The sequence below is a fragment of the Eumetopias jubatus genome, unplaced genomic scaffold, assembly GCF_037043125.1.
Source record: "Eumetopias jubatus isolate StellerSeaLion01/CBP00866 unplaced genomic scaffold, mEumJub1_p1.0 scaffold_9, whole genome shotgun sequence".
Lineage (NCBI taxonomy): Eukaryota > Metazoa > Chordata > Mammalia > Carnivora > Otariidae > Eumetopias > Eumetopias jubatus.
Genome location: NW_028274815.1, coordinates 112,788,644 through 112,860,367, shown reverse-complemented (window position 1 = coordinate 112,860,367; position 71,724 = coordinate 112,788,644). Strand labels below are relative to the sequence as shown.

Here is a 71,724-nt window from a genome sequence, read left to right as displayed (position 1 = left end):
AATCAAAAACTCTGGGGATAGGACCCAGCTATCTTGGTTTTAACAAGCTATCCCGGTAAGATTGCTGATTCACTTCGAAGTTTGAGAACCACTGGTCTAAGCCGACTATGTTGGTTTTTTTTTTTCCTTCTGACAAACAATTAGCTTAGGAAAAGACACTGGACAAAATTCTGGACAAAGATGTGAGGGGAATCTATAGGAATGGGGTTTCTAGGAACTACCCTCATTCTTAATAAGAAACATAGGATGAACTGTTGTACCCATTAACAGGCTTTTGGTTTCAAGCAATAGAAAATTCAGCTAGCAGGGGCTTAAATGAAAGGGGTTTTATTCTCATTTTCAAAAATTCTAGAGATAGGGCGCCTGGGTGGCTCAGTTGGTTAAGCGACTGCCTTCGGCTCAGGTCATGATCCTGGAGTCCCGGGATCGAGTCCCGCATCGGACTCCCTGCTCAGCAGGGAGTCTGCTTCTCCCTCTGACCCTCTGACCCTCTTCCCTCTTCCCTCTCGTGCTCTCTATCTCTCACTCTCTCTCTCAAATAAATTTCAAAAATCTTAAAAAAAAAATTCTAGAGATAGACAGGGGGCTAGCATTGGTTTGATGGTTCAGCAAGATGTGTTATTCTCTTGGCATGTCTCTCTGAACACAGAATGGCTGCCACAACTCAAGTGTCACATCATAATCAGGCGGGAGGAAGAAGTGGGGAAGGTCGTTGAAGCAATGTGTGTCCCTTTTACCAGGACAGTAGAGGCTTCGTGTTTGTCTCATTGGCTAGAACTGGCCACATGCGCCCCTCTGGCAGCAAGGGAGGCTGGGAAAGTAGGTGTTTCGTTTTTCCAAGCTCTATAATGAAGGCTTATAGGGGACGAGCAAATCCACATTGTCTTCTAGCTAAGTTGAGTTCTAGCTTCCTGACAGGAAGCGTTACCAGCTTCTTCCTCAGTAGTTGGGGGATTAATAAAATGGTTCAGGGTCAGCTCACAAACGAAATGAGGCTCCACCACAGTTGGTATGGATTTTTCCAACACGTCTTTCCTCTTCTCTTCTCTTAACTGTCTTCTTGCTTTTTATAGAATCGTTCCTACTGGAATATCAGAGGGAGAGGCCTTTAGAATGTTCCAAAAGATGAGAAAAGGTAGAGCCATTTAGGTTCAGTGAGGGAGACTGGTCTGTCACTTCCATGCTGCCATTTCCATGCTGTGTGACCTTGGGCAGGTCACTCCACCTCTCTGAGCCTCAGTTTCTATATCTGTGAAATGGAGCTAATGAGAGCCCCTACCTCCCTCTGGGGAGGTTATGAGGATGAAATGAGGTCAACTATATAAAGCAACAAGCTCAGTGCCTGGTACTAAGGTAGGTGCTTAGTGAACTGGTGCCTGTTATTATCATTATCAATCATTTCAGCACATGCCTGTTGTGGAGTAGAAGAGGTTGCCGTTTAGACATCAGGGCATGGAAAATTAGTGGACGGTCCTCTGATTACTCCTCCTTGGACAAAATGCCAAACTAAATTCTCATTAGCATGTCAGTCAATTCGCATGTCAGGGAGCTTCATAGAAGCCTGGAAGCGATACCCTTGAGTGTAGGGGGGAAAAATGCCTCCCCGACCTTTATCAGAAGCTCAAGCCTAGTGGGGGAGGGGAGGTCGGTGGCTGTCCTCCCTCTCAGGACGGAGGTGGCCAGCATTCCGAGCTGCCCTCCGCACTTCCTGACATTTGTGGTTTAATCAAGCCCCATTAATCCCTCCCAGTTTCAAAGCCCGGCACACAGGAACCACAAACTCCCACAGCCTCTGACGGGAATCGTGTGGCTAAAGCCAAGGGGAACTCTTTGAAAGGTAATTAGTGTCCTTTGAATCCAGGGCCCTTTGATTTTGCTTCCTGGCTTTAAACGGTCACAGGAGATTTTGCAGCATGGGGGAAAACAAAAAGGCAGCAGCAAGAGCTCCTGATGCCGGGCCTTCTGCTGCCTCTGGAGTCCCATGTCGCACAAGCAGCCTGAAAGAGGACACTTGCAGACATGGCCAAGGGTGGCTGAGTTGTTGAGTGGTACCAGGAGCCATTCACTCATTCATTCATTCATTCATTCATTCGGGCTCACACACTGTGCCAGGCACCATGCTAAACACAGGATGCACGGTTTTCCCTCCTTTGTTCATTTACTTGTATCTCTGTGGCAGACACCGAGTTCCGGCCTGGGGCTATACGCTTATTGTCCAGCAGGAGAGGCAGACAATAAACAAGTCAGTAAATAAAAATAATTGCCTATGAGAATAAAGTACCAATAAAGAACTAAATAAGCTGTGTGTTCATTGAGAGCAGAGCGGAGGGAGCGGCTTTACGATGGGTAGTAAAGGCAGGCAGGCCATGCTGAAGAGAAAACAGTACCAGTGGGCACCGTGACACCAGGGACCCAGTTATGTAATACAGGGCTGTAGGGTATGATGTATTGGTAAAGGTGCGTGCTGGTTGCCATGGCAACCCATGGGCCCGTGATCTGCTCTGTTTGAGGAAAGCTTACAGAAGCTTTCCTAAGGAAAGAAGTCAGTACAGGCTAGGTAGTGCTGTTATTGCAGCTCCGGAGTCCTAAACCGCAAGGCAGACTTTTTGTTTTTTACTCAACACATCTAAAAATGCCATGCCTGCGGCTTTGCTCACACCACCGTCCTCACTCCAGGGTCTAGTTGCCGTGGCAGAGGGAAGACACAGTTCTGGAAAGTCTTGAACCTGCTGTTAAATGCTCCAGCCTGGAAAAGACATGTGTTGTGTGTACCCACAACTCATTGACCAGATCTTGTCACATGGCTCCAACCCAATCACAAGGGGGCCAAGAAGTACCATCCCACATCGTATCCAGGACAACCAAGCGGGTCTGGTGAGTAGTGTTAGGGACAACTTCAGTGGGTAGCTGTGGACTAAGCCTTGTGGCGGAGTAGCAGGACGTGCAGATGGCAGACAGAGGGAACAGAATGTGCAAATGCACAGGGGCCTAAAATAATCTGGAGTGTTCAGGTAGCTAGGGCACTGGCAGGGCTGGAGATAGAGGAGGAAACGTGGTCACAAAACCCTATGTGATGAGTATTGTTATTGTCTCTAGTTTCGAGATGAGAGAATTGAGGACACAGCAGATGAGTGGTGGGGTTGGTAGTTAAAACCAGCTAGTCCAGTGGTGCCTGAGTGGCTCAGTCAGTTAAGCATCTGACTGTTGGTTTCAGCTCAGGTCATGATCTCAGTGTTCTGGGATTGAGTCCCCTACCGTGCTTAGCTCAGAGTCTGCTTGTCCCTCTCCCTCTGCTCCTCCCCCTGCTTTCTCTTGTGCTCTTTCTCCCGCAAATAAAATTTTAAAAAATCTTTAAAAAAACTTAAAAAAAAAAAGCTGGTCTGATCTCAAGGTCTGAACGCTTCATCTCTCCACCATCTTGTCTTTAAGGTAGGCAGTGCCAGATTACAAAAGATCTTCAATGCCAAACTAAGGAGACTGGTCTCCACAGGCAAGGTGGTAACATTTACACGGTGTAGTGATCATAGTTGTTTAAAAGACATATATGTGGGGGGCCTGGGTTGTTCAATCAGTTGAGCGTCTGACTCTCAGGTCATGACCTCGGGGTTGTGAGATAGAGTCGGGCTCCATGCTGGGCGTGGAGCCTGCTTAAGATTCTCTCTCTCCTTCTACCCCTTGCCCACTCATGTGCACACTGTCTCTCTCTCTCAAAAAAATAAAATAAAGTACATATATGTTATGTTCATTTTAAATATACAGAAATATTCTTCTCTCCTAATAAGAAATGTGCTCCCCTTGATTCTTCTTAAAATGAGAGGCTCTCTTAAGGTATCTGCTCTTTGCCCTCTTTTAATATAGAGGAGGTTGCAGCGAAGTATTTCTCTACAGTAAGGACACAAGCCAAGGATTATTATTCTTTTAAAGATTTATTTATTTATTTTTGAGAGAGAGAGAGAGAGAGAGAGGGAGAGAAAGAGTGTGAGCAGGGGAAGGGAAAGAATCTCAAGCAGACTCCCTGCTGAGTGCAGAGCTGATGTGGGGCTGGATCTCACAACCCTGAGATCACGACCTAAGCCAAAATCAAGAGCCAGACACTTAACCGACTGAGCCACCCAGGCACCCCAGGTCAAGGATTATTATTAATCATCACTAAAGCCCAGTTTCCCTGTCATAGATCAATAAAGGATGGTGAGAAATGTGGTAAGCTAGAAAGAATCCTGCCCCATGCAAAGAGGGAAGTTATTATTCACCACCATCCTGTTGTTACACATGTGGGGGACAATTTAGATATTTTAGATATTTTGTGAAATCTCCAAATTTAAAAATATTGACATAAAGCATGGTGCAAGCCTAAGAAAATACATTTATAGATCAGTATGCTCATGAGAGCATGAGTTTGCATCTTCCGCATGGTAGCCAGCCTCCAAGATGGCCCCGGGGATCCCACCTCCTGGTATTTACTCTCTTGTGTCATCTTTCCTACACTGAATCAGGGCCAGTCTGTTTGATCCATAGAATATGGCAGAGGTCACAGTTTGTGGCTTCTGAATCCAGCCCATAAAGGCATTGAGATTCTACCTTGTTCTCTCGATCTTGTTCTCCTCTTTGGGGATAGCAGCTATCATGCGTGAAAACACTCAAGCTATCCTGGGTTGCCCATGTAAAGCAGAACTGAGTCCTCCAGCATATAACCAGAACCAACTGGCCAGCCACACAAGTGAACCTTCTTGGATGAGAATCCTTCAGCCCCAGTCAAGGCTTCGGATGAGTGCAGCCCCAGCCAATACCTAACTGGAACCTCCAGAAAGACCCAGAGCCAAAACCATGGGCCAGAATCACGTGGCCAAGCTGCTCCCAGATTCCTGACCCATAGAAACCACAAGAGATAATAAAAGATTACTGTAGTGTTAATCCAGGGGTTGACAAACTTTTTCTGTAAAAAGCCAAAGAGTAAGTATTTTAGTCTGTGTGACCCATATACATCGTCTCTATGTAAACTATTCAACTCTGCAGAAGCAGCCATAGAGCATATGTAAATGAATGAGTGTGGCTGTGTTCTGATAAAACTTTATTTACCAAAACAAGCAATGGGCCAAATTTGGCCTGAGGACTAAGGACTGAGGTTTGCATACCTCTGTCTTAAGCCAATTTGTTTTGTGATTTGTTGTGCCATAATATGTAATTAACCAGTTCCCTGAATTTGTGAATTACCTGAATACCTCACATTTTAGGTAAAGCACACTGTTGGTGATTTGGAGGCTGGATTAAAAAGAAGCTCCTGGCAGGGGAGAAATGGTCCCAGGAAGAGATGATGATCTCAGGCTTAGGTAAGAAGATGTACGGACCCACGTGATAACATAGATGTCTTTTGTTCTTCCTGCCAATCAACATCGCAAGAAGATGTTAAAGCCATAATGCAGACCATTCCCTTTAATTCTCCCTGTACTGTCTAGTACTGACCTTGAACTAGCTCAAAAATGAGCAGATGGGTCCTCCCCAGTGCTGTGAGGAGCATGCAGAACCAGCACAGGGCAAGCTCCTAAGCTGGTAACAAGGATGCCAATGCCAATGGTGCCATGAGCCCCAAATAAAGAAGCTTTCTGTGAAGACAAGGAACACTATCAGTCACCCAGTCTCTCTGCCCCTTCCATGTGCCCTCAGCAGACTGTTCCTCACAGCCCCCTGAAGACCCAATTCCTGCCCTGCTGGGTTGTAAGGTTGCAGCTGGGCCAGGCACCGCCTGGGAGAGACCTGACCCGAGTGGAATAGGGCAGCAGGGGAGCAAGATGCTCGGGAGCTGGTGCAGGCTGGGGGTCAGGGAGGGGTAGAATCAAGGACAGAGAAATAAAGAAGAGAGGAGAAAGAGAAGGAAAGGGGAGGGAAGAGAGAATCAAATCTAGGAAAAGCTAGATACAAAGGTCAAACAATGTCATCAGACTCTGGCCTCTCTCTTGGTCCATCCGTGTGGATCCCCTTCTCCAGCAACCTAGGTAGTTTTGGGTTCCAGAGCCACACAAAGGAGAGACAGTCTCCAGCAATCCCAGCTGCAGTTTCGGGACTCACTCGAATTGGCTCTCAGGTCACATGCCCACATGCCCAAACCAATCACTGGGGCCCTAAGTCAGTTTGGCGTAGGTCCAGAGCCCCACGCCCAACCCTCCTGGAGTGAAGACAATCAGGGCGTTTGCCAGGAGAAAGGGGAATGACTGCTGGGAAGATAAATGCTCCCTTAGAGTTTGCTGAACAGTCAAAACTTCCTGATCCCTTCCTCGTGCAAAAGGGGAGATCAGGCTGAGAGGGGAAAGAGGCGCCTGTACTTGCAGTTTGTCAGGGGTGTTATGGGCTGAATGTTCGTGTCCCCCGCCCCAAATCCACATGTGAAGCCCTACCCCCTAATGTGATGGTATTAGGAATGGGGCTTTTGTGGGGGAGGTGGTAATTAGGTTCAGATGAAGTCATGAGGGGGAAGCCCCCATGATGGGATTAGTGTTCTGGCGGGAAGAGGAGAAGAACAGAGTCCTGTCTCTGCCATGTGAGGACACAGAAAGAAGGCAGCCCTCTGCAAACCAAGAAGCGAGTCCTCCCCAGACACTGATCTGCCAGCACCTTGACCTTGGACTTGCCAGCATCCAGAACTGTGAGAAATAAATGTTTGCTATTATAGCCCCCTGGACTAGGGTATTTGTTTGGTGATAGCAGCCCAAGCACACTGAGACAGTGACAAAGTCTGGGCATGGTTCTTGGCCTTACCCTCTGGCAACTGCCTCCTGAGGGGCAAGGCCGGAGAAGCCAGACCCCGAGGGAGTTGATGGGGTTCTGAGGCCACCAGGGAAGATTTCCAGAGTGGGTGGGGGGATTGTGGAGGTCTTGGAGCAAGGGCTCAAAGTGTGGGCAGAGTCTCTCGGAGGAGCAGGGAGGAGGCCATGGAACAGTTCTCCCTTTGAGGACCCAACAGTCGGGTGGGGGAGTAAGACAGGTGGATGGTGGTTGCCACAGAATGTGATCAGGACATTGTAGGAGAAAGCACCGTAGGGGAGGGTGGGGGTCCAAGCACAGCCTCTTGGCCAGAGTGGGGAGGTGGTGGAGGCTTCCTGGTGGCAGTGATGTTTGAGATGAATTTTGCAAGTTGAGCTAAGAAGAGAGAGAAGGCCTTTTGTGGTGATGAAATCATGGACAAAAACACAGAAGCACAATAGCTTGGGATACAGTCGTAGAACAGAAATAACTGGATGTGCCAAAGAGATGTAGGTGATGAGGCTGGGATGTCAGCAGGCTCAGATGTTGACCAGAGCCCCGACATTATTCCTTCACTCTGGGGGCACGGGGACAGAGGAGGGCAGGGGAGGATTGTAAGATGGGCGGTGGCCATTCATAAATATGCAAGTGGCCTTGATCTTGGGAGGGCTGGGGGTGGCACAAGGGTATAAATGAGGACTTCTGGTGAGAGGGGGCAGGGGCCACTCAACTCAAACCATCTTGGCCCAAAGCGCTGTTTGGGAAGAATCTTGCAGCTACTCACACTATCAGTCCAAACTGTGTGAAACATCTGTGGGGAGGGGACTGTTGTAACTTGGCTTTTTCTTTCTGCAAGACAGTTGGGCAATATGAACTAAAGCCTAAAACCTAGAAATTCCACTTCTGGGAATTTTCCCTAAGAAAAGCAGTAAAGATGAGGGCAAAGATTTAGCTTCGAGGATGTTCATTGCAACACTGTTTATAGGGAAATAACTGGAAATGATCCAAATGTCCAACACCAAGAGCTGCCCTATCGAGTGACTGGAAGTCTGACGATGGGCTGTGCTTTGGTCATTTGCTCTGCTGCTGTGGTCAGAATTGACAATTTCCAGATGCCTGTCCCTGGGCCAAGGCGGCTCTGTGAAAAGTGGCTGCTGGTGGATGGCAAAATCAGAAACACGGAGACAACAGCAAGATGTCCATCAAACTTTGTTTTTTCTGTAACATTGTCTCCTCTCTACCTCTTTGGCTTGAGGATGATAATGAACGTTCACTTTTTTCTTTTTTCTAAACTTCACCGAAAGTCTAATTAACAGGGACATAAACAAATGGGGGCTTATTTTTTTCACACTAAAAGAAGTCTGGAGATAGAGGCCACTGGGCAAGTGTCAGTGCTCTCACAGTGCGAAGCAGGGAGGAGTCTCTGTGATTCTCTCACGCTTCGCTTCACGGTCCCAAGAAGGCTGCCTCTGGTCTTGGTAGGAAGCGTAGGGATGAGATACTACCAATGACATTTTCCCTTTTACAGGAAAGCAAAAGCTTACCTAAACATTTCCTGAGGACCACTTCTGTCTTATTGGCTAAACTAGGTCATGGGACTGCCCTTAGCTGCAAGGGAAATACGAAATCTGCCAAAAGGAAATGGGGTTACCATGTTGATGAATTGCCTGGGACTGAATACATGACCCCTTCAAACAAAACCAAGAAGGAAGGGGTGGGGGGCAGGCTAGAAGTAATAAGAGGGCAGCTCAGCCATGCCTGCCACATTTGATGGGAAGAGAGTTGGCAGCCCTAGATCAGTGCCGCCTCGTTTTCGGAAAGTCGAATTTACTGGTCCTCGAAATGCTGAACACTGGGAACCTTTGGAACAAAGGACTGCTTTTCAAACCAGATTCCTTTGTGGCCCAGAGTTACTTAGGGGCTGCTGTTAGGGCAAGAACATGGCAAGAAGGGGTGAAAGTAGCTCTACATCTTCCTTCAACCCAAGAGCTGCCATTTTATCTGAGCATAATACAAGCATCCATGTAAAGTTCCACTTGGTGTACATGTGTCTACATGTGTTTATCTGTACATATGTATGTATATGTAAAAATGTGTGTTTATCTTTATGCATGTATATATAAGCATTTAGATAGATGGATGGATAGGTTGATTGATTGATTGATTGATAGATCTAGAAAGATACATAGCAATGGTATGATCTTAAGAGGGCTGGAGGTGGCAGACTGGTGACCACTAGAGCCCAAGTCAGTGTTTAAAATCTCTTTGACTTTATGGGGCGCCTGCGTGGCTTAAGCGTCTGCCTTCGGCTTGGGTCGTGGTCCCAGGGTCCTGGGATCGAGCCCCACATCGGGCTCCCTGCTCGGCGGGAAGCCTACTTCTCCCTCTCCCATTCCCCCTGCTTATGTTCCCTCTCTCGCTGTCTCTCTTTCTCTGTCAAAAAAAATAAAATAAAATCTCTTTGACTTTTGAATGTCTTTACACTGGCTGCAAACTCTGTATTACTCTACAGATTCAAACATTTCCTGACATTTTTAAATATCATAATTCCCATATTTATATTAATCTTCATATAAATTAATTCACCCAACTCACACATTTATATTAATTTTAATGTCACTCGAGTCACACATTTTTATTAATTTTAGTGCCATCCAATTCACATTTATATTAACTGTCCAGGCGCCTGTGCATTCCATCCGGGACCCCCCTCCAACACTCCGGGGCGGTAACAGTGGCTCTCTCTGGGTCATGGGTCATTTTTAATTTTTCCTTTTTCCTGGTCTGGCCTGTCTAATTTTGCTAAAATAAACAGACATGGCTTTTGTAATAAGGGGGAAAGACGCCATTTTAATTAAAAAATAATAACAATGTGGCCTGTGATCCTGAGGGCTGTTTGGGCCGCGCTCCACAGGCTCCCACTGAGCCTGGCTCTTCTGGGCTGTGCCTGCCTCCGCTCAACCTCAACAGTGTCGCCAAGAGAGAGACTGGGGTCCCGGCCTCGCCCTGTCAGTGAGGTTTTCCGCAGGGGTGTGAGCAGGAGTGGGGGGCTGGACAACCTCTGAAGAATGGGCCCCTCCTGGAAGACCTTAGAAAGCCAGTCGGGGTCTGAGGCCCTTTCAAACGCTGAACTCCAGTGCGGGGACACAGTTCCTGCAAATGCCAACGGCTTCGTGATGGCTGAGCCTGTTGATAGATATACTGCTTCCCACTAATGTGGCATTATCACCACACAGTTCCACCCTCAGCTCCTGCAAACCACCAGGACCCCATCTGGTTTGAATCTCTTCTCATTACAACCTAAAAAAAAAAAAAAAATTAAAGCTGAAATCTAAGCCACCACTTTGACACTCTGTATCTCATCCTCCTTTCTTCCTTGGCTTTTCTTGGTCCTCCTCTCTTGCTCTTTTTCTCAACCAGGCACATGAATTTAGAAACTGCCCAACCCATTTTACAGATGAGGACACTGAGGCCCAGGGTGGAGCAGTGACTCTATCACACAACTTCTTACCGACCTGGCAAGCAGCTGGAGGCCCCCAGTTTCCTTACCTGCAAGGCAGGATGGTGCTGACACACACACCCCCCACTGCCTTCCCCCTTCACCTGCGAGGGGAGCCCCTACCCTGTTAGAAGATACTATTGTTACTGTCTTTCCAGTCCTTCCTCCCAAATAAATTGTGGATGATGCTACAATTAGAAATCAGGGGAAGCAAGTTCTAGGAAGAGCTAATTCGGCCAACCACCAACTAGAAGCCCTGGAAGGAGAGAGGCAGCAGCCTTGAGATGAGCCCTTCCTGCTCCCCCATTCTGTGAACTGCTTGTCTGGGTGTGTTGTCCTTTTTGAAACTGGTTCATCTTTTTCTTCACGAATGGAGGCACTCTTTATACGTTCCAGTGAGCAAGTCTTTTGTTGGTTGTTCATAAAGCAAATATAGCTTCTCTTGCTCTGTGGCTTACCTTCTCACTTTCTTAGTAGTATCTTTGGATGAAAGACATTCCTAATTTTAATAAAGCCCAATTTATCACTATTTTTCATTATGGTTAGTATTTTTCTGAAGTGTTTGAGGAAACCTAGCCTAACCCAAGCTTGTGAGGATATTTACCTATTGTTTTATTTATCATTTTAATTTTCACATTTGATTTCATAAACCACTTGGAACTTTTTGTATGATGTTAAGAATCAATATTTCATTTTCTTCCCCAGCTCCATATTCAGTTGACCTACCGCCATTTATTGAGAAGTACATGTCTTTGGGGCGCCTGGGTGGCTCAGTCGTTAAGCATCTGCCTTTGGCTCGGGTCATGATCTCAGGGTCCTGGGATCAAGCCCCACATCGGGCTCCCTGCTCTGCGGGAGGCCTGCTTCTCCCTCTCCCGCTCCCCCTGCTTGTGTTCCCTCTCTCGCTGTGTCTCTTGCTCTCAACTAAAATCTTTAAAAAAAAGAGAGAAGAAAAGCACATGTATTTATAGTATACCCTGTATTCCACTGTCACTTCTGTCCTGAATCAAGTATCACGTATGTGTGGATCTGTTTCCAGCCTCCACTCATTCCATTGGTCTCTTTCTACTAAAACTATGTTGTTCTGATTTCTGGTCCCATAATACATTAACATAATACGTCCTGATACCTGCTAGAGTAAATTTTCCTTTCTTCTTCAAGACTTTATTGGTTACTCATGGCTGTTTGGATTTTCATGTAAATTTTAGTATGAGCTTGACACTTTTCACTAATAATAATAATAATAAAGGAAAGAAAGAAAGATTTCTTGGAATTTTGATTGAGATTGCATTGCATTTGTAGATCATGCTGAACACACATGAACATGGATTCTACCCATTTTAGGAATGAGAAAATTGAATTTCATTTTAGTAATGAAGAAGTGTGACCCAGGCATTTCTGAAACAAGGATGATCACAAGCCCTGGAGGGGACATACTGTCAGGAATAACTCTTGGGGGGGTGACTGGAAACTTGGCAAGAGTAGTCCTACACTCAGTTTGGGAAGAGAAACAGCATTGGCCAGAGGAAGGAACACTGAGGGCAGAGGAAGATGGACTTTCCATGTCCCTGTGCCTCCACAGAGCAGGAAGCAGCGCCTTTGGCTCATCACCTGCCCCCCTGAGGCTCAGTTCTCTAACTTTGTGGAGCTGATGAACCTAGTCTAACCTTATAGTGTTGGTTTGCAGTTCAAGCGAGATCATGGGGGTGTTCATTCATTCATTCATCCACTCACTCAACAAATGGGTATATTGAATTCCAACTGTACGTTAGGAGTGCCAGGTGAATTAGACGAATCATCCGCTCACTTAGAGGGGGGAAAGAGACAAAATAATGAGGTGATAAAAAAAAATCATAGCAATGATCAAGGGTTATAATTGCCTTGTGGTGGGTGGGGCAGCAGCTTTAGAAAAAGATTTGAGAATGCTTTATAAAGGGGCGGCACACACTTGAGAATCATTCTTATTCTGCTCCCCTCCCCCATTTTTTCTTCTCTAATAAGTAGAGGTCAAAATAAGACAAATTATAGTTAATTTTTCCCCCAACTACGTTTGGTAAAAAAAAAAAAAAATTTGTAAGATAAAAACAGCTAATGTTTCATGAGCTTACCCTGTGTCTGGCACTGTTCTAACATTTTTTTATTAAGAGATAATTCACATTAAAAGATACTCACATAATCACATAAAATTCACCTTTTTAAAAAGTGTACAATTCAGTGGTTTATGCAACGATTGGCACAACCTAATTCCAGAGCATTTTTATCACCCTAAAAAACCCCCATCACCATGAGTGAACCCTAATGTGAACTCTGGCCTTTGGGTGATAATGTTGTGACAGCGTAGCTTCACTGATTGTGACAAATGTACCACTCTGGTGTGGGGTTTTGAAAGAGGAGGAGGCTGCATTTATGCCGGGGAATGGGGCACATGGGTAATCTCTGTACCTTCTGCACAGTTTTGCTGTGAGCCTAAAACTGCTCTAAAAAATAAAGCCTATTTTGTAAAAGGGAAAAAAGAAACCCCATCCCCATTAGCAGTCACTCCCTCACTCCCTACTGCCCCTCTTCCCAGCCTCTGGCAACTACTCGTCTGTTCTCTGTTTCTAAGGATTTGACTATTCTGGACAATTCTTATAAATCGAATACAATATATGCCTTTTCAGTCTGGCTTTTTTCACCTAACATTTTCAAGGTTCATTCGTGTGATCTAATGTATTAGTACTTCATTCTTTTTTGGTGGCTGAATAACATTCTGTTGGATGGATATAACACATTTTGTTTATCCATTTATCAGTTGATAGACATTTGGGTTGTTTCCACTTTGGGGTTATTGTGAATACTACCGCTATGGACACTCATGTACAAGTTTTAGTGTGAATATGTTTTCGGTTCCTTTGAGTATATACCTAGGATTGGAATTCATGGATTACATGGTAACTCTACATTTAACTTTTTGAAGAACTACCAAATTACTTTGTAAAGGGGTGACATCATTTTACATTCCCACCAGCAATGTATGAGAGTTTTAATTTCTTTACATTTTTTGCCATCAATTGTTACTGTCCACTTTTTTATTTGACCCATCCTAATGGGTGTGAAGTGCTATCTCATTGTGGCTTTGATTTGCATTGCCTTAATGACTAATGGATGTTGAGCATCTTTTCATGTGTTTATTTGTATATGTTCTTTGGAAAAATGTCTATGCAAATCCTTTGGCCATTTTTAAATTGAGCTATGTGGGTTTTTTTTATTGTTCAGTTATAAAAGTCCTGTATATGTTCTGGATAACATAACCATACCAGACAAATGATTTGCGAATATTTTCTACCATTTTGTGAGTGGTCTTTTCACTTTCTTGGTAGTGTTTTTGAATTACAAAAGTTTTAAATTTTTGCTTTGGCTTCTTGTGCTTTAGATGTCACATCTAAGAAATCAACTTACTCCTAAATTTTTTTCTAAGACTTTTCTAGTGCTAGTTCTTAGATTTAAGCCTTTGATCTGTTTTTAGTTCATTAATATATATGGATCGAGATAGAGATCCACCTCCATTCTACCTGGATATTCTGTTGTCCCGGTACCATTTGTTGAAAAAACTCTTCTTTCCCCCCTTGAATTATCTTGGCACCTTTGTCAAAAATCAATTGCCCATAAATATATGGCTTTATTTCTGGTCTCTGAATTCTACTCTAGTGATCCATATGCCTGTCCTCACACCAGTACCACACAGTTTTTATTGCATTGTAGATTTTGAAACAGGGAAGTGTGGACCCTCCAATATTGTCCTTACTTTCAAGATTATTTTTACTATTCTGGGTCCCTTGCATTTCCATATAATTTTAGGATCAGCTTACCAATATCTTCAAAATCATCAGCTGGGAAAATTTTGATAGGGACTGCAATCAATCTGTAGATCAATTGGGGGAGTATTACCAATATTATATCTTCTAATATATGAACACAGGATGTCTTTCCATTTATTTCGATCTTTAATTTCTTTCAATGATGTCTTCTCATTTTCAGTGTACAAGTATTTCTTGAAGGTCAGATTTGCTAACAACAAATTCCCTCAGGCTTTGTTTATCTGGGAATGTCTTAATTTTTCTTTCATTTTTTTAAAAGGTTGTTTTTATTTATTTGAGAGAGAGAGAGAGAAAGTGAGAGTGGGGAGGGGCAGAGGGAGAGGGTGAGAGAGAATCTCAAGGAGACTCATGAGTGAGGAGCCCAAGGCAGGGACCCTGAGATCACGACCTGAGTTGAAATCAAGAGTTGGGCGCTCAACTGACTGAGCCACTCAGGCACCCCCTCTCTTTCACTTTTTAAGGATAGTTTTGCTGGATGTAGACTGCTTGATTGACAGTCTTTTTTTCCCAGTGCTTTTAATATCTCATCTCACTGCCTTCTGAGCTCATTGGTTTCTAAGGAGAAATCAGCTGTGAACTTGTTGAGGATCCTTGTCCCTGATGAGTCACTTCTCTTTAGCTGTTTTGATTCTTGCTTTGTCTTTGACCTTCAGCAGTTTGATTATGATGTGTCTAGGTGTGGATCTCTAAGTTCATCCTACTTGGAATTTGTTGAGCCCCTTGGATGTTTAGATTCATGTTTTTCATCAAATTATTTCTTCAAATATTCTGACTCTCTCTCTCCTTTCCTTCTTGGATGCGTGTTATGCACACAATGTTATGCTTGATGATGTGCCATAAGTCTCTGAGGCTCTGTTCATTTTTCTCCATTCTTCAGACTGCATCATCTCAGTTGACCTGACTCCAAGTTCGGTGATTCTTTTCCTACTGACTGTCATTTGCTGAGTCCCTCTTGTGAATTTTTCATTTCTGTGATTGTACTTTTCAACTCCAAAATTTCCATTTGGCTCTATTTATATAATTTCTCTCTCTTATAATTCTCTATTTGGTGAGACATCATTCTTACTTACCTTTACTTCTTTCCACATGGCTTCCTTTGGCTCTTCGAATGTATTTAAAATAGTGTATTTAAAGTCTTTGTCTGGGCTTCAAGCCTGTTGTCTGGGCTTTGTTGAGGACAGTTTCCATTGTTTTTCTCCTGGATAGGGACCATGGTTTCTTATTTCTTTCCATGTCTCATAATTTTTTTGTTGAAAAAATGGGACATTTTACGTGCCATAATGTGGTGACTCTGGAAGTCAGATTCTCTCTATCCCCAGGGTTTGTTGTTGCTGCTGTTTGTTCTAGTGACTTCTGAGTGAATTCTCTAAAGTCTGTATTCTTTTGCATGCGGGACTGAAATCCCTGTTCAGTTACCTTAGTGGTCAGCAAATGGTTGGGCAGAGATGACCTTAAGCGCCAAGAATGGGTAAGTCTCCCAGTCTTTGCTGAGGGGCAGTCTGTGCATGTTGGGGCATGCTCCCAGCGCTCAGGCCAAGCGCTGGATAACTCTGCCTTCGCCTTTACTTCCTGCTTGTGCCCAGGCCTAAGGCTAGCCAGAAGGGAGAGCTTAGGACTTTCTCAGATATTTCCTACACAGTTGCACAGTCCTAGGTGCACGGAGCCCTACACATACATACGCATGTCCTTCCAGATTCCCAGGAATATGTCAGAGCTTTTTACATCCCCCTATGGACACTCCATTCCTCAGCTTTTCTTTTTAAGCCTTTTGGTTAGCCCAGGTAAGCCTTTTGTTTCCTGCCAAATGTTATCCACCACCTCAGGCTGCCCCAAAGTTAAACAATTGCCTCTAAATGGTTTTTGTCAAATGCCCCCAGGAGGAAAAGCTTTTTGCTTTTTCAGGGTCAGGTCAGATAAAGACAGCCTTGCAAGTGGAGTCTTCCAGGGAACCATAAGACAGGACAAATAACGACAATCCTCTGGGAATGAGGCTTTGAAGGAGATCCTGTGGCTGCCAGGCTGCTGGATCCTAACTAAGTCTACCATGGGGTTGGGGGTGGGGAGAGGGGGAAGAAAGGTCACTTCTTAATAAGATTTAGCCACTTTCCTTGAATAAATGCTTCCTTGATTGCTGTGAGCCTTTGATTAATTTCAAGAATTCTGAAAATGTTGATTCTGATAATTTTTGCCCATGTTGTCAGTGCTTTTATAGAAGAGAGAATTTTCAGAAGCCCGACACTACCACTTTTACTTTTCTAAACCTTTTGCAGATAGCACCTAATTTAATTTTGGCCACAACTATGAGGTAAGTATTGTTATTATCATTACTTTTATTTTATGTGTGAGGAATCTGAGGCACAGAGAGGTGAAGGGACTTGCTCAAGGGCACACAGCCAACAACTCGTGAAGCCAGGATTTTAGGTGACCCCTTTCTGACCTCAACTCTAGCCTCCCCCCTCCCTTCCTAGGCTCTGGACACACATGTTGGGCACACTCCCACCTCAGGGCCTTTGCACTTACTGTCCCATCTGTCTGGGACTTCCTCCTAGCTCGCTTGCTCACCTCCTCCAGGTCTTTGCTCAAATGTCTCTTGTCAGGGAGATCTTCTGCGTCCTCCCACGGCAAAATATGCCTGCCTCACTCCTATCCCCTTTTTCTCCTCATTTCACTTGTCTCCTTAGGACAGACAATTTTGTTACATAAGCCAATAAATTGGTTTTTTTTTTTTTTTTTTTTGTCCAAACCAGTTTGCACTGGGTTTTCCTTCCTTTGCACACCAAGCATCCTAAGTACTGCGTCCCTGATGAAGACTTGACAGTGAAACCCTCTGAAGACAGGGGCCCCTCCCTTAGCTCCACCAAAGGACTTGGCAGAAAGCTGGGTGCATGGGAGGCCCTGACCCAGAGCAGAACAACCTGCCTTGCAGCTGTCACAGGTATGCTCCAAGAGGACAGCTGTGTGCAGGACAGCAGCTAGGCCGTGGGTAGGCAGAGGGAAAACGTTGATTCTGATGAGCTGGCCTGGGCCTCATCCTTCCCAGTTTTGCCAACCTGGAGTTTGACCCAGCAATTGGAAAACATCTTTTTTTTTTTTCCTTGTTAAAGTCCAGCCAGGGCCGGCCCTTTCTACCAGGCTTGTGAGCAAGGTGGAAACTATGGTGGTTCTGGCCAGGCTGAGGTTTGCATGTCAGAGGCTGGACTGTATCCCTGCCACATCCCTGGCCGTCAGTGTCCCTGACTGCCATACTCATGCCACCTGCTCACCAGGCCATTCCCAGAGTTGCTCTGGCCTGGCCAGCTGGGCAGCCGTGGAGCACCCCACGGAGCAGAGAGACTGGGAGGTGGCATTCAGAAGTCAGCAGATCCAGCCCTCCTGGGGAGATGGACAGACAGGTCAGCAAGGGGAGGCTCGGGTCACACAGGTGTTCAACAGCATCACAGGGCTTGCGAGGCCAGACCGACCAGGGTTTTAACCCAGTTTCCATTCACTGGGCAAGTGCGACCAACTTTGTGAGCCTGGGTCCCCTCATCAGAGGTTACAGTGGTCTGTTCTGTATCGAGCTGTGAGGAGAATGAACTGAGGGTCTGATCCACCCCACGCATGAGGCCCCATCTAGACTGAACTCCACCAGCTTGTGTCACCTACACGACAACCCTGAGAGGCCAGACAGTGAGTGACCCCATTTTACAGATGAGGACACTGATCCCAGAAGAGCTGAGAAGCGCTGCACTTGCCAGGATGAGAAACTGGGCCTGGAATGTCTGGGCCAAAATGGGCCGCAGAGAAAGGAGTAGATCCTCCCGCGGTCTGATTCTCGCCCTGTTCATTGTCTTTGAGCTATTTTGCTCCTCTTTAGTGAGTAACTCATCAGCATGCAAACTCTGTCTTGTCTGGTAGAATTCACTTCCCTCCCTTTTGTGGAGAAACTAGCTTTGCCTCCATTTCTAATTCACTTCTTTTAGTCCATACGAATTTGTGCCTTTTTGATTTTTTCTTTGAACCGGTTCTAACATCTGTCTGATTCCCTCATTGTTTAACAAGTAAAATAAAGTCTTTAACACATGTTCCCTTCCAGATATGTATGAAAATCAGGATTTTACCTTTTTCTGAAAAGGACCTTTAACAGGGCTGTAGAAATCAATGTCAGATCCTTCTGGCAATAGTCCTGTAAATCGACCTTCCCATTGCCCCTTGCTTACCTCCAGTGCTCAGGATTCAGTGCTGCCATGGGCATTTTCTAGATGATGCTCCTATGGGACACTACTTATTACCCTTCACTTTACAAATGAGGAAATTAGGGCTCAGAGAGGCAGAGCAACCTAGCCCAGGTTACACAGCTAAAGCCAACCCTTTCTTCCTCTGAAGCTGTGTGTGTGTGTGTGTGTGTGTGTGTGTGTGTGTGTGTGTGTGTGTGTCCTGCCTACTTGACTACATTGTAACTCCAGCTCCAGGTGGAGTCCAAAGAATACATTTGGAAATGGCCCGGTGTGTGTTGGGGGTCCAGGTGGTGCTGGGGTTGAAAAGCAGGTTCCAGAGGCCTTGGCAGGTCGCTCAGTCTCAAGGGAACGAAGCTGCGGCATTATAGTTGGTGGTGTCTTTGACTCCTCCAAACCCGAAAGAATGGCCCAGGCCTCTGCCCCTTCTGACATCTCCCTACTAAGAAACGTGCCCAAAGTCAAACCACTTGTAAGTGCTAGAGCCAGGACTTGAACCCAAGAAGTCTGACCTTGCACGCTGAGGTCTTCAACATCTGGACAGAAACCCAAGTTTGTTCTTCTCAGCTTTGTCACCCTGGGCACGTTATTGAACTCCGCTGAGCTCCTCAACCTCTCACCAAGTAGTTAAGAAAATGGAATTGGAGAACATAAGCCGATGCCAGACACATGGTAAATTCTCAATAAATAGCAGCTGCTTTCTAAGGGTTCATTAGCTCAAATGATGAGCCACCGCTTAGGAGCCCCCGCCCTGGGCCAGGCGCCATGGGAGGTACTTTAGTGACATCATCCCCAGGAATCTTCTGGACAACGCCGCTGGAGACACCATTATAATCCCTACTTGACAATTTGATAAGTCATCTGCCCCAAGTTGCACAGGGAGTAAGCACTGGGACTGAGATATAAACCCAGGTTACCTGACTCCAAGGTCTAGACACTTGTCCATCTGTGCATTTGTTCATTTATTCGTTGATTCAACAAATACTTATTGGGAACCACTAGGTATACCAAGCACTATTCTAAGAGCTGGAGGGGTGGCAATGAACCAAACAGATGCCATCCCTGCACTCATGAAGCTAATGCTCTAGTTAGGGGAGCAATAGGCAAAGCTTCTGGCCTCTCAAGATGAGGCTGGTCACCCCTGCCATCTGCCACACCAGGTGGGGCAAGGGCCTGATGGGACTTTGGGGCTGGGACTAGACGTGGCTGAGGTGGGGGGCAGGGGAGAGGATCAGGACCAAGTCTGAGAAAGGATGGATACAAAGATGTCTTCGAGAAGGAGAATGGCCTCAGAAAGGAGCAGAGCAGACCCTCTGACCGCTGGGACTGGGGTTCCCCGAGGACAGTCTCCCCTTGGGGTCAACAGTGCACAGAGCTACAAGCAGACATTTCCGTGCGTGAAAATTCTGACCACACTGAGGACACAGCCTGCTGTGGGGTCCCCAGTCTAAGGCTCCCCTGAACCTACCCTTAGAAAGAGGACAAGGGAGATAAGCCCCTCCTCACCCTGCCTGGCTTCCCTAGGTGGGCATTTGGGTGGGCCCGGGCGCCCTCTTGTGGCTTCTCTTGTCTCTGCATGGGCCCTCCTCGTGTCCCTGTGGTTGGAGAGGCTTCCCATGCTTAGACCATTTCTCTGTCCCCAGCCTAAACCCTTTCCCTTCCCTGTTCCTTCCCTCCTTCCCAGGCTCCAACTGAAGTCTGAAAAACTCAGTCACAGCTCTCTCACTTTCTCCTGTGCAGACCTCAGAACCTTGAGATTCTCCTGCAAACCCCTTCAATGCTATCTCGGGGCACAGCCATGTGGCGATGTAGTGTATAGACATACTATGGGGTTCAAATCCTGACTGCATCACTTAGGAGCAATTGTACAACCTTACTGTGCCTTACTCTTCTCACTTTAAAAATGAGGGTCATAATAGTTTCTACCTTAAAGAGTTATGGGAATTAAGTAAGATAGTATTGGTCAATTTGTCTGTCAAAGCCTCAATACCATCCCCATCCTGCCTGCCTTTTTCCAGAATGACTTGTCGGCAGGATTCCCCGGGGTTAGATCCAGGCAATGGGAGGCAGCAGAAGCACCTTATTGCTTCTCCAATAGCCGTGGATCCAGAGTTTCTTTTCAGTTTTGCAGCCTCTGCAGATTTTCCCCTGAATACTGCCTTAGGACAAGAGGCAGCTGTGATCATTGCTGGTGCTCTCCTGCAGTTCCTGCAACTCTCTGAAAGCTAGAGGCAGCTTTCCCTAATCTTTACATTGCAACCCATCCGATGGGTTCCCGTACTGAACACTATTAATGATGGAGGGCTTCCTGGAGGAGGTGAGGTTGTTAGAATGACGCTAGGCCAAAAAAGCAGAAGGCTTCCAGTGCTGAATAATTCCATCTCAGTGCCCATTTGGGCCCTGCCCCTCCGCTCACCTCCTCACAGTTTCCAGGGAGACAGTTTCCAGGGAGCTTGGAATCCTCACATTGCTGTCACTTGGCAACCAGGAGTTGGTGGCTGCAGCCACCTCCCATGTTCCTTTCAACATCCTGGGCCCTCACCCTTATCTCTGGCATGGGCTCTGCACTGCCCAGGTAGCGAGGGCCCAGCTGGGGAAGCCCCTTCTACCTGCTTCCTTTCTCAGCCAATCACAGGCCTCACAGGGACAAGTGAGACTCCTGTTGATGGTGGTAAGTGGCCAGAAAGTGCTGGGTGGACCAGGGGCAGGACACAGACAACCCTCTGATCCCAGAGGACCCTCTCTTTTATTCTCATCCATGGAGGACCCTGGAGTTCATGGGTGGACGGAACACAGTACTGGCCCAAAGGGCACACAGCCTAGTGCGAGGAACAGAGCTTACCTCATTCTCGTGATACACAGGTGCTGGAAACTACGCCATGCTGCCCGCTGGGCCACAGACTAGCAAGGCGCGGCTCACCCTTGGGGGTGGGGGTGGGGGAGCTGCGGAATAGCAGAGGCCATGGTGTCCACTTCACTCCTTAGCAGTCATTTCTAAGCACCAAAGGCCACTTCCTCTAAACTCGGCAATTCTCTACCTGAGGGCTTTTCATGCCCCCGGAAGCAGCCCTCAACCAGGGAGTGAGTGCAAAAAACCACCTTAATTCTCTCATCCTCAGTTGGGACAAGTCTGGGAAATGTGTCTCCCAGAGTTGCTGGTCAGGGCTGAGCCCAGGTGCCCAGAGGTACCTGGCTTGATCACATAACATCTACTGGTCACTTCCTAGTCTCCCTTCCCTCACCCTCTTGCTGCTATTTCCTGGAATCAGCTCCCAAATAAACCACTCAAATCCCTGTCTCGTGTTGGCTTCTGAGGGAAGACTAATGCAGGGATGATGATGTATTATAGGGAACCAAAGTTCTGTGAGACTCAAGCTATAATTGTATGCAAAGCAGTGACTGAACCAAGGGAAGGGTGGGGGAGCTCTCTGCCCAGGTGCAGGCAATGAGGGGGTGTCTTGGCTGTAAAAAAGTTAAAAGCAGTAATAAAACTGGCCAGTCTGCTTTTTATTATAAACCAGCCATTCTGTTAAGCTTCAATTATAAAATTCTCCTCCCCATTGAGGCGATGTCCCGTGCCTGCTCCTTGGCACCCCACTAATGCCAACTGCACTGAGGACAGAGAAATTGTGGGCAGAGGAGATGGGGGAAGGTCTCACTCAGGAGGCAGCACTGATCCCTTCATCACACAGGACTAGCCGCATTTCACACCTTCATGACTTTGCGTGGGCCAGTCCCTTCTACGGGAATACTTTTGTGCCTCATTTCCCTCCCACTCTTCCATTACGGTTCAGTGCCGTTGGGCATCCCTCCCTGACTCCTAGCCTGAATTAGATGCCGCCTCTGGGCTTGCACGGACCTCCAAGTGCCCCTATGTCATCCCGTTCTGCGGATGGTAAGTCTGTGGCTCAGAACAAGGTGGCCTCTCCTCGCGACCTAATTTAACATCCGGTCTGTGGCGCTCCCTCCAGCTACCTGGAAAAAAGAGATTCCCGCTTTAAAGAGCCCCGCCCCGCCGGCGAGCGGCCTGCTGGAACCTTTAAGTGCCCCGCTCCAGTTTCCAGCCGGCGCATTCGCGCTACTGAGCCGGCGCTTGGAGCTACTTCCGACGGCCGCGCTCCGCCCCCGGGCGTCTCCATTTTGGCCGCAGGTGGGGACTAGGCCTGGGCGGGCGGAGTAGCGGAGGGTAGTCCTCCGCAGTCGCAGGGCCCAGTCGGCTCACGGCACTGTCTCCCTTCCTTCCTCCGCCCGCAGGAGCCGGGGGCGCCCATGGCGGGCTTGGAGGTACTGTACGCGTCGGCGGCGCCGGCCATCACCTGCGCGCAGGACGCGCTCATCTGCTTTCTGCACTGGGAGGTGGTGACGCACGGCTACTACGTCTTGGGTGTCGGCGACCAGGTACTCCAGAGAGCCGGCCCGGGGCCGGGGTGGTGGGGGTGAGGTGTCTTCTGCCCGGATCCAGGGACCGGAGCTCCGGGCCAGAGCGCCTGACGCTCCCCCGCCCGCGTCCCGGCCCTGGGGCTCCTGGCACCTTCGGTTTGGTGTGCGGGTCGGGGAGCTGCTCTGCTGGCCAGGCCCAGCGCCCCTCACAACACAGCTGGGGCAACATGATTTGGAAACCCAAGGACAGAAGCTCGCTTCAGCACAGCCTCGCAGTCTCCCAGGCCAGGATCGTGTGGACCTGACCCTGAGACGGGAGCGCTCCCCGTGAGCACTTCTCACCTGCCTGAACTCCGCCGAGCTCCTTCCCACACAGCGGCGAGGGTGGTACTCAATATTGTATTCGGGCCTCCACCGGATAATCTGAATCCAAGCACGCTTATACGGGTGATCTTTGATCTGTTCAGCCGCCCTCAGGGACCCTTTCATTACTCCTCAGCACGGGCCCAGAGAGCACACACACCTTTCACCTTCTACTGAAGGGCCCAGTGCAGCCCACTCACCGCTGTCATCCCCAGCTCAGGTTCTGGGAAACAGCCACTGTGCCACACCCCCCTCCCCACAGGTACACCCCTGCACCCTGGATCTGAGAGCCAGGTAAGGTTACCTCCCCAACTGCTGCCCCTACAGGGTCAGCCCCTATAGGGTCAGCCCCTCCCGCTCTCCCATCCTCAGGCTCTGCTTCTTAGAGCGGGGGACCTTGTCGTCACACCCACAGAGCCCCAGGACTACTGGGCCCTGCCTACTGCGTAATTCTTTGGGAGAGCCTTTGGTCATCTTCCCTGCCCTGTCCCTGTGACTTTCACCCTTTACATCATTCTGCACATTAGCTTCCTGGGAGAACTGGGCCTGGCCCCCTTTCTGCCCCTTCAGTTCTCTTCTACTTCATCAGAGAAAATATCCTCCCAGCCACACACCCCACATACACATGGGATTCCCAGCCTGACCCTCACTGTTGCCTTCTGACCCTCAACCTACATCAGCTCTGGGGAGTAGGGCATCTCACCCCTTGAATCTCTTGTGATGAGATTTTAACCTTACTCTCATTTCTAAGTGCTTCAGTTCTAACTCCCTAATCCTTAGTTTCTCAGACATACATCCAGCGTCTTAAGTTTTCCTCTCCTGACACAGAGCTTTTTTTTTTTTTAAAAGATTTTATTTACTTATTTGATAGAGACAGCGAGAGAGGGAACACAAGCAGAGGGAGTGGGAGAGGGAGAAGCAGGCCTCCCGCTGAGCAGGGAGCCCGATGCGGGGCTCGATCCCAGGACCCTGGGACCAGGGCCTGAGCCGAAGGCAGACGCTTAACGACTGAGCCACCCAGGCGCCCCCTGACACAGAGCTTTAAGGATCCCTCCTCAAACACAGTTTACACATCCCGAGCCCTGAGAGCCAGGCACTCCCTTCCATTCCCTGCTGCCCCATTCCTTTGTCCTTTAGAGCAGTGAGCAAGACCACCACCTCCTCTCACACTTAATGCCCACCAACAGGAGTCACGTCAGGACAAGAACTGTCATGGATGTCTGGCTCTTCCCCCCCCCCCCCGTCCCAGACCTCAAGTATCTCACAGGAACCCCAGCTACACCCTTAGCATCCCCCATCCCCACCCCTCTCCAGGCTCACACATACTTGTTCCCTCATGTGGAATCTAGGACTGGATATAAGGCTGGAAAAGAAGGGGACTCACATACACACCTGGAGGCAGGAACCACATTTTCCTCCTGGATAGCTCTGTTCTTGGCCTTTCTGTCCATCCTGCAGTACATTCCACTTACCCTGCCTTTCAGCATCTCGGGCCTTGGAATCCGGTACAGATGGGGTCTCCACCCACGAGTATTGGGCTCCCGCTCCAGTGTATAGTGTCCCCGACAGAAACTTTATGTTTCCTCACTTGCCCCACTTCACCTTTCCAGTCCTGAATGACTCTTTCACTTGCCCCTGTCATTTCATTTCAGCTTTGCCTGGGACTTCCAGGAAGCTGATGTGTAGAATGGCGTGGAGTGCAGTGGAATTGGAGACGGGAGGAAGACTTACTTGGTCCAAGGGCCTCGTCTGTGGGCCCTCAGTTACCCCCGCTCCTTGCCCTGTCCGTCAGATCTAATGTGTCTGCCCTGTTCTCTGCCCCTCCTCATGGACCTCACCTTGTTTACTCCCAGCTGGCTATTTCTGCTCTGACACAGTCGGACTCTCTCGCCCAGAACAGGAACTTGTTACCGAGGGCCTGTGCCACTCCCTCTCTTCTCCTCGCTTCGCAGGACATACCACCACTACATACAGATCTGCTCTCACCACTCGTCCCTTCACACACCTCTCCGCAGCTCTGAATTCTGACAGCTTAGGGACATCAGTTCATATAGGTCATTGCCTCCTTTGGCATCATCCCCTGGCCAAATACTCTAGGCCCCAGTTTTTCAGGTGAAATGTGCAGAAGGAATACAATCTCACTTTAATACAGGTTTAAAAAGAAAAAAAAGATCCTTGCCTGATTCCTAAAGGTCCATCTAATTCCACTCTTCGTGGTGCCACCTGTTGAGATCATGCAGGCCAGAAAAAGATGCCGGCCCCAGACGTCACGCAGGAGGCCAGGGAGAATGGGGGGGGAGGATTTTGAAACGCACTGCCCACTGTCCACGTGTCCGCCCCAGCGCTGAATCACGCATGCCCTCTGGGGCCGGGTGTTTGTACTGCTCTGTGGTGTGTCTTTTTGCTTCTGTGCCCTTCCGCTGAAGTGCTGCTCAAGCCCGGGTTGCGCTTGTCCTCCGCTGACTTATGCTGCTGAGTCAACTTCCATGGGAGTAGAAGCCCTTTAGAAAGGCATCTATTAGTTTATTTAAGAGAGGGTTTAATTTTCTGGCCTGGGACCCGCAGACTCCGCTGAGACCAAGAGTGTTTGCCACGCTCAGAGGATGTTTATGTTGCCTCTCCAGCCACCTCCTTGTAGGGCTGATAAGGAGAGAGGAAGGTCCCAAAAGTGTATGCTTCATCATACAGTATATTGACAGTTAAATAGAAAGCTAAATAGTCTGTTTTTCTCCTTGGTTTTATCTCCTGTCGTGCAGGGCAGTTGTGTATGTAAAACTCGGTTAGAAGAGCAGTGAGGCCACTGGCTTCAATAAAAATCCAACATTTGAATTTGGATTACTTTTTTGGAGTTAGTACCATTCCTCCTAAGAGCTTTACGGAGGTGTCAAGTGGGTTAGGTGGCAAGGGGTTAGAGATGGCTATAGGTAACAGGTTCGGGAATTTTCTTTTCTTTCGTAGGAATCTAAAGGTTATGACAAAAGAGAGGAAATGCCCAAAATGATCTCTTTGTGTTTCTTTGAGTGCATTTTAGCCCAGAGACCCGGGGATGAACTCATGGCCACTGAGGAATGCTTCTAGCTCCAGGATGTTGCCTAAGTGGACAACTATCCTTATTTTCTTGGGGCCAGTCTAGTGGATCTGGCTGGGAAAAACCTCCAGCCATAGACCAAGCAGCCAGAAGCTCTGAATGCCAAACCCAGCTCTGCATCTGACTTACTGTGACCTTAGGCAATTCTCAGCCCCTCTGAGGCCTTAAATTTTTCATCTGAGGGTATTAAACTACACAGCCATATGCTTTGGCTACTTTCCAGTTGCAGCTTTCTGGGGGGCCTGATATTTGATGTCAGGGCCAAAACACAGTTGAAATGCCAAATCTGGCCTGATATCACCAGGGCCAGTCCCTCTTGGTCCCACCTCTTTTCCCCATATCAGGGCAGCCCTTGGGCTCGGACCATCAGTTCCCCTGCAACAAGAGGTATCAGCCTCATCAGACCCCAGGGTTCTCTCTTGCCCTAGAAGCCAGTCTGTGGAAGAGTGAGCAGACCAAATTACCATATTCCAAGAAAAAATTATGGTGGGTTAAATGCTGTATATATACATATAAATTCAAAAGCCTCTGACAGAGCAAAGATAAAGGCACGTTATCAAAATCTTAGCTTCCAAAGTAAACCTTAAATCCACTAAACCTGTTACAGGAAATGTACCCAGTTGGAGGTGAGGGATTGTTTCTCTTTCTCACTTGGCAGACTGGTTTGATTCGTTTCATTTTTGTTTTTCGTCACTCTCCTTTTCTTTGCTTCAGGCTTGTGAGTTTCCTTGTCATCCAGCCAGCTTTTAAACCATGCCAGTTGCAACATCTTGAATTGTGTTTGGGACCACTTCCCCCGTTGGATTCCTGAGCACCAAGCGGGTGACCAAACAGGAGAGACCCACGATTCTTTGCTCTTGGCCTCCCATTGTCCTTGATGTGTGTAAGGGCTGCAGTGCTGGACCTTTGTCTTTGCTATTGTTCTTCATCTTTGCTCCAGTTCCTCCCACCATATTCTTCTGAGTGCAGAGCTTCCCAATCCACTTGTTCCGTGTTTAGCCATATAAATCGGTATCTATGAAAAAATATATAGATTACTTTTGTGTGTTTTAAAAAAATTTTTACATAAATGGTACCAGGCTGTGAATTTTCATTTTTTCTTAGCTTCTGTTAAGTTTTTTATGTATATATAAATTTTTTTTAAGTAGGCTCCAAGCGCAACACAGGGCTTGAACTCATGACCCTGAGATCAAGAGATCAAGACCTGAGCTGAAATCAGGAGTTGGGCACCCAATAGACTAAGCCATGCAAGCGCCCCTTAAGTTATTTTTTTAAGTTATATTTTAAGTTTTATTTTTTACCTTTATCTGTGATGCTACAATTTGATCCAGTTTGTTCCTTCTAACTCCTATGTAGTATTCCACTGTGAGCATATTTTTTCATTTCACCTTCATGTTGGTGTTCATGACAAGGTTGTGATGAAGATCCCTTGTGAGGTCCCCTGTGCCTTTGAGCACAGAGTTTCCTCCAGGAATGGAGGTTTGGGGTCACAGGGTGTCTGTCCACTTACCTCGGTGCACACCACATGCTGCCAGACGGCTTTCCAGAGGGTTTACAGCAGTGCAAGTGGCCACCTGCAGTGTCTGAGGGTCCCCATTGCCCCCACACCCGCATGAACAAAAATGGAGAAATGGGTAATACTGGTGTGATGGGTGTAACGTGGAACCTCATCGTTTCAACCTGCACTTGTCTGAGTGTTGGTAAAGTTGAACAGCCCCCTATATACTGTTACCTGCTCTTTCTTTTGCTTGTTCATATCTTTTGCCAGTTTTTCAAGTGGGTTCCCAATTTTTATTGTTCATTTTCCAGGCATTCCCTTAATGTGCTAGTCACTCATTCTTTTTCATCTGTAGCCATGGCAAACATCTTGTAGCCTGTGGCTGCCTGTTAATGTTGCCATGTCTGTTGTTGAACAGAAGCTTCCAATTTGGAACAGTCTCAAAGACAATCCTTTTCTTCTTTTGTGGATCTTAAGAAATCTTTCCCCACCTAGAAATCACTCTGTTACTTTTTCCTATAGTTGAAAACCGATTTCTCAAACTTGAGTGTGTAGAAGGAAAGCCCTAGGATTGTTTAAAAGGAAAAAGAAGACCTCACACCTCACAGTCATGCATTTTTACACCCACCAGGAGGGCAAAAATATTTAAAATTGGACAGTGACAATGTTGCTGACCACATGGAACTACAAGGACTCTCATACAGTGTTGGTGGAATCCGTACCTCTTTGGAAGGCAGTTTGACTTTATCTTACAAATTAAAAGTTCTTTTCCCACACATAGGCTATAGAAATGCATCCCCCTGTGTACCAGCAGATGTATACACAAATGTTCATAGCAGCGGCGCTTATAACAGCGGGCCTGTACACAGTCCACATAGGCATCAGCAAGTGAGCGTGTGCCTGGCAGTGTGCTCGAACACCACCCCCCCATATAGTTGTGAACTGTGCTGCACGGAGCGCCGTGTAGTGCACCGTACGTGGTTAAATGTGTTGACACAGTGAAATCTCACAATAACTGACAAAAAAGGAAGCGATAAAGGTGATGCCATTTATATAAGTTCAAACACATGTGAAGCAATATATTTTTGGGGTTGTGTGAATAGTAATACAGCAATAAGGAAAAGTAAAGACATTTTAAAAAATACAGAGAAGCGATTACCCATGAGGGGAATAAGAGAGATTCATTAGGAGTACCCTACTTGAGGCTTTGGCAGTGGCGGTGTTCTCTTAAGCAGGTGGCACATAGGTGTCCACTGATGTTTTATCTTGTGCATATGCTCCATTTTGTGTGTATGAAAATTGTTCATCATTTCTGTGAAACCACTACAGTAGTCTGGAAGGGAGTACGCTGGAATCTTTATTTTTAGTCAACACTTCGGTGATCCTCTTGCAGATGGTCCAGGTTCTGAACTTAGAAAAACACCGTCTTAGAATTTCACAGTATCCCTTCAGGCGATTGGCAAGGAAATTCTTATCGAACCAAGGCTGCAGATTCTGGACAGGTTCCAGTACTGTGTCACGAAGACAGTCAGCTACAAGGGAGGGAGCACTGGAGCCGGAGTCCAGAGACTAGGTCCCAGACCTCTAACTTGGACATTTTCTTTCTCTTGACCTCCATGTCCTCATCTGTGAAATGAGGAAGTGGGATTAGATTATCCGCAAGGTCCTTCATAGCTCAATGTGTTGAGCTATGAAGATCTTCCTCCTCTCAACCCTGGTATCTTCTCAGCCAGGTCCCAATGATAAGAAATCAGAACTGCTGCCGGCCGAATGGAATAGCAATAAAGACCTGTATGCCCTCCGGTATGAGTCTAAGGATGGGTCCAGAAAGCTCCTTGTGAAGGCTGTCACCGTGGAGAACAGCATGATCATTAATGTGCTGGTGAGTCTCAGGGACATGTTGGCATCTGCTGGTGGGAGTGGACATTGGGATCACCTTTGTGCAGCCCGTTTAACAGTACAGATCAAGAGCCTTAAATGTTTATGAGGACTTCACCCAGTGACCCTACTTTTGGAACCAAGACAGGAGTCCTCCATATAGAAAAGCTTTGTGCTCAAAGCTGTTCACCTTCTGGTATTATCAAGGGAGGGACTTCATCACAGGGGAATAATTACGTAATTTAGGGTAAATCCTTTCGGTGACAACAGGGTTGGAAAGAAGCTTACTGTAGGCCAAGGGGCTATTTTAGTTCTTTAGATAAGCCTAGCTCCCTGCTATCCTGGCGCCCTTACAGTTCTCATTTCCAGGGATGGAAAACTCTTCCCCGCACCGTGGACTGCCTCACACACACCCTCCTCCCTTCAGCCCCTGCTGATTCCTTCTCATTTTTCACTTCCTCAAAAAGTATAGTCCTGACTACCTACTCTCACCTGTCAGAAAAATCTAAATTATGCCTCCCTACATTCATCATTTTACTTCTTTGCTGGTCCTTACCACAATTATATACTTAGTGGTCCTTTGGTTTGATGTTTGTCTTCTGCCACTGGACTGTAAGCACCCCAAGGGCAAGGACTCTCTTGTTACGTTTGCCCTGGTTGTCCCTGTGTGCTCATATAAAAGTCGCATGCAGTCTGTATCACACTGTACCTGGCTGTTTTCACTCAATATCTTTTGGAGGTCTTTACATGGGAATGCATATAGATATACCTTATTCATTTTAACTACTATGTAGTATTCTGTAATACCGTAATTTATCCCTTCCTGGTTTTTTTCCCTTTATTTAAATTCAGTTTAGTTAACATATACTGTATTATTAGTTTCAAGGGTAGAATTCAGTGGTTTATCACTTGTATATAACAGTCAGTGCTCATTACATCAAGTGCCCTCCTTAATGCCCATCACCCAGTTACCCCATCCCCCCACCGACCTCCCCTCCAGCAACCCTCAGTTTGTTCCCTAGAGTTAAGAGTTCTTATGGTTTGCCTCCCTCTCTGCTTTTATCTTATTTTTCCTTCTCTTTCCTTGTGTTCATCTTCCCCCTTTCCGTTTTGACGAACATTTACATCTTGTGTCAGAGTTCTTAGTTATAAATAACAGAATTCCCTCAAGTTAGTTAAACAGATTTGGTTTATTAAAAGAACTGGGATAGCCATTGAATTGTTGGAAGGGCTAGAGAAACAGGTTCAAGGCAGGGCTTTCAAGACAGTGCCTCAAAACCACACCATGGAAACCGCTGCTGCTGCCACCACTCAGGCATGAGGTGCTGGCTTAGGCTGCAGGCCCTGGAGCCCCTTCTCATGAGCCGTTGATGCCTCTGCTGCTACCCTCGTCAGCAAGATGTCTGCCCCTTGCTGGGCCTGCTTTTCCATGTTGCCCACCTCCCAAGTCAGAGACGTGTGGCCATTTGGCACCTCAGTGACATGCCCGTGCCCAGACTACAAAAGAGCCTGGGAAGTAGGTTTACTGGGCTCTGCCTGAGAAAGGCAGTATTTCTAAATCAGAGCAGTCCCCAAGCATCAGAAGGTTATTTCGCTAAATCAGTCAGAGAAAGACAAGTATCATATGATCTCACTGATAGGAGGAATTCTTAATCTCAGGAAACAAACTGAGGGTTGCTGGAGTGGTGGGGGGGCGGTGGGAGGGATGGGGTGGCTGGGTGATGGATATTGGGGAGGGTATGTGCTATGGTGAGCACTGTGAATTGTGTGAGACTGATGAATCACAGACCTGTACCTCTGAAACAAATAATACATTTTATATTAAAAAAAAAAAGTAGGAAGAGAAAAATGAAGGGGGGAAATCGGAGGGGGAGACGAACCATGAGAGACTATGGACTATGAGAAACAAACAGGGTTTTAGAGGGGAGGGGGGTGGGGGGATGGGTTAGCTCGGTGATGGGTATTAAAGAGGGCATGTATTGCATGGAGCACTGGGTGTTATGCAAATAATGAATCACAGAACACTACGTCAAAAAGTAATGATGTATGGTGACTAACATAATAAAATTAAGTCTTAAAAAAAAAAGGGTATTTTGCATATTATAGACATTCCCGGTGTGTTTCTTTGTGCATGTATAGTTCTTTAACTTGAATATTTAATTGTTATTCTCCCATTAGTCCAGAAATATCCCCAGTTTCTTGTTTTCTGTTTTCGTTTTTCTAGGAAAGTGGGTCACAGCAGGTATCAGATTTGACCCTGAATTTGGATGATTATATCGATTCAGAACACCTGGCTGACTTCCACAGGTACTAAGTGATGGCTTTTCCCTGGGAAAAAGAAGAGAGAAACAATGGAATGGGGTGGAGAAGCCCAGAGAATCAAGAAAGGTTAATAGAATGCTCTTTGTCTCCTGGGCATAGTCACTTCCAGTACTGTGTCATGAAGGCAGTCAGCTACAAAGGAGGGAGCACTGGAGCTGGAGTCCAGACCCTAGGTCCCAGACCTCTAACTTGGACATTTTCTTTCTCTTGACTTCCATGTCCTCATCTGTGAAATAAGGAAGTGGGATTAGATTATCTGCAAGGTCTAAATTCTCTTTTCTGTTCTTAATTTATTTTAAGAGAAGATTCACATGGGAAATACCACATGAAGTAGAACGATGTAAGCAAGAGTCCATAAGTGTTGCAGTGGCTCCAGGGGAGGGGGGAGGTCAGGCCGGTGAGGTCAGTCCTAGTAGGCTCCTGGAGAAAAGGTGTACCTAATCTGGTCTCCACCTCAACTTTTTCTTTTAAATGGACTTCAGTTTTTAGAGCAGTTTTAGGTTAACAGCAAAATCAAACAGCTAGTGCAGAGAGTTCCCATGAACACCTTCCCCTCCAGCCACCCCCACACAGCCTCCACTATCAGCATCCTGTACATTGGTTGTAATGGAAGTACCTGCGTGGGTACACATTCTCACCCAGATTCCATAGTTTATATTCAGGTTCACTATTGGCAGTGTGGGAGTATGTTTACCTTTTTATTTTTTTAAGATTGTATTTATTTATTTGAGATAGAGTGAGCAAGAGAGCACAAGGGGGGGGTGGGGGCCAGATGGAGAGGGAGAAGCAGGCTCCCCACTGAGCAGGAAGACCAAAATGATGCCGGCTTAATCCCAGGACCCTCGGATCATGACCTGAGCTGAAGGCAGACACTTAACCAACTGAGCCACCCAAGAGCCTCAAGTATGTTTATGTTTGGAAGAACCTGCCATACTGTCTTCCATAGTGGCAGCACGATTTTACATTCCCACCAGCAATGTATGAGAGTTCCTGTTGCTCCACATCTTGGTCAGCATTTGGTGGTGTTAGTTTTTCAGATTTGGTCATTCTGATAAGGGTGTAGTAGTATCTTGTTTTAATTTACAGTTCCCAAATGACATACAACTGGAGCATCTTTTCATATGCTTATTTTCCATCTGCATATCTTCTTAGATGAGGTGTTTGTTAAGGTCTCTGGCCCATGGTTGGTTGAGTTTTAAGAGTTCTCTGTATATTTTGGGTAACAATCTTTTATCATATGTGTTTTGCCAGGATTTTCTCCCAGTCTGGCTTATTTTCTCATTCTCTTGACTTTTTATTTTGAAATTTGCTACGCCACAGAGAAGATGGTTTGCTAAAAATATGAGGTGAATACCCATATACCTATCACTTAGGTTTACCAGTTTTTAACATTTTGCCACATTTGCTTAATTTTTCTGTGTCTGTTCTTTGAACCACCTGAGAATTATCTCCAGACTTTGTGAATCTCACCTCTAAATATTTCAGCAGTATCTCCTTGTTCATACGAGGGCATCCTCCTATATAATCTTAACATAGTTCTCACACTCGGGAAATGTAGAGCAGATGCAGGAGTATCATTTAATACACAGTCCATGTTGATATTTCTGCAGTCATCCTGGAGTGTCCTTTTTAGCTAGTGTTTTGGTTTTTCATTTGCGGGTTCTTTCTTACCCAACCAAAGATCCCATATCGCCTTTATTTTCATGGCTCTTTAATTCCATTTAATCCAGAACAGTTTCCTAGATGTTTGTTTTCCACGGCTTTGGTGTTTTTGAAGGTCAGTTATCATGTAGAATGTTCAGATTGTTTCCTAGTGATCAGATTAGGTTATTTGCTCATCATTTGATTCAGACTGAACATTTTTGACAAGAGCATTACATAGGTGAGGCTGTGTTCTCCTCAGTGTCTCACATCAGGTGCAGATGTCTGTCTCGTTGATTGATCACTTGGTGGTGTCTGCCAGCTTCCTCTCTAGTAAGGGCATCTGTTTTCCTTTGTGTTTAATAAGTGATCTGTGGGATTATACCAGCAGACCATGAGTACTCTGAGACTCATGAGACTTCTAGCAGTCTTTCATCCAGCAGTCTTGGCATCTATCGATGATTCTCGCCTGAGTCTGTTATTACAGAGATGAATGTAAGACAGTAACTTTCTATCTTAATCATTCTTTCTACATTTATGAACACTTTTTTACAAAAAAAGTTTTCTATTCTTCCTGTCCCTTTTATTTTTTAAAATACCAGTGTAGACTTAAAGATTCTTTTGTATCCTAAGTTATGGTCCGTTTCTGTTGTTCTTTGGATGCTTAAGTTCTTCCACAGTTGACCAGTGGGAACCCTTTTAGGCTGCCTCCTTTGTCCTTTTGACATGTCCCCATCATTTGTAGAGTGTTTCATAACGTTCTAACACAGTAAGATGTTCTAGCCTCACCTTGTACTTTTTTTTGCCCCTGCCTTGAAGTCAGCTGGTTTTCTAAGGAGCCATGATTTCTGTTAGTGGGGAATCATATTTAAAAAACAAAATCTGGGCCCCGAATGTGCTCATTAATACCAAGGATGCCATTGCTTCTAGGCCCTTTCAGTGAGTGAATAGAGCTTAGAATCTTCCCTTAAAGTCTTTTCTTAAATTTTAAACTGATGCTTTCGTTTTTAATCTAACACCATGGGATTCTTACTCTTTTATTCTGTACTTTACCTCTCTTCAACATATCTACTCATTTGTTTGATCCTAAAATACACACATAGTTTCTGACCTGCTACATCAGTATCAACGAAGAATAAATCAAACAAATAAAGTTTCACATACAATTTCTTTCCAATTCTTTTTGTTCAGCTGTGTCCCACTGAGGATGTATATAGTCAGGGTATTATGTTCAGAGGGTACTTAGGTGAATGCTTCTTTCTCCACAAGTGTAATGAAATTGTTACATGGTTAGGCCCAATTATTCCCATTTTATTCCATTGTAAGACTTTTTTGCCATCCTCATTGACCTCCTTGATTTTAGAGGAAGCCTGGCAGCGGTGTAAATTCACAGTCAGAACTGCCTAGAAACCCTGTTGCATTTTATTATATCTAATCAGGAATAACCATTTGAACCCACTCCACTCCTCTCAGACTTGCAAACCATCTGCCTCCATGATTGAGGCCACCCCTTTGTCTCTGCCCCTCTTCCGTGCAGTCTGTATATGAGGAGATCCCTACTTTTACTCCAGCTCCCCACCCTTCAGTTGATTTCCCACATAGTAGTCAGACCAGCCTTTTTAAAACGTAGTCATGGTTAAAACCCTGGCTTGAAATCCTTCAGTGATACCACCTCACATACATTAGGATGGCTAATATCAAAAAAACAAAAACAGAAAATAACAGGTGTTGTCCAGGATGTGGACAGATTGGAATCCTTGTGCAGGGTTGGTGAAAATATAAAATGGTGCAGCCACTATGGAAAATAGTGTTGTGGTTCCTCACAAAATTAAATTACCATATGATCCAAGAATTGTGCTTCTGGGCATATACCCAGTAGCATTGAAAGCAGGGTCCAGAATAGATATTTGTATACTCACATTTATAGAAGCATTATTCACAATAGCTAGAAGGTGGAAGCCATGTAGGTATCCATGAATACCTAGAACAGGTGAATGGATAAACAAAATGTAGTATATATGTACAGTGGTATACATACGATGTGGTCTATACCTACAGTTATTCAGCTTTAAAAAGGAAGGAAAAGCTGGACATATGCTTCCACATGGAATAACCTTGAGGACATTATGCTAAGCAAAATAAACCACTCACAAGCAGACAAACACTTTATGATTCCACTTAGATGAGATACCTATAGTAGTCAGATTCATAGAGATAGTAAAATAGTGGATGCCAGGGCTGGGAAAATGGAGAATGGGGCGTTATTATTTACTGGGTACAGAGTTTCAGTTTTGCAAGATGGAAAGTTCAGAAGATGGGTGGTGGTGGTGGTGGTGATTATGCAGTAATCTGCATATTTAACACCACTGAGCTATACACTTAACAAATGGTTATGTTGGTAAATTTTATATGTATTTTCCCACAATTAAAAAAATTTTTTTAATCTGAAAAATAGTCAGAACCCTCCAGTGAATGTTGTGTGCTCTTAGGATAAAGAACAAAATCCTTGATGAGGCCTAAAGCCTAACCCCTGCAACCCTGTCCCATACCACTTCCCCCTTAGTTGCTATGCCTGGGTCACGGGCCACCATGCCCCACCCCCTTCAGATCTCTCCCCCGTGCCTAGAGCACTCTCCCTGATCTCCTCACACAATCAACTCCTGTTCTTCCTTCAGTTCCCATTGAAACATCAGTTCCTCAGAAAAGCCTCTCCTGCCCCCCCCACCATGTTTGAGGTTTCATAACACCGTTTTAAGCATTTAATAAGTGGGTATTTTATGATTAGAGATGGTCTTCCCCACCCTGGCCTGTGATCTCCTTGAGGGCAGGGCCTGGGCCTGTTCTGCATATGGTGGGCAGTGGAATGAGTGCAGTGAGGCCAGCCCAGGGAGCAGCCCGAGCTGCTGTTCCGGGTGCTGCCCACTCCATGATCCCTGCACCCCTAAAGTGGGTAAGGAAAGGACGGAGCCTTTCTCTTGACTTCTTCGTTCTGGAATTGTATTGCAAGAGAAGGTGATGAAACCTGTGGAAGAACCCAGGTCCTGTACTAGGCTCTACATGCTCATTATAGCATTTAGTTCCCTTAGCAGTACTGAGAGAAACGGTGAGTGTCTCCATTTATTTATTTATTTATTTAGTACATTTGTTGGGGTTTTGTCCTGGGGGAGTGTTTTGTTTTTTTGATGACTGAAATGCGGGACCAACAGTACTACCTCAGGGTGTTCTGAGAACAAAACGAGATGTCAGCCCAGAGTGCTCAGGGCTGGTGCAGCAGCTCTTAGTAAACATACAAAGGGAAAAATATCTCATCACCGGGCACCATCTCCATGGAAACTGAGGCTCTGAGAACTGGGGTATGGATCTGCCTCCTGATCCATACCTGACCTGATGGTCCTCCCTCCCTGCTCCATCGTACTGCCAGCAACACTGAACTGCATGTCTCTAGTCACCTTCCCCCATCCAGCCCTCCTTGTTAGGTCATCATGGCATGTCTCATCCACACTAGGTGGGAATTTGTGCCCCTCGGTGAGCAAACTGATTTGCTAAGGAGTATAAACCCGTTGCTTTCTGCCCTGCCCCTTCTGGTTCTGCCCTTGCAGGATGACAGGCTATAGCTGTCTTTTGCTGCTACCAAAATGGCAGTGCTACTAAGGCTTAGAAATTGTGCAAGAACTTCAGACTTGAGTTCTGCAGGTAAACACATATCCTACATAGGAGATCAGAGGCCTTCCAGCTGTATCACACACAGCTCATCTGATTGAAAGGAAAGAGGATTTAGATTTACCCCTTCCGCCCAACTTGATCAGGGAAGCAGCAGGGTCCCCAGAGTTCTGTGTTCTGAGCAAGAACCTGATTGTTGTAGGGATGTAGAGACCATAGGCCCTTAGATCTTCCAAGCCATTGCACGTGTTACACTTCTGAATCACGGAACTCTTTCTTCACAGTGTTCTTTAGGATTGACATATTAAATTAGAGTAAAATTGCTCTGGTGGAAAGGGTAAGGGCAGGAAATTGAAGTCCCTGGGCTTTCTCTCTCACTCTCCTTGGGCCCCCTTCTATGTGAGCGAAAACTTGAAAGCACTGATCTAGTATTCTCAGTTTATCTTATGGTTATATAATAAAAATGTATTTTTTAATTAAACTTTTTATTTTGAGGGGCACCTGGGTGGCTCAGTTTGTTAAGGGTCCAACTCTTGATCTCAGCTCAGGTCTTGATCTTAGGGTCATGAGTTCAAGCCCAGTGTTGAGCTCCATGCTGGCCGTGGAGCCTACTTAAAAATTAAAACAAAAAATTTTATTCTGAGATAATTGTAGTCTTAAATGCAGTTGTAAGAAATAATACAGAGATTCTTTGTATCCCTTATACATTTTACCTCAGTGATCACATTGTACAAAACTGTACTAGATATTATAGCCAGGATATTGACATTGATAAAATGATACAGAAACTTTTTAACATCTAAGGATCCCTCTTTTTTTTTTTTTCTTTTTTAGAGAGGGTTGGGAGAGACAAGGGGACAGGGAAAGAGAGAATCTCAAGCAGGCATGAAGCCAGATGCGAGGCTCGATCTCACAGCCCTGTGATCATGACCTGGGCCAAAGTCAAGAGTCAGATGTTTAACCTGACTGAGACACTCAGCTGCCCCCATAAGGATCCCTCTTGATGCCCTTTTATTGCCACACCCACTGTCCCTCCCCATCCCTAACCCCCTGGCAACCACTTATTCTCCATCTCTAAAATCTTCTTATTTCCAGAATGTTAAGGGACACCTGGGTGGTTCAGTTGGTTAAGCGTCTGCCTTCAGCTAAGGTCATGATCCCAGGGCTCTAGGATCAAGTCCCACATTGAGCTCCCTGCTCTGACGGGATCTTGCTTCACCCCCTGCCTGCCACTCCCCGTTTGTGCATTCTCCCTCATGCTCTCTCTCTCTGACAAATAAATAAAATCTTTAAAAAAAAAAAAAATCTCTGCCTTAAAAAAAAAAGTAAATGGAATCATACAATATGTAAGCTTAAGCTAATGGGATTGGCTCTTCTCACTCAGTATAATGCTGTTGTCATCCATCTGAGTTGTTGCATGCATCAATAGTTTGTTCCATTGTAAAGGTGAGTAGTAGTTCATGGTATGGGTGTACCACTCCTTGAAGGATATCTAGTTGTTTCCAGTTGTTTGCTATTACAAGTAAAGGTGCTATGGACATTCAGGTACAGGCCTTAGTGTGAACATAATTCTCATTTCTCTGTGATAAATGCCCAAGAGCACAATGGCAGTTGCATGTTTAGTTTTTTTAAGAGACTGCCAAATGATTTTCCAGAGTGTCTGTACTGTTTTACATGTCCACCACCAGTGTATGAGTGATAACATTTCTCTGCATCTTCACCAGCATTTGGTGTTGTCACTCTTTTTCATTTTAGTTATTCTCATAGATATGTAGTATTATTTCCTCATGGTTTTAATTTGTATTGCCCTAATGGCTAATGATGTTGAGCATCTTTCCATGTGTATATTTGCCATCTGTGTATCTTCTTTGGCAAAGTGTCTGTGTCTTTTGCCCATTTTCTAATTGGATTGTTTGAGTTCTTTTACTGTTGTATATTTGAGAGTTCTTTATATATTTTAGATGCAAGTCCTTTCTTAGATGATGGCTTATAAATGTTTTCTCCCAGCCTGTAGTTTGTTTCTTCATTCTCTTAACAGGGTCTTTCACAAAGTTTTTAATTTTCATAGTATTTATCAATTTTATGGATCATGCTTTTGGTGTCAAGAATGCTTTGCCTAGCTCTAGAGCCCCAAGATTTTCTCTTACGTTTTTTCCTAAGCTTTTTATAGTTTTATATTTTACATTTAAGTCTGTGGTCTATTTTAAGTTAATTTTTATATATAAGGTGTGAGGTTTAGACAGAGATTCATTTCCTTGCCAATGGATGTCCAATTGCACTCCAACACCATTTGTTCTTCCTTCATTCAGCTGCTTTTGCAACTTTTTCAAAAAGCAGTTGTCTGTACTTATGTGGGCCTGTTTTTAGGTTTTCTGTTTTTTTCCCATTGATCTTTATGTGTGTCCCTCTGCCAGTATCACTCAGTTTTGATTAATGTAGCTACATAGTAGACCTTAAAATTGAGTAGAATGATTCCTCCCACTTATCTTGTCAAGATAGTCTGAGCTATTCTAGGGCCCATGCCTTTCTGTACTAACTTTAGGATAAGCTTGTGTATGTCAATAAAAACTTGCTGGGAGTTGCATTAAGCCTATAGATCATTAAACCTATAATGGGGAAAATTGACATTTTTACTATGAACACGGTATCTCCGTTTATAAGTCTTACTTGAATTCTTTCATCATCATTTTGTAATTTTCAGCATGTAGATCCTGAACATGTTTTTGCTGTTTCTTTTCTGGAGGAGGGGGGTGATTATAAATTGTGTTCTGCTCTTAGTTTTGATTTTCAAATATTCATTGTTAGTATATAGAAATGCAGTTTATTTTTGTGTGTTGATCTTTTATGCGGTCACCTTGCTGAACTCATTGTTCTTGGAGGTTTTTTTGTAGATTTCTTGGGAATTTCAAGGTAGACTATCATGTCATCTGCAAAAAGGGAAGTTTTATTCTTTTCTTTCTAATCTTTATATTTTTTCTTCTTTCTTATTTATTGCTTTATTGCGATGACTAGAACTTCAGTGTTATGTTATTTGAGAGTGGTGAGAAAGAACATCCTTGCCATGTTCCCAGTCTGAGGCAAAGTATTCAATCTTTCGTTATTTTTAATGTTATTTTCATTCAAATTCTGACTTTATTTACTGGATTTGTAACTAATAGGTGTTCTGAAAACTTACTTAGTTAATGGTTGTGAAGGACTTAGGACAGTGCCTGTCACATAGTAAGTGCTCAGTAAATATTAGTTATTGTATCATTATTGCTCCGTATATATGTGTTCCAAAACTCAGTATTTAAGGTCCCAAGAACATACCACCTAAACCATTTGGGAATACAATCCATATTTGCCACTTTTACCTGTTTGGTGTCTTCCCAGTTAAAGGGAAACAAACTTAATTTGTAAGACTTTTACCTCTATTCCCATTCCAGTAAACCTTAAAAGGGGGAAAAAAGTCATAGCTCAGCTTTTGTTCCCTCCTTTCCTACTCCCAGGTCTCTCCCTCCCACTTAGCTTCAGAAATATCCTCTAGTCAACTCAGGTCTTTCATTATTAAGTATATTATTGTGGGGTTTTTTTTTTTAAGGTTTTTATTTATTTATTTGACATAGAGAGGGCGCACACAAGCAGGGGGAGCAACTGACAGAGGGAGAGGGAGAAGCAGGCTCCCTGCTGAGCAGAGAGGCCGACGTGGGGCTCGATCCCATGACCTGGAGATCATGACCCAAGCCGAAGGCAGACACTTAACCAACTGAGCCTCCCAGGCACCCCTCTTAAGTATTTTGTTAACTGTAGGTTTTTGTAGGTGTTCTTTATGAAGCTCAAGAGGTTCCCTTCTTTTCCTAGTTTGTTGAGAGTTTTTATCATGAATGGATTTGCATGTTGGACTTTGTCAGATGCATTTTCTGCATCAGTTGGTAGGCTCATACGATTTTTCTTAGCTTATTGATATGGTAGGGATTTGTGAATAGTGAACCGGCCTTGCATACCAACAGTGAATCCTGGGGTATATGATTCTTTTTATTATATATTTTTTAATTCAACTTGTTAGTACTTTGTTGAGCATTTGCACATCCAAGTTCATGGGAAATGCATGTCTGTAGTTTTGTTTTTTATGCTCTCTTTTGTCTGGCTTTGATATATATGAGGCAATCCAGGCCTCATAAAATGAGTTAGGAAATGTTTCTTCCTCTCCTGTTTTCTGGAAATAACTGTAAATTGGTGTTAATTCTTCTTTAAGTGTTTGGTAGCATTCTCCACTGAGATCATCTGGCTCTGGAGAGTTCTTGTTTTGGATGCTTAGGTATGAATTTTGTTACTGTAGTAGAACTCTTTAGATTATTTTATTTTGGCTGAGTTGTTAGTTTGTGGTTTTTGAAGAATTGGTCTGTTCTAAGTTGTTGAAGTTACTGTTAGCATTCTCTCACTATCCTTCCAGTGGCAATACATGTGTTGTAATATCCCGTGGCATTCTTGATATTGGTGATTGGTGTCTTCTCTCTTTTTGTGTTTGCCAATCTTGCTAGAAGTTTGTCAATTTTATTCATTTTTTGAAAGAACCAGTTTTTTAATTTAATTTTCTCTCTCATTTTCCTATTTTTCTCTTTTATTGATTTTTATTCTTTATTATTTCCTTACTTCAGCCTTGCTTCTGGTTTAATTTGCTCTTCTTCTAGGTTCTTGAGGTCAGAATTTTGATTATCGATTTCTTTCCTCTTTTCCAATATAAGCATTTAGCGCTATGAAGTTTCCTCTCAACAGTATTTTAGCCATATCCTCACATAGTTTTTTCTAAGATTTTTACATTTATTTTAGAGAGAGAGTGCACAAGTTGGGGGAGGGACAGAAGGAGAGGGAGAGAATCCCAGGCAGATGACCTGCTGAGCTGGGAGCCCAATGCTGGGCTCAATCTCACAACCCTGAGGTATGACCTGAGCCGAAATCAAGAGTCGGCCACTCAACCAACTGATCCACCCAGGCACCTCCATCCCACATATTTTAATATGTTAGGTATTTATTTTTAGTCAGTGCTTTGTATTTTTTTTTTTTTATGTCTTCCTCTTTGACCTGAGGGTTATCTGGAATTGGGTTGCTTAATTTCCATGTATTTAGAGACTTCTTTCTATTTTGATGTTTAGTATGATTCCATATGGTCAGAGAACATACTCTGTACAGTTTCAGTTTTTTAAGATTTGCTTTTTGGCCCAGGATATGGCTCATTTTAAAACACCAGATTTTTAGGAATTCTAGAGCACCACCCACTCATCGCTACCTCATCCTGCCTCAACACCTCAGCTACAGCTCACAATGCTTGGCTGTCACAGGCAGACAAAAAGAGGCCCAGCGCAGCCTCCTGACGGTTCTGAGTTGGTGACAGAACTGGACCTTGAGCCCTCAAGAGCCCTGCCTACCTGGGCCAGGAACCTGGTTCATCTCCCTAAGAGCCTTGGCCATCCGTGACCCTTCCCATGACACGTGACGAACACACAATGAGACTGAGGATAGGGCTGGGCAGGTACGGAGGAGCAGCCAGTCCAGGCCCTGTGCCCCTGCACCGTCACCTCTTTCTGATGGGGTGGTGAGTGAGGAGGGGCAACTCAGATGCCTAAGAAGCTTAGGCCCAAATCTCGGCGACGACACCGGGCTGTTGCCCCCCTCACGCAGGTCCGCCGGGCGGCCCATTCCCACCCTTGCAAACAGCCCAAGCGCAAAGCCAAGAGCTGTCAGGGCCGCCGTTGCCGCCGCCACAACAGTGTGTACGGGGTTGCCAGCCAGGTGCCAGCAGTTGCCACCTCGTCTCCTTCCTACAGGACCTACAAGAACAGTGAGGAACTTCGGTCTCGCATTGTGTCTGGAATCATCACACCTATCCATGAGCCCTGGGACAAGGCTAGCGTCAGCAGTCCCCACCAGGAGTTTCCACCTGCCACTGCCAGAGAGGTGGACCCCCTCCGAATTCAGCCACAGCACCCACACACGAGCCGGCAGCCTCCCTGGTGAGTACAGAGCCCCCAGCGGGCAGCCAGCCCGTGCTTCTACCAGATTCTAGCCATAGCCATCCTGCCACCTGGCCCCCTCTCTGGCCTCCATGTGTCTGCAACAGATTGTCAGAGTCTTGGTGGATGGAGACGTAAGTGGAGCAGAGAGTTCTGGTGCGACTCCTAGTCACCCTAACTACCCAGCTTCTTCGGGTTGCAGGGACCAGGGCTAGGCATTTCAGGGAAATGCAGATGCAGAAGTACCTTCCCAGAGGGGATGTAGGCCAACTGTCTTGCCTGTTTCATTTCATTCATGGTAGTCACCTAACCTCGTTGACAACTTCAGAACTTTTCCAAAACAGCATGGGGTATGAGCATGTCTCATCCAGGATCTTAGCAGGTTAGGGTGGCAGCATCTACGACAGGAGACTCTCGTGCTCTGAGGAAAGAGACAAGAACCAGCGGAAGACCTTAGTCTTTGGCTGAGATAGCGCTTCCCATTGTGGAATCCCCAGCGTGGTAGTAATTGGGGCCTCGGGGTTCACTGTGGGGCCATAATAAGCACTCAGTAAGTGTTCACTACCACTGTTATTTTATCCTGTTTTGCAGTTTTGTATCTTTGATTAGTTAAAAAAAAATGGGAAATCAATTTATTACAATAAATAACAATTGGTACGTCTCTTTGGCACTCTTCGGAAATCCTATGGGGAGGTTGAATAATAAAAAGTAGTTGAAGGGTTGGGAACAGCTTGTCTGATCTAACCTTATTTTATAGACAGGAACAGAGGTAAGATGACCTGCCTGAGGTCACCAGCCACTAATAAAGAGGCAGGGCCAGGGCTGCAGTTCAAGTGTCAAATCCCACTGCAGTGCTCTGCTGTGATGTAGCCAGAATATGGTGGCGAGACTGAAGAACAAGCGCTGGACAGCAATCAAGGGGGTTGGGGTGGATTTTTACACTTTAAGTAGATAGTAATTCTCAGCTCTTTCAGACTCACTGCCCATGTCAAAACAAATATTCTGTGAAATCTCGTTTACTTCTCTTGAGATGAAATTCACAGATAATCTAATTGAATGCACACTTCAAAAGGAATCAGTATAAAGTCCTAACTATAATATAAATGAGAAATAGAGAGTAATTAGTAAGATAATGTCTATTTGATTGTGTAGATGACTGAGCACAGTTACACTGGAAAATTTAGTCAGACATTTGCACTTGTATATGGAATTATGTTGAATTTGACAATAACAGAAGCTGGCATATACAGATGTATTGGAGCAAAACTCAGATAGTATAAACTGTATTGCTGTTACTAACATGACTTTTCAGAAATGATGACCAGTTCTTAGGAGAATGGCAAACAAAATATTAGATGGACAGTGTCTCATTAGATTTGGGTAATTTATGAAGGCTTTACGCCTCCCTGAATACCTAACAAGACTTTTGAAGGTTGTGTGGGATGCAGGTCATTCTTCTAATGTAGAATTCATTATGTAGAACGTGCAGAGTCTCTGGCATCTGCCTCAAGTGCTGTGAGGACCCTCCAACCAGGTGGCAAGCAAAAATCCCCCCAGGGCTTCCACAGTGGCACCTGGAGGCTCTGCCACCCTAACTGGGAATCAGGCCTGGAGTTTATAATTATGAAGATTAAAATTCCTAGCCTTGGAAGAACCGAAAGAATCAAAAATAACCATGTCACAACTTCTCCTGAAATAACGTACCTAGGCACAAATCGTCAATGTTTGCTAAAACCCTTAGGTAATAGGTTGATGGAGAACTTTATAATGAATAGATCAGACTGCTAGCACCTGAGCCCATAGATCAATCTTAACACTAAAAATGGGATAGCCAGACATTAAGTGTCTTCAAATATGATGCAATCGTAATTACACAGCAGCCTGGATGTAGATATAACTCCCAGATTAAAAGAAGCATGAAGGATAGAAGAATGAGTTAAATAGACACATGAGGATACATGTATTCCAGCCAAAACTGGAACATGAAAATTTTTTACGGGATAAGTTAACCCTGTTTTCGTTTTCAAATAAATGAATGGCATGAGGAAAAAAGGGAGAGTGGGGCTGTTATTAAAAGAGTTATGTCAACTAAATACAGTGTTGGACCTTGTTTGGATCTGTGAAGCCCTGATACCAAAACCAAAGACCTCACAAGAGAACTACAAACCAGTATCCCTTTTGAATACAGATTTTAAAATCCTCAACAAAATACTGGCAAAACAAATCCAGCAACGTAGAAAAAGGATTATATACCATGACCAAAAGAAATTTATCCCAGAAATGGTTGGTTTTACATCTGAAAATAAGTTAGTGTAACCTACCACATAAATAGAAGGACAAAAACCACATGTTCATTTCAATAGAGAAAAAGCATTTGACAAAATCCAACACCCTTTCATGATAAAAGGATTTAGCAATAGGAGTTACTTAATAAATAGCATCTGCAGAAAGCCCACAGCTAATATCCTACTTAATGGAGAAAAACCAAATGCTTTCCCCCCTAAGATCAGGAAGAAGACAAGAATGTCTGCTCTTGTTACTTTTATACAACATCATACTTGAGATTCTAGCCAGGACAATCACTCGAGAAAAAGGAAAAGTATCTAGATTAAAAAGGAAGATGTAAAACAAACTGTTTGCCAATTACATGAGATCCTCATATAGGATATCTGAAGGAATCCTCTAAAAAAACTTTTAAAATAAACAAGTTCAGCAATGTCGCAGGATACACGATCAAAAAAACAAAAATCAATTGTATTTATGTTAGCAGTGAACAATCTGAAAATTAAGGAAATGATCCCATTTATAATAACCCCCAAAGAAAAAACACTTAAGAATAAATTGAACAGAAGTTAACTTGTACACTGAAAACTAACAAAACATTTTTGAAAGAAATTAAGATCTAAATAATGGAAAGACATTCTGTGTTCATAGATAGGTAGGCTTAATATGGGCAGTGTTCTCCAAATTGATCTACATATTTAATGCAATCCCAATCCCAGAGTTTCTTGTTCGCAGGTTTTTTGTTTTCTGGGGTTTTTGTTTTTGTTTTCAGAAATTGTCAAGCTGATCCTAAAATTCATATGGAAATGCAAGAGAACCAGAATAACTAAAGCAATTTTGAAAAAGAAAAAAAGAAGACTCACACTTTCCAATTTCAAAACTTACTACAAAGCTACAGTAATCAAGACAGTGTGGTACTAGAATAAGGATAGACATATAAAGCCAAGGGAATAGAATTAAGATCCAGAAATAAACCCGTACATCCATGGGCAATTGATTTCAACAAGTGTGCCAAGATAATTCAATGGGGAAACAATAGTCCTTTCAAATGATGCTGGAACAACTCTATATCCACAGGCAAAAGAATGCAGCTGGACCCCTTCCTCACACAGAAATTGACTTAAAATGGATCATAGACCTAGGCATAAGAGAACTATAACACTCCTAGAAGAAAACAGGAATAAATCTTCATGACCTTGACAGTAGTGTCTTAGATACAACACCAAAAGTACAAAGTGGACTTTGTCAAAATGAAAACCTTTTGTGCATCAAAGGACAGTCAAGAAAGTGAAAAGATAACCCACAGAATGGGAGAGAGCATTTACAAATCATAGTTGATAATAGACTTGTATTCAGAATGCATAACCCTCACAACTCAGTAATAAAAAGACAACCCAATTTATAAATGGTTCTACTGGTCCATGAGCATGTGAAAAGATGCTCAACATCATTAATCATTAGGGAAATGGAACTCCAAACCACAGTGAAATAGTACTTGTTTGTGCACATAATCACGTACAACTTCTGTACGTGAATGTCCATGGTATTGTTCATACTAGCCAAAAAGTGGAAACAACCTAAATATCCATCAGCCGATGATCCAATATACAAAGTGACACGTGCATACAGTTGAATGTTATTCAGCAGTAAAAAAAGGATGAAGTACTGATGGATGTCACAACCTGTGTGAGCCTTGAAAATATTTTACTAAGCGAGAGGAGCTACATATTGTATGATTTTATGTGAATTGTCCAGAATAGGCAAATCCATAGAGACAGAAAGTAGATTAGTCATTTCCAGGAACTGAGGTGGAGGGATTGGTGGGCATGAATAGGGAATGACTGCTAGCGGGTACAGGGTTTCTTCTTGGGGTGCAGAAAATATTCTAACTAGAATATTTGCACACTCTGTGAACATCTAAAAACCATTGCACTGTATATTTTAACTGGATGAATTTTATAATATGTGAAATATATCTCAATAAACTGTAAAAGAAAAAAAAAAAAAGGTCCCAGCCTTGGCTTTATTGGAAATGTGAACATACAGCAATAGAAATGAGGCCTCTGGGTTCAGACTATAAGAGATTGCTCATGATTGAGACTTTGATGTCTTTCCTTCAACTAGAGAATAGTTTGTTAGTACCTAGGTGGTATTTTATGGGTTCATCATCATACCGGCAGAAGTGATTTATTTAAAATTAGCTGCTGAGTGCTTTCCCCCTTAGAAACAAGGCATAGGTATCCACTCTTCACCACTCTTATTCAGCATGGTACTGAACATTTTGCTACCACATTAAGACAAGAAATAAAAGGGATACAGATAAGAGAGGAAGAAATAAAACAGTTCATGTTTGCAGATGACATAATGGTCCAGATAGGAAATCCCAAGGAATCTACCAAATAATAGCAGTAACAACAGTAATAATAATGAGTTCGGCAAGGGTCCCAGCCCAGGGCTCAGAACGAATGTGAGCTGGTAACGCAAATGGGATCACAGATTTAAATGTGAAACCTAATGCTACAACACCATAGAACTCAGAGGAGAAAATCTTCTGAATCTAGGGCTTGCTGAAGCGTTCGCAGGACACTAAAAGCACAATCTTTAACAGAAAGACATGGTTAAATTGTTCTTCATCAAAATTAAAAATGTTTTGCTCTATGAAAGACCCTGTTAAGAGAATGAGAACATAAACTACAGACTGGGAGAAAATGTTTACAAACCACACTCCTGACAGAGCAGTCATATCTAGAAAGATCTAGAACACTCAAAACTCTACAGGTTAAAAAAAAAAAAACAATTAGAAAATAGGATGAGGATGTGAAGAGATAGCACACTAAAAGGATACACAGATGGCACACAGCACATGAAAAGGTATTCAGCGCCATTAGGGAAATGGAAATTAAGCAATGAAATCCTTCATTGGCTAAAATTAAAAATAGAAATGATACCAAATGCTGAGAGGGTGCAGAGAAACTCAATGTCTTATCCATTGCTGGTGGGAATGTAAAATGGTACAGCCATTCAAGAACATTGGCAGTTTCCTAAGCAAACACTTCCTAGTAAGATCTAGAAATTGTCCTCCTCTGTGTTTATCTTAGAGAAACAAAAATTATGCCCACGCAGAGGCCTGTAGACAGATGTTCATAGTAGCTTTATTTGTAATAGCCAAAAACTGGAAGCGATCCAGATGTCCCTGAGTTGGTGAGTGGGTAAGCACACTTACCCCATGGACTACTACTCAGCAATGTAAAGGAGCGAACTCTTGATGCACACATTAATGATGGACCTCAGGGTCATCGTGCTGAGGGAAAAAAAGCCAATTCTAAAAGGTCCCATACTATACGATTCCACTTACACAACACTTTCAAAATAACAGTATTAATAGATGTGCTAAACAGATTAGTGTTTGCCAGAGGTTAGGGAAGGGGCAGGCTGTAGGTGTGATTATAAAGGTGGGGGAGGTAGCATGAGGGAGCTTTGGTGGTATAACTTGGAGAAAACTGGGTGAAGGGTACACAGGATTTCTCTGCACTATTTTTCCAACTTCCTATGACTCTAATTATTTTAAAATAAGTATTTAAAAATGTAGATGCTAAGGAGCCACTTAGGTTCTTAAGTTCACAGTATTTCTTGAGCTCACTAGGTGTGAGGCACTAGATCCAGCCTTGGGTGCTTCGAGAAGACCAGTGACGCCATCTTCTCCTGCTGCCATCTCATCCGGGAGGGCCAGTGTCCTAGGGAGCACATGCAGGGGGAGCCTGAACCACGCTTGGTGTTCAGGGAAGGCTTCCCCAAGAAGGGGCTGACCTCTCCGCAGGCTCCTAAAGAATGCGGAGTATGCATCAGTCAGTGAAGAGTAGGGTAGGAGGGGTGTTCCAGCATTGAAGGCCTGACCTGTGCAGAGCCCCAGAAGGTTAGGAAGTGGTTAGAGCCAAGTGCAGTGGTGGAGGCAGGGAGGGGGGCGGTAGTAAGGCAGAAAGCTAAAACTCGTTGTTTCAGCATACCACTCTTAGCACGTGGGACTCGGTCCCTTTTTACCACCACCCCACCCGCCTCCCCCATATCAAGGAGAGAGAATTGTATGGCGGTCTAGAGCACAGGCTTTGGAAGTTGATCAGCTAGATTCAAACCCTGACGTAGCTTTACCTGTCCCTCGGTGAACACATTTAGCCTGGGAGCACCTTGGTCTCCTCATCTGCACCTTGAGAATTATTATGCCTGTCTCAGAGCTCTCTCAGGATGTGGTGTGTCGAGTTCATTGCTGAGAATATAGTAAAGGTTTGATAAGATCCCATTCAGGTAGCAGGTCGAGATCAAAACCAGACTGAAGGTGAAATGAGTGGAGGGTTCTCCCAAAGACAGAACCTTTGACTGTGCTTTTTTTTTTTTTTTAAAGATTTTATTTATTTATTTGAGAGAGAGAATGAGATAGAGAGAGAGCATGAGAGGGGAAAGGGTCAGAGGGAGAAGCAGACTTCCTGCTGAGCAGGGAGCCCGATGTGGGACTCGATCCCGGGACTCCAGGATCATGACCTGAGCCGAAGGCAGTCGCTTAACCAACTGAGCCACCCAGGCGCCCTTGACTGTGCTTTTAAAGACCTAGCCTCTTCCCCCAGAAAAGGATTTGATGCAGTAGAGCCACTTAGGTGTGAGAGTATCGACCTGGAGGTTGTGTTGGGTGACTGCATTTAGGCCCAGCCCCTTATGAACATTGTCCCTTTATCATCGACATTGTCTGCGCTTATCAAGGAGAGGGGTAACTGCCGTTTCTTGGCTGGTGGCCGTGTTGACCGCTGAAGCAGGTGCTTTCATTTATGGTGGCTCATCTTCCAGACAGGCCTGTGAGAAGATCAGTAGCATCCCCTCTTTACACAGGCAGAGACGGCGGATAAAGACGTAGCGTAACTGCCCAGCGTTACCCAACTGTGAGGGTGAAGACTGGGCCCTGTGCTCTGCCTACGCTCTCCCCACTGCACCCTTCAGTTTTAGTTCATGTAATAATCAGTTTGTGTGCAAGTTCAGTATAGTGAGTGCACACGGAGTGTGGAGAAAAATCCATCGCCTTGCCCTCCCTCAATTAGGTCTTTCTCAAGCCAGTCTGTCTCCCAGGACTAGGGCACTGAACTACATGAGATGGTTGGAGAAGAGGCGAATGCTTAGGAGGCTTTTTGTCAGCCACTCACCCCCCCTCCACCCCCCGTCCTTGCCAGCCCCTTCCTCTGTCAGCACAGATGTCTGTAATGACACCGATTCCTTTATTAGAGCCCCCCCCACCACCAAGTTGCCAGGCAACCAGCACTCACACTTTCACCTTTTTGTTTTTTCCTCAAATGTAGGATTTGGGGGTGGGGCCTGAGGGCAGGAAGGAGGGAAAAAGAGCAGCATGGGAGCCGGCCCATCTGGCTGCTGCGGGGTGTTCATTAGCCCATCACTGAACAGCCGAGGCTTGTACGCTGAGTGGGAAATAGCCTCCGCCTCCTTCCGGAGGACACGGCCCTGTGTCTCACCGCTCGCCTTCCGCACCCCCATCTTGTGTAGCCCACCCCTGGGAACCCCCAAAAGCAAACACATGGGGTGTCCGTCGTCGTGCAGAAAAAGATTTGCTTCCCTAAGTGTGTGGCGATGTGTATCCAGACCTTGTCAAGGGCTACTGGGTCTGATGCTGGCTGCTTGTAGGCCAGGAGTACACGTAGAGAGGACGTTCCATTGTGATGGAGAATTGGGAGTGAAAAGTAGGTCTGTCCTATACTCCTGAGGTCTCTAGGGAAGAATTACTGAAAACAGCCCATCCCTGAGGGAAGGGTTTTTTGTTGTTTTTTTTTTTAAATCTAAGGCTAGCTTTTGTTGTTGTTGTCTTACGATTCTAACCCATTTCCCTCTGAGCCATCTGTCCTCAGTCAGACCGTATGCCCCAAATCCTATTCGCTGTTTTGAAAAACCAGTTTTTCCTACGCTTAACGGGCTTCACTAAAAATAAACCCTTAGATATAGAGCTCTTGTCATTCAAAATTCATTTTCAGCCCCAGTCTGTCTTTACATATTTTTAATGTTTCCAATACTTTGTGTTCTGCATTTTCTTCTTAAAATTTCATAATCTGTTTACTAAAGTGCTAAATACATCTTTTTTAGTATCTGATATTTTATCTTGCCGATATGCTACAGATTGCCCAACCTCCATGGGGTATTTTAAGCGTGTTCAATTTCTCATCTTAAATAGTAAAGCTATATGCGTCTGTACATAGTTTTTTTCTTTTGATTCATTGAGTTATATTTTCTACACCGGCAGATCTCAACATTTTTGGTCTCAGAAACCCTCTTGAACTCTGAATTATTGAGGAAGAATTATTAAATTTTGAATTATTAAAGAGTTCTTGGGGCGCTTAAGTGGCTCAGTCAGTTAAGCGACTGCCTTCGGTTCAGGTCATGATCCCGGAGTCCTGGGATCGAGTCCCGCTCAGGCTTCCTGCTCAGTGAGGAGTCTGCTTCTCCCTCTCCCTCTACTCCTCCCCCGTTCATGCTCTCTCTCTCTCTCTCGCTCTCTCTCAAATAATTAAAATCTTTTTTTAAAAAGAAGAGTTCTTGTTTGGGTTCTTATCAATCAATATTTACCATATTAAAAATTACAGCTGAATTTTAAAAATACACGTTTATTCATTCACTTAAAATAATAATAAACCCATCACATGTTAACACAAATAAGAGATTTTTACAAAAATATCTATTTTTTTTCCCAAACACAAAAATTCTGCAAGAAGAATGACTTGTTTCACATTGTGGCAGACCTATTTATCATCAGGCATGGAAGACAATTAGATTCTCATTTCTGCTTCTGCATTTAGTCTGCAGGCAGTGATGTTTTTGTTGAAGCCTTACCAAGACAAGTTATTAGATAAAAGAGAAGAGTAGTTTAATAATGTTTTGAGGGGCGCCTGGGTGGCTCAGTTGGTTGGGCGTCTGACTCTGGATTTCGGCTCAGGTCATGATCTCAGGGTCTTGGGATCGAGCCCCACGTCAGGCTCTGTGCTCAGTCCAGAGTCTGCTTGAGATTCTCGCTCTTTCTCCCTCTGCCCCTCCCCCTGCTTGCCCACGCTATAAGTAAGTAAGTAAGTAAATATATAAAATCTTAAAAAATAAAAATTAAATCCACTGGTCTGGCATGTCCTTTGAGTGGATCTTTTACCCAGGTATGATATTAGAATAAGGTGTGTTGATCATTTGGGAAATGCTGGTTCACTGAGTTACGCAGATTTGCTAAATGCTGACTCATTTTATTATCCAATATCAAATCACATTAATATTACCAATCTCATCACCATCAGTCCTGGGAAGCCATCAAATTTGAATACAAACTTCCAAATTGCTAATTTTCACTTGAAAGCTTCAGTTTTAATCATTGGCAACAATGTCAGTTGCTTTCATTGTAGTAACAGGCTCACATTGTTTGGAGTCTACTATGTAGCCCAAGTCTGAATAGCTGTGGTTTGACAATCAGTCATTAAGTAAAAATGGTTTTCCATGAAAAAATGGCCAGTTCAGCTAGCAACTTAACTGCAAAAGTTATTGATAAGTACCATTGTACTTCTGTATGCGGCAGAAGCGCTTTATGCCTGTTTCCCAGTTCATCACATAGAATAGTGAAAAAGAGGTGTGTTCAAAGATGGCAGTTTTAGAGCACTTGGTAATTTTTTGCTACTTTATCAAGGACATTCTCAAGTGACACTAGATGTGCGTAGCGCGTGGCTGGCGAGGGAGGGCACACCGACAGCTAGTTCAGGGCCACTGCTTGGATTCATGCTAAGGCTTCAGTGGTTTTGCTCACCACTGCTTTTGTACCATCAGTGCAAATTCAACACAGTGAAAAAAAGGCCATAGCTTCTAAGATGAAATAGCTTTGATCTCATGGACCTCCTGAAACGAGTTTCAGGGGACCTCCAGGATTCTATGGAGGACATTTTGCATCCTTTCTTTTTCTTTTTTAAAAATGTTTACGAGCCCTTTTAGATATCCCCTTTTGTTGACGAGTCTTTCAAATCTCTTGCCCAATTTCTCTTTCGTTGTCTTTTTATGATTTGCAGGCATTGTTTATGTATTCTGGATTTAGGTCCTTTGTCAGATAAATGTATTACAAATATTTTCCCTCTGTAGTTTGCCTTTTCACTCTGTCAGTGGTGTTTTTTTAAATTAAAATGTTCTTAATTTGTATGTCATCTAGCTTATCAATGCTTTCTCTTTATGTTTGGTGTTTTTTTGATCTGTTGAGAAATCTTTGCCCTACCCTAAGGTCATGGAGAATTTCTTATATATTTTCTTCTAAAAGCTTTGCTGTTTTACCTTTTATATTTAGATCTGTAACCCATTTGAAATTAATTTTTATGTGTCGTACAAGATAGGTTGATACTTTACTATATTGATATCAGCACCATATTTTGAAAAGAATTATCCTCTACCTATGTCACCTTAATAATTAAATTTTCATTTAATTTCATTAAATTATTAATCATGAAGCTATTATTCCCTGTTCTTAAAATTTGCCCTCATTGCTTTTCCTCTTGGAGCCAAATAGATCTCTTCGGTTTTTTCCATGGATGGCCAAGTTAGTTCAATAATAATTATACAGCCTCTGTTTGTTGAGTGTCAGCTATTCCAAGCAACAAGCTAGGCCTTCATATGTTCTTATTTAATCCTCTCAACCCCATGAGATTGATAAGGGCTAGCCCCGTTACAAGTAAGGAAACTGAGGTTCATCTATAATAAGTAACTTGATCACAACCAGTATAAAGCGGAAATTGTGATATAATAATAGAATATTGGATACCACTTATTGAACTCTTCGTTATGTACCAGGTGTTACACTTTTGTAAACATTCTCATTTGATACTTAAAACAACCTTGAGAAATAGATAGTGTTGTCACATTTCACAGGAGAGAAAGCTAGGGCTTAGGGATTTCAGGACCTCCCCTAAATTACACAGCGGTTAGGTGGTGAAGCCAGAATTTGAACTTGGGTCTAACTCTAAAACCTTTACTTTGACCTTCTCACAATCTGTTATTCCCAAGTAGGTCTAAGTGTTGCTTGTATGTCAGGCACTGTACTGGGCACTGGGAATACATGACGAGGTATGGACTCAGCCTTCAAGGAGTTCACAGTCGATCCAGGCTGATGGCCCTATTCGTTCCAGATCATAAGTCTTTTAAAAACAATGATGTATTTCTGAGGTCTGCTAAAGCACAGAGAAGGGTGATTATTCTGAAAGATTGAGTGGTACAAGATAGAAGGAAAGGCCTCACAGAGATAATACCTGATGGGCTAAGTTTTAAGGACTAATAAAAATTGTGTGGTATTAGGAGTAATTGGCATGTATGGCTGAGGGGACAGTGGGTATAAATGAGGCTGTGAAATCATCTCGTGTGTGTGTGTGTGTGTGTGTGTGTGTGTGTGTGTTGGGGCGACAAGGGAGGGAACGGGGGCATTGTATTTCACCTGTACTGGCATATGGAAGGAATAGGGGAATGTAAGGAGCACATCACGAGGGGCGCTGTGTGCTAAGGAGCTAGATTTGATCCTGGGTAATGGGAACCATCAGAACATTTGGGGTAGAAAGTAGTCTGGTTGGGACCCCTTGAACCACTGACTTTTCTTTTGAGGAATCCCAGTTAGGTTCTGACAACTATTAATATTTAGTAAGCCCTTAGTGTGTGCCAAGCAGTTACATTAAGTGTAAATTGTAATCTCTCTTATTCCTCATAATGAGAATGAGATAGGTGCTATTGTTATCTCCATTTTATAGAAAAGAAAACTGAGGCACAGAGAGGTTAATTACCTTACCCAAACCAACACAGCTCATAAACACTGGAGCAGGATTCAGCCCTTAGTATTTCCTCCTTGTAACACACATGTCAGCAATCATTTTGAAAGAAACAATCTTGACTTAGATTGTTCCGAGAACAAAGAGAAAGTAGTGTGATGGAGCTCAGTAAACTGTTGGGGTAGAGAGATGGGTGATGACACTGTAGGGGTAAGCATGGGCCAGGGCATGCAGAGCCTTGGGGGCAAGATCAGAAGCAGTAGGAACCCCTGGGTGTGTTTAACAAAGGAGGGACTTCATACTGTTTACATTTTATTTTTGAATCTCTCTGGCTCCTTTGTAGAGAATGGATCATAAAGGGACAAGAGTAGAAACAGACCAGGTCAGGAGCTGACACAGGCACCCAGGCAAGAAACAGTGGTGGTAGGTAGTAAATGGCAGACAGAGCAGATGATCTTGGGTATATTTGGAAGTATACCTGACAGGACTTGCTGATGGGTTGGCTTAACAAAGGAGAGACAAATCAAGGATGATGCACATGGGGTTTTTTAGCCAAAGTCATTTCTAATTTGGGGTTACCACAGCTAACACCTCAGGGAACATCCTTTCAAACTTAGAGCACATCTCTGAATATTTCCTTAGCATACATTGCTGAAAGTAGAATTACTCCATTAAGGACTAAGCCTGTTTTTAAGATTTTGATGTTGCCCCGTTGTCCTGAACAGTTGTACTACTTGGCACTCCCACTATATTTTGATGTTTCCCTATCCTTGCCATATTGCTGGAATTAGTCTCCATTTCCTTTCAAATTATTTAGAAAAGCATCATCCCCATAACATTTGTAAACTAATTGAACCCAAATTCAGTTCTTTGTTTTTGTATGACTTGAGGTCTCCTTTCCTCATTGGCTGTTGGCTTAGGGCCTCTCTCTCAGCTCCTGAAGACTTGCGACATCTCTTCTCACGTGGCCTCCTCCATCTTCAAAGCCAGCAATAGTTTGTCAAGCCCTTCTCATGTTTTGACTCTCCCCTTCCACCTTCTCTTCTGCTGCCAACTAGAGAAAGTTTTCTACTTTTTAAGGTCTCATGTGAGTAGATTAGCCCATTCAGATCATCTCCCCTTTGTGAAGTCAGCTGTGCCTTATTACATAAAACAATCACAAGAGTGATTTTTCATCACATACACAGGTTCTGGGGATTAGGTAGCATGGAATTCTGAGCAGGGCCATTTCAAGAAATGTTACCTACCACAGTCTACCCTCTGGCCTCCCAAATGCAAAATACATCTTCCCCTCCCCTAAGGTTCTTAAGAGTCTTACCCATTACTGTATCAGCTCAGTGTCAAATCTTACCTGAATCTCCTCAGCTAGCAGGACCCAATCTCACCTTCTAAATGGTCTTAAGTCAGATGCAGTTGAAGCTCCTGAACCCAACTCCTATATAGGACTTTTGACCAGAGAAACAGATTTGCTCCCATCATGCAGTGGTGGGACAAGCAGAGGATAACAGTTACTGATTTCTGACAGGAAAAAATACATGTGCACAAAAATTATTCATTGCACCATTATTTATAGTTGCACAGACCAGAAGCAATACCAGTACCTGCAGTCGAAGATGAAATGTTAAAAATTTGCTTCACTTGAATGAGTATTACTTTGTCATTAAAAATGTCAAAGCAAAGACAGACAACTTGGGAAATACAGGACATAAGTGGAGGAAAACAGTGGGATCTAAAATTATAATATAATTTTATAAAAGCATGTTTATGAAGGAAGACTAGAAAAGAATAGCAAAAAGAATCATTGTGTTTATGGTGACATTTTTCTTAAAATTTGTTAGTATAATTTATGCATATCTTTTTCTTTTTTTTCTTTTAAAAATCTTTGTTCAGCTAGCCTAAATGCAATACTTCCCAGCCATTCTCAGTTCCCAGTTCACCCTTGAACTCAGAGGATATCCTCAGGGTGGGGAAAAGGAAAGGGTTAGTGTCCCACTTGCTCAGAGCACTGTAACTGGTGCTCCACATGACCGTGTATACACACTTTTGTCTACACTTCTCAGCATCCCCATGTCCCCGGTCCTAGGTTTCCACACTTAGCAGAACAAAGTAAATAATCCCAGACCACCAAAATTTCCCACCTGAACTTGTACTTTGACAGGCCTAGCCATTTGTGTTCCCCAGACAAGCAAAATCAGGTCACTTGAGAACTTGTGAAAAATGCAGAATCTCAAGTCCCATTCTTGGTCTTCTGTATTAAAATCTGTACTTTAGCAAGATCCTGCATTGATTCATCTGCACGTTACAGTTTGAGTAGAATTGCCGAGGTGGTTCAGACACTGCAGCACATATGTGGTACAGAACTGAAGAGCACTGCAAAAGGCTTTGAAAACAGAACTGACATTGAAACCAGAATTTGGATCCTGAACCCAGCTATGTTGATTGCCTTCTAAAATGAAAATAGCAGGATTCCCCCAGAGCTTCATAACAAATGTTCAGACTTTGCAGGATACAATCCTAAATTACTGGGCATGCAGAGAACCAAGAAAATCTCAACTCACAAAAAGACAACAGATGCCAGCACCGAGATGACACAGATGTTGGAATTATCTGGCAAAGATATAAAGCAGCTATTATAAAAATGCTCCAAGAAGTGAGGGCAAACAGTCTTGAAATGAGGGGAAAAACCAGTCTCAGCAAAGAGATAAGAAGCTATAAAGAAGAACCAAATGGAAATTTTAGAATTGAAAAATAAAATAATCAAAATAACCTCACTGGATGAATGAGTATCATCAGAATGGTTAAATAACAGAAGGAAGAGTGAACTTGAAGATAGAACACTAGAAACTATCCTGTCTCAAGACAGAGGGAAAAAAAAGTTTAAAAATGAAGTTTCAGGGGTTTGTGGGCAAATTATAAAAGGTCTAACATTGGGGTGATCAGAGTCTCAGAAGAAGAGAAAGAGTACAGTACAGAAGAATTATTTGAAGAAAATAATGCCTGAAAACTTCCCAGATCGGGCAAAAGACCTAAACCCACAAATTCAAAAAACTCAGCAAACCCTAAATAGGATAAACCCAAGGAAGTCCATGCTTGGACATGTAATCAAACTGCTTAAAACTAAAGATCAAGAAAAAACCGTGAAAGCAACTAGGAAAAAACAATGACTTGGCTTACAGAAGAATAAGAACTTGAATGTCGATTTCTCATCAGAAATCGTGGACACCAGGAAGAAGTAGATCCATATTCTTAAAGTGTGGAGAAAAAAGAGTTGTTAACCCAGAATTCCGGATCCAGCAAATATTTTGCTTTATTTACGAAGGATATTAAGATATTCTTAGCGAAAGGAAACTAAGAGAATTCTTCAACAGCTCTTCTCAAAAGGAATTGCTAAAGGAAGTTCTTCAGACAGAAGGCAAATGATACCAGATGGAGACTTGGAACATCAGGAATGAAAGAAGAGCAATAGAAAAGGTAATGTCTGGGTAAATATAATTGACTGCTCTCCTCTTGAATTCTCCAAAATATGTTACAGTCGAAAGCAAAAATCACAGCATTTCAGTGTATGTTGGTGTAATGCAGATCAACTCTAGAATAAAGGGAGGAGAATAATGGACCTGTATATGCTGGTACAGTCTCGGCCTTCTACTTGAAATGGTAAAATACTGTTTCTAAGTAGACTGAAGAAGTTAAGTATGTATATTCAATCCTTGGAGCAACCACTTGGGAAAAAACTCTACAAAGAGATCTAGTCAGAGACCCTAAAATTAAAAAAAAAAAAAAAAAAAGAGGAAACAGAAGAATGAAAAAACAGAGGGAACAGTTGGAAAACAAATAATAAATAATAGATATAAATCTAAACATCTCACATAAAATCACATTAAATGTAAATGGTCCCAATACATCAGTTAAAAGAGCATGGGTTTTGAAGTTGGGCAGACCTGGGATGAATATTGTATTGGCCACTTACTACTTTTGTGGCCTTCTATAAGAAGCCTTGCTTCACTGAGCTTCAGTTTCCTCATCTGTAAAATAAGAATAAAAATGATGTATTCAGAGGGCTGCTGTAAAGACAAAATGAGATGATGTATATAAGGAGCTCAGTACATCCATCTGTTAAAAAAGTAGGAGAAATGCATATTTGCTCACTCTGTATGCAGAGTATCTTTGAAAGGACATATGAGAAACTGATATCTTAGTCATCTGTAGAAGACCTAGGAGGCTGGGGAACAGAGGTGAGGAGGAGAATTTTTACTTTTCTGGGCCCATAATCTTTTATATGCAATTCTGATTTCAAAAGAGCTCTGGAAACCAAGGGTTTTTTTTCCATAAGACTGGTGCCAAACCTTGTTCAGTAGCAAAACCTGACCTGAAATGAGGAGTGAGTGTTTTTATCTAAGAGGAGAGGGGAGCGCAGAAGGAAGAAATTGTGTGTGGTCAGGACCACCCTCAAATTCCCTAGAGGGGCCCCACTGGAGCTGGGACATATGGTCCCATGGGCCCAGCCACGCTCTTTCGCCTACAGCATTAGTGTGTAACACTCTCCTTCGGTTGATTACCAGATGAAGTAGGAGGGGCTTGATTCCAGAGACCATATACAAAAATTACCTTTCTTTTAAATCCCTGTAGCCTGCCTCATTCAACATTCTGGACTGAGACTATTTTAATGTGGGTTCTGAGCGTGCACTTAACGAGTTCACAGAAGTGTGCGTGTGTTACAGTGAGGGTGTGTTAAGTGTTGAGTCAAAGGATATGCTGTGACAATTTCAAGTACCCATTGGTCAGGGTGGGCCCGGCAGCTGCCTTTCCAGCCTCCATTGTTCTCCCTGCCCCACGCTCTGTGGCCCAGGAGAGAGAAAGAGAGAAGGCTGCGTGTTTCAGGAGCAATACGGCTCTGTTCTCCCAGGCATTCTTATAGCCATTAGAAGCTCCTTCTGTTTGCTGATCTGTAGCAGGGCAGGTCACAGGGATAGTAAGTGAGATGTTCGCAACTCTCCAGCACACCTGGGGTATCCGGGGTGGCAGGATGATAACACAGGTCACCAGAAACTTCCACCACCAGCTCCATGAACCATGACTTGGGAACAGTCATCTAGGTCAGGAAAAATTCCTTCCCTTGGAAACCTAGCCACATCTACCTAAATCACAGTATCCTTTCCAGCATATTAGCTAGAACTGGCTGAAGAAACACCTTTTGGATTTTTTTCCCAGTTCTTTAATTAATGGCTCCTCACCTATAAGCATATTTTAGCTGCTGTTTAGCTCCGGAGGTCTGGCAGGAACACCCCACCCCACCCCCAACCTCAGAACTGCCAGGTTCGTATCGCTCGCTAGGACTCCAGGCAGACTCTAGAGCACGCTTTTGCAAATTTTAAATGTTTTTTGTTTTATTATATCCATATCCTTTATAGAAAAAAGCAGGAAAGTATAAAGAAAATCATTTCAGGAGTAAGTTACCACTGTTTACATTTTCAGTGTGCTTCTTTATAGTTTTATTTATACATACACACCCACACACGCATTTCTCACCATTGATTTCCTGGGCTATTCCTAGGCTGTCCTTTTCCCCCACAGTTAACACTGGAGCATAAGCATCTTTTCATCTCAGTTTGAAACTCTCTAAGAACATTGTCTCCATAATTGCATTTAGGGATATACCATAACGTGCCTAACTGGTCCCTATTTAGGCCAACTCCAGTTCCCTTGATTAAAGTCTCTATGGTGCTATTTTAATTTGAATGATGTGTTGTTCTTTAAGATGAATACTTAGATATGAAACTGTTGGGTCAAAGAGTCTAAGACTTCTGAAAGACGCACGTTATGGTATGTATGTTAGACAGTATAGAATTGCTCTCCAGAAAGCACGCCCTCGCTTCATGCTTCTAGCTTGTGAATTCCCAGTGAGAGTAAAAATGGGCTCTTGGTGTTGGGGTGGAACACTCTTCGAGGTGACAGTCATTTGTGGCCCTCCAGTGGGCTGCAGTGCGTAAACAGATCTGCGGTGTCTGTGGGAATGAAGTGGCCTCTGCAGAGGCCGTCATGGAAAACGGCTGCGGAGCCCTGTTCTAGCTGTATGTGGGCACCCATCTCACTCCAGCCTGGAAGCTTTTAAATCTTGGTCTTGGCGTTCTGGTTTTAGTGTTCGGATATTTTCTGATCTAAAAGTTCTTGGTTCTTTACACGAAGTTTAGGAACTTGAGAAAAATGTAAATAAATAAAATTTTATCTGGAGGATACCATGGTTAATATTTGTACTTTTGACAGTATTGGGATCCTCCTTGGGTTTGCTTTGTGGTCAGCTCTTTTCAGTATTGCCCCTGTAACATTATCAGCGTTAGTCTGTGCTGAAGACCACTTTGAAGTAGCCCTTGTGTTATAGTCTCAGGCGGGGCTCTCCCCTGCCTGGGAGTGGAGTTGTGACCCCACAGGCGTAGGGTTCAAGCCCCTGGGAACCCAGGCGCCCGACTGCTCTGGGACTTGTGGTAATTGCCCCTTGTTTGTTTCAGGTGTGATCCCCTGGGCCCGTTTGCTGTCGGGGGAGAGGACCTGGACCCCTTTGGGTGAGTACTGCTGGGGAGGGGTCAGCAACACAGCCTACTCTTGTGACTTTTCAGCCCCCACTCATCTTCTAATCTTAGAGCTTTCTGTCAGTCTTCCTTTGGGGTGACGGAGGCCGCCGTGGCTGAGAGGCTGCGAAGTCCCCCCACTGTTCCACTCTGCCGTGCCTGGAGCCCTGCGGCGAGCTCTGCTGTGGGGGAGGGCTGAGCAAGCCAGGCAGGCAGCTCCTCTGTCACCCGCTGGCCCTGGTGGGGGGGGGTCACAGATCACCCTGAGGCCCTCTAAGGAAACCGCAAGAAAGCCAGCATTGTGAATTGTCTCAATGCTACTGCTAGTCCGTAGACCTAAAGTAGTGCCCTGCGGAGCCTTGCGATGGTTCTTCATGGACCTTGGCATTCTGGCACCTGTTCTTGATCAAATTTTCCCCCCTGGATGTAGGACATGGCAGGAATCTCCGTTTTGTGGGTTCAGGGAGCCTGGAGAGCTAAAGGGCCAGGCCGCGTGCCCTTGGTGTTCTTGTTCTTGCCCATTTCTGCTGGCGCTCAGACAACCATCCACCTGTGTCTGCTTGAGCTGTCCACAGTAGCTAGCCCGGGCATTCTTAGTCCGCTCTCCCCTCCTTCGCCTCTTCTCCAGCAACTCCTTGCCATGCCTGCTCACCCATCTTTTCTTCTTGCTTCAGGTGTCGGAGAGGTGGCATGATTGTGGATCCCCTGAGGTCTGGCTTCCCGAGAGCACTCATTGACCCATCCTCAGGCCTCCCAAACCGTCTTCCTCCAGGCGCTGTGCCCCCAGGAGCACGCTTTGACCCCTTTGGACCCATTGGGACCAGCCCATCTGGGTAGGTACTCACGCAGGCATGCTGGGAAGTAGGGCCTGATGGCAGCTCCACCCAGCGTTGCAGGAACGAGGGGTCTGACTGCAGGTGCAGAGGTGCTGTTGGCTCCCTCCGCCACTGCCAAGGGAGTGGGGCCTCCTCCGGGCCCCTGCCTGATGCCTCCCTGGAGCTCCCCATTCCTCGGTGCCCCCCTTCCTCCAGCCCCCCGTTAGGGAGCACTCAGAGGAGGAAGAGCTTCTCACACTTACTGAAGTTTAGTCTGTGTCGGGGACTCGCTGGATCCTAATAGCAACACTCCTGGGTGCATATTACCCTTCACATCCTATAGAAATCAAGGCCCTGAAAGATGAATTAACTTCTCCAAGGTGGGAGAATCAGGATTCAATCCATGGCTGTAGAGCACATGCTCTTCAGCCCCACAAAGTACCGCATCGTTCTGGAGGACAGGCTCCCTCTGCCCTCAGGGCCCATCTGCCTGTGTGCGCTGGCCCCTCCATCACTCCCAACTCACCAGCCCCTCTTTCCATTCCAGACCTAACCCAGACCATCTCCCCCCGCCGGGCTTCGATGACATGTACCTGTGAAGGCCTCAAGAATGTAACAGCCCAGCCTTCCCTCCACTGTCCTGGAGCTGCCGCCGCTGGCCCCATCAGCAACCGTGTTCTTGCGGGCTGGGGGCAAGGGACCCTGCCCATGTGTTTGCGGGCCGGCTGAGATCGCCTCCCCACCCCCTGTCAGAGCCAAGGCACCTGCTGCAGCTCTCCACCTGGCTGCATATAGGTCCCAAAGAGACATCATTGTGTCTTTCTCCCCACCAGCTCCCCCACACTTCTCAAGGGAGACTCCGGCAACATCTCCCCCCGGCCCGATGCTGTCCCAGCTGCAGCGCTATAAGAACAGAACGCATTTTGGATGTTACTATAAGAACCAAATGTCAATACAAAAATCATGTTGCCAGTCTCCCACTGTTCTTTACTGCCCAGCTCCTTCCATTTCTGAGACTCGAGGGTTTAAATCTTTGTGGGGCTAAATGACTCTTCTACCCACGGCCTGTTCTTGCTTCTTAGGCCCCTTCCCGTCATAAATTGCTTTCTTGCTCCTGACATCACTAAGGTGGGTCCCAGTGTGGTTGCAAGGCTGAAAATGAGGGGCTGGAAACCCCATAGGGCCACAAGGATGACTTTCACAAGGGCAGGCACACTGCAGAAAGCCTGCGTCATTCTGAGAAGGGCAGCATCCTCCAGTCCCGCCTGTGCGCACATCCTCCGGTCCGTCTGTGCCTGGACGATGGCAGCCTCTAAGCAGAAGAATAAACAGACCTGAAGGCTGATCTCATTTCTGCCACTGACTTACTGAGCTGACCTGAAGGGCTTTCCCCTCCCAGGGCTTTCTTGTTGCCTTTTAAATCTGAGGGGCCCTTCCTACTCTAAAACATTCTGGTGTCTGCTTCTGTGTGTAGCCACCTCCAGAAACGGGGGCAAAGGAAGGAATGAAGTTTCGAGGCTCTGTATGGCACTTACCTACAGAGCAACTCAGTGCCCCTCGGGGCCCGGACAAGAAGAGCCGAGGAACGTGGGCTCCATCTGGGTATGGTATTGAACTCTGGCAGGAGCAGGGAGCCCAGCCTCTGGACACCAATGGCTGGGGTGGATGGAGTAGCTAGTGAAGCAAGAAAGCACTCAGGAGGGACTTTCACCCCCAGGGAGCCCCAGCCTCTAGAAGCCTGTGGCCTTTGTCCAGGCCCGCCTGACCTCTGGTGTTCTCCGGATCCTTTTCAGCCCGAGGCCTGACAGACGTGGTCAGTGGTGAACCCCTGTGCTGGAGTGGAAAGAGCACAATAGAGCACCAGGCTCAGAGGCAAGAGATCAAGGCACTAGTCATTTTCCCTCCACAACTAGCATTTCATCCATGGGTGGGTCATTTTACTTCTCAGCTCCTTGGGTTCTTTCCCTGTATTAGGGCATACTATTTATGGGCAGAGGGTAGGCTACCAGAGCCTTCCTGAGGTGTGTGCTAATACGCTATAGCCTGGGACTGCCTGTCTGAGTGTGGGTTAGGGGTACACTAAACTGGGGCCTGGGTGGGGGAGGCTAGCATGAGCAGGCTCCCCGGGCATTTCTGGCAGACCCCATCTCAAGCACTGATTCAGTAGAAGACCACCTCACAGCCTTGAGAATATTTCTGCTCTGGAGAGAGACTCAGAGATTGGGCAGAGCTACGAATGCAATCACCAGTCATAGTCTTCTTCCTCAGGGGCCTGCGAATGGGTGGAATGTTTTTGTTTTGGAATTGGTTCATACCTGCTACGGAAAGGACTTGGGGCACTTTGGTCACAGGAGCATCCTTTATTATGAAAGGAAGCATTTAAAGAAACATCACACTAGAAACCATCAGACAAGCAGGGAAAGTGGATCACTTTTAGAACCATGTTTTGAGGAAAAGATGATTGGAACAATAGATTTGCCACGTAGGTTTTCTAGTAGCAAAGGTTGAAAGGATGGTCTTAGACATAATTCTGTTTTCTGAGAACAGAAACTTCATGACTTTCATCTGCAGAATCAGCCATTTTTTGCATGGGTCTTCTTGTATCAAGGACACTGAGGAACACAGACAATGTCTTAGTTGTGTGGGGGGAGGTGAACAGGGCCTTCAGCAGCTTCCACATCATGCTGCCACTTCCCTCCTTCCAGCCATGAGCAGTCCCCAGGCAGCCAGCGGGAATGGTTGCAGGTATGTCTTGTGGAACTCGAAAGGTGGAAGCCTAACAATAAAATCAGCACTCAATACCTGTTACTTTTTTTTTTTTAAATAACAGCTTTATTGAGATATACTTCACATACCCATAAAGTTTACCCTTTTAAAGTGTGCAATTCCGTGGTTTTTAGCATATTCACAGTGTAGTGCATCCATCACCACATCGAATTCCTGAACATTTTTTACCACCTCAAAAAGAAACCCCCGTAACCTATTAACAGTTACCCCCGCCCCAGCCCCCCTCCAACCACTAGTCTGTTTTCTCTCTAAGGATTTGCCTGTTCTGGACAGTTCTCCTAAGTAGAATCACACAACATGTGGCCTTCTGTGTCTGGCTTCTTCCACTTCACGTTTTCAAGATTCATGTCCACGCTGTAGCCGGTGTTAAGTACTGCATTCCTTTTGACGGCTGAAGAATATTCCATTGTATGGATCTATACCACATTTTCTTTATCCACTTAGCAGTTAATGGACAGTTGTTGGGTTGTTTCCGCTTTTTGTCTATGAATAATGCTGCTGTGGACATTTGTGTACAGGTTTTTGTGTAGACCTAGGTTTTCATTTCTCTTGGGTGTATACCTAGGAGTGGAATTGCTTGATTGTGTGGCAGTTCAGTTTAACTTTTTGAAGAACTGCTAGATTTTTCCAAACTGGCCGCACCATACCCTGACGGTGGGCATGAAGGTTCTAGTTTTTCCACATCCTCGCCAGTACTTGCTAGTCTTCTCGTGTAGAGCCATCCTAGTAGGTGCGAAGTGGTATCTCATATGGTTTTGTCTTCTGTTTGTTTTTAAAAAAAAGAATTTGACCTAGGCTGAGCAAAACAGAGACCAGAACCCGTCACCCCTGGGGAGAAGAGCATGGCTTTGGTAGGAGCCACCTTCGGGTGACCATGGCTGGTAAGCTACAGAGGGGTTGGTTTGACTTGGAAAGGTTCTGGTCAGGATGTGCTATAGGACGGGTCTTGTCTGTAGGGAAGTTCTCATGACCTTTCCAGGTCTAGTGCAGTTCATGGCACTACTTTTGCTTGGTTTGAAATTTCTCATTTACCCAGTGGCTTACAAGGAAAAGAAACGTTCGATTCCAAATCTTTATCTTATGGTGACCTGCCATAGACCACTTGTCCTACCTCTGGCAGCCCCCGTGTCCCCACCTTTTCTGTTCCTTGCCTTGTTTCCTTCCCACTTCTAGAGCTGGCCCTGTTTCTCTTTGCTTCTGTCTACTCCGTGTCCTGGGTCTGGCTGCACCAGGGCCAGGGTAGAGAGGACTACCGCAGCCACACTTCCCAGCTTGCCTGAGCTTAACAGTCTCCTGTGGTGCTTGCTCAAAGTACACAGTACATCCTGGCCACAACCCACACCTCGATCCGGATTTCTAGGGTCGGGCTTTTAAATCTGTTTTTTATGAGTTCCTCAGATGCTTATGGTCCAGCAAGTTTGAGAACTCCCGAGAAGGAAAGGGAAGACTCTCTATACCCTTGCCACTCAAACCAGCTGCTCCGGCAGCATCACCGGGAACTTGTTAGAAATGCAGAATCCCGGGTTCCACCCCAGACTTAGTAAATGAGAATCTGCATTTTAACAAGTTCACCAGGTGATTCACGTGCACATGAAAAGTTTGAGACGCTCCAGTGTCATATCTGTATCGCTTCCTTTCACCTGGCTATCAGGTGCAAAGGATTCAGCCAGTCTTCTCGGTTCATGACACACTATGACTAATGTATGCAAGAACTCCCTCACTTTGTTTTTCAGGTTTTGCCTCCGTACCCATTCCATTCCCTTGCCCCCATGGGTCAATCACATGTGTTTCATGTATGTGTCTAAATATGCATGTACCCTTGTAAAATAGCATACGTTGTATCTTCAAATCATAACAACCATAATGAGGTAGTGTCGTCATTCTCTACATGAGAAAAAGGGGGTTTGAAAAGGTCCAGTAGGCTTGGCTTGCTCAAAGCCAAGCAGGAGTCTGAGCATCAGGCAGGAATGGGTATGACTCACAGACTTCCCTTTGCTGGTGTGTGGCCTTATCTGCAAAGTCAGCCATACCTCTACCTTTAGGATTGTTGCAGGGTCCTACCAAATAGTGTGTCTTATAAACAGATAGTTGGAGCTCAGTGGGTGCCAGTTACTATTACTGAGGCCATACGGATGGATACAGCTGAGGGCTCAGGATAAGGCTGCCCTCCAATGCAAGAAACAAGCATTTATCTGGTGCCCACGGTGTACTCAGTTTTCCTAGTCTCGTGTAGTACTCTAGCCACCCGCAAGGTAAACACTGTTAGCAGCAGTGGTTGCCGTGCTAGGCTTGCCCCTCTAGGGATGGCAGAACCATGATGGGAACCTGGGTCAGCCTGGTTTTCAAGCCAGTGCTCTGTCGTAGAACTGCTGTACCCAGATCCCCACACCCTCTCCAGGGGAGAAGCATGGATCTCTGTGCAAAACCCATTCCTGAAGCTGGAGGTCTCCTTCCCGTCCACGGCCCTCCCCCCTCAGCTAGGCTGAGTGTTAGAGGAAGGGGCCATCCAGGTTCAGCACCCTGGTCAGCACCATCCTTCTGTGCCGCTGCCTCTGGGCCAGGGTAAGCCTAACCATGGTGGCTGCTCTCCAATCCAGGATGGCCCACTCCTGGGGCAGGCAGGCATCCCTAAGAGAAAAGGACCCGGATCTAGGTGTTCTGCTTCCAAGACAGTCCTGCCCTCCCCTCCTTCAGATTAGAATCACAGGAACTCAATTCCATCCTGTAGGCTTCCTGGTTCCCAGGACATAAATTCAAGTGAGAAGCCTATGAAGAAGAGGGGGACAGGCAGAGGGCCTGAGCCATGGTGATCCTGGGCAAGTCCTGCCCCCCTATGGGTTTCCGCATCAGTACAATGGGGTTAAAGGTCGACCTGACTGTCTCTAAGATCCTGCCCATCTGTGAGAATCCATGATTCTCAAGGGGCCATGGGCCTGGCCCAGTTCAGTACTCCACCCACCTCCTGCCCTCCGCCTCTCCCCCACAGAGCTTCCCAACACACTGAAACTACAGGCCTCAAAGTGGCAGCCCACGGCCCAGATCCACCCGCCAACATGCTCTTGCCCGCATGTTATTAAATGTAATAAGAGGCATGACGGCATATTATTAAATTTGAGTCTTGACTCTGCTGGGCACCAGCCTGTGTGACCCTGGGCAAGTCACTTAACCTCAGCTTCCTCATCTGTACGATGGAGGTAATGACAGAACCTACTCTGCAAGGTGGTTGTGAAGTTTAAATGAGCTACTAGAGGCAAATGCTTAGAAGAGTGCCTGGCAGAGAGAGAACACGGTATTTCACTTACAAATGGGATGACTGACGTGTGTAATGCATAACTGGTTCAACGAAAGGTACAAACACAAAGTGTTTTCTGTCATCCAGCTGACCTCTGCCAACGCCCCCTTTCTCATCTCCGCATCTACAGCCCAACCAATAACCACTGATCTCTTTGACTCTCAGACTCGGTCCAGTCCAGTTAGAACTGCAGGTGCAAGAGGTCTCCCCTGACCTCTTTTAGACCTTTGCTGCTCCTCTGTGGTAGAATGAGAAAGAAAACAGAAAAGCGAAGTGTCTCTTCACTGGCCTGATGCGGATGGGGTCGGGGGGAGGCGCTCTTGCTCTAGTTCATACTAGGTGATTTGGGTGGGGTTTTTGATGTGGGGTCCCCAGGTAACAGCAGGCATAATTTTGGGGGGGGTGATGAGAGCTTTGTCCTGGATCCTCAGAGAGGATGGGAGCTTCTGTCTACACCAGAGGCTCACAGCCCATCTGCTTCTCAAATTAGTGTGCTGGCTTCACAGCCACCTGTGCCCCGCCACCCACAGTTCCAGCCTCTCCTCCCCTCCCTGCACCAACACTCGGAGCCCCTCCAGCCACAGGGTCCTCCATGTGCCTAGAACACCAGGAGGGAAGGCAGGACTGCCCTTCCTCCCCAACACCACTGTCCCTTCAAGCCAGCACAGGCCACTTCATGGCCTCCCACATCAGAAATTTTCCAGGGCAGAAACAGACCTCATTTCCTCGTTCACAAACACCTCCTGAGTTCCAGAAGATATATCTCAAGCCCTTTCCAGAGTACTCTCTACGTTTTTCATCTGTTCAGTACTGTATCTCCAAACCTAGCAGAGAATTGGAGCTCAAATCTTTATTGAAAGAATGAGTGAAGGATCTCGGATGGCCAGCACTCAGGTGGTCTTCAGGCCTTGCACTTCCAGACTCCAGCCAAGAGGCAGAGGTCGGTCCACTTGTTGAGGGCGTACCCATCTCTCGGGAGTGACTTAGTAAGCCCCGGACAGGGGGCAGGGGGCGGATATCTGGGCCCGGCGGGCGGCATCTCATCAGACACTCCCGTGTCCTCCGTTTTGCCTCACAGTTCTCAGGCCATGGGATAACCCCTATCAGCATCCTTCACCCACAATGTCCAGATACCCAGTTGCTCTTGACCGATCAGGAGCTCTGGCAAGCCTGAGCCCATCCACCACAGGGCACCAGCCAGCCAGAGCTGAAGCAAGCGCCCCTTTAATCCTGCCACCGCTGACCACGGCCTCCTGCTTTCCTTCGTGAATGTCACCTGCTGAGCCCTGCAGGCATGGGCATGTGGGCTCTGCTTTCATCTGTGATGGGAGAGGCTGGGGACTCTCAGGAGGGGAGTCGGGGGTTCAAAGGGAGTCAGCAATAGTAACAACTCACCTGTGGGCCCCTAACCCCCAGGAGTGGCTTCAGTGAAAGAAAGTGTGGACACGAAGAAAGGAGCCAAAGAGGAGGAGGAGAAGAGTTGGGAGAGGGAGGGACATGGCCTTTTCTGAATGTCCTTGACACTAAGTCAGTCGTGGCCCAGATGCCCCAACCCCCGGGAAGAGGTCAGCATGGCAGCCCCTTCTTCCCCTGCCCTCCCTATTCCCCTGGGGCCAGCTTCCCTGCCAGAAGATCCTTCCACTCACTAATCTCCCCCTAGGCCCAGGTGAACAGCAGCCAGCACCTGACCTTGGCAGCTTGAGGGTGCAGAAGGAATGGGCTGATGAGCTGGAGCCTGGAGGTCGAGGTCATGTCCTCTGGCTGTGGCTGGAGACCACATTCCCATGGGCTGGCCTCCCAGTGCCAGTGTCACCCCTACGACACATCTGCTATCAGAAGAGACTTCCTGCCACACACATCTGCAGGCGGTCATGATGGTCGGCAGTGAGCTCTCTCCGTGTACCAGGCCCCGGGCCCTGCCCTATACAGTGCAAACTCAAAAGAGTCCTCATAACAACTCTGTGAGCTGAGGACTATGGTCACCCCATGATGACATGCCTGCCCTTCAGCATGCTTCATTGCAACACTCCAGCACAGAACCTCCAGACCCCCTTCCCTCACTTCCCCCTCCCCAGTAAACCCCAGGCTTTGTATGCCACTAAGCCTCTGCTCATGCTGTTCCCCTGCCCAGTATACCCTTCCTGTTCCCTACGTCGGACACTCCTTATATCAGACACTGCCTCCCTATTTAAGATTCCTATTAGTCGTCATCCCTTCCAGGAAAGCCTTTTCTGACCCCAACTCAATCAGATACTTCCTCCGCACACTTGTTTGTGCGTGCACGCGCTTGCGCGCACGCGCACACACACACAGCCTGATGCGCACTGTCCTGTTTCCCCAGGCAGTCTGTGACTAACTTAGGGGCAGGGGCCATGTGTCCCCACAGTGTCTTGCCCAAGGAAGAATGCTGGTTAGATGCGAATGAATGTGAATAGCTAACTGTATTGGCTTTACAATACAAATTGGCCAAGTGCTTTACAGGTATGCCTTCTGGGGAAGGTGCTGTTATTAGCAGCCTGTTTTACGGTTGAGGAAACAGAGGCTTGGGGACGTCAGACACCCACCAAGCATCCTGGTAATCAGACTCCGGAGCCAGTTCCCGTATACTCTTACTGGATGGGCCATCTCAGTCGACCCCCTCCATGAGGGGCCCTGCCCCCAAACCTCTGAAATCTGAGTAGGGACAAAGCTCAGAAGTGCAAGGCCTCTTGGGAAAAGGAAGGCAGTAATCCTGCCACCTGCAGCACCATTCAGATATCCTGGGCCTTCTCGTTTGCTCCTGGATGACATGACTCAGGAAGATGAATGATCTGGGGAACAGGGTATTTGGGCCGGAGACAAGAAGATACAGAGGGCCAGGCTCTGGCCATTGGGATGTTGGCTCTCCTTAAAGAATGGGGGTTGGAAGCTGGGGGAGCCTCTTGTTGAAATCCTCCCCAACTCTACTATGCTCCATCCCTAAAGATACCCAACACCTGACCGGTCATCTGACATACCTGCACTAACAAGGAGCTCCACTCCAACCAGGACAAGGTCTCAGCAAGCTTCTCCCT

The 71,724-nt window shown here is 45.3% G+C and overlaps 1 protein-coding gene across 1 annotated transcript; it reads left to right on the top strand.

Moving 5' to 3' along the window:
* Positions 1-22,377: 22,377 nt before the first annotated feature.
* Positions 22,378-63,942, top strand: PSMF1 (proteasome inhibitor subunit 1). The gene is made up of 8 exons (XM_028118695.2): positions 22,378-22,455; positions 22,560-22,703; positions 29,364-29,516; positions 31,737-31,819; positions 42,940-43,125; positions 61,718-61,771; positions 62,452-62,610; positions 63,140-63,942. Exons 2-8 carry the CDS (start codon positions 22,575-22,577, stop codon positions 63,189-63,191), a joined length of 816 nt encoding a protein of 271 aa, XP_027974496.1. The 5' UTR covers positions 22,378-22,455; positions 22,560-22,574; the 3' UTR covers positions 63,192-63,942.
* Positions 63,943-71,724: the final 7,782 nt, after the last annotated feature.

What these genes read in the sequence shown, in the direction of transcription:
- PSMF1 (XM_028118695.2), top strand. Translation starts at nt 22,575, where the DNA reads ATGGCGGGCTTGGAGGTACTGTACGCGTCGGCGGCGCCGGCCATCACC. An exon ending in ACGAGCCGGCAGCCTCCCTG is followed by an intron (nt 43,126 to 61,717) that starts GTGAGTACAGAG and finishes TGTTTGTTTCAG; the next exon opens with GTGTGATCCCCTGGGCCCGT. An exon ending in GAGGACCTGGACCCCTTTGG is followed by an intron (nt 61,772 to 62,451) that starts GTGAGTACTGCT and finishes TTCTTGCTTCAG; the next exon opens with GTGTCGGAGAGGTGGCATGA.